At 31.2% G+C, this 62104-nt stretch overlaps 3 protein-coding genes across 10 annotated transcripts in view; 1 reads left to right on the top strand and 2 right to left on the bottom strand.

Moving 5' to 3' along the window:
• Positions 1-9567: 9567 nt before the first annotated feature.
• On the bottom strand, positions 9568-21055 carry LOC119681517. Of its 7 annotated transcripts, none has more exons than XM_038094732.1 (3): positions 14155-14756; positions 13800-14081; positions 9568-10703 (listed from the first exon to the last, which is right to left on the bottom strand). In XM_038094732.1, the coding sequence occupies exon 3, from the start codon at positions 10679-10681 to the stop codon at positions 9671-9673; it is 1011 nt and encodes a 336-aa protein (XP_037950660.1). In that variant the 5' UTR covers positions 10682-10703; positions 13800-14081; positions 14155-14756; the 3' UTR covers positions 9568-9670. The 7 variants fall into 7 exon arrangements, with proteins under 7 accessions (XP_037950660.1, XP_037950662.1, XP_037950661.1 ...); XM_038094734.1 differs by having other exon boundaries at positions 13800-14072; XM_038094733.1 differs by having other exon boundaries at positions 13800-14103; positions 14159-14756.
• Positions 21056-21896: 841 nt separating this feature from the next.
• On the top strand, positions 21897-42486 carry LOC119675212. The gene is made up of 7 exons (XM_038086400.1): positions 21897-22151; positions 23655-24434; positions 30030-30340; positions 30392-30556; positions 30650-30967; positions 38972-39311; positions 42480-42486. Exons 2-7 carry the CDS (start codon positions 23722-23724, stop codon positions 42484-42486), a joined length of 1854 nt encoding a protein of 617 aa, XP_037942328.1. The 5' UTR covers positions 21897-22151; positions 23655-23721.
• An 18985-nt stretch (positions 42487-61471) lies between these two features.
• The window catches only part of LOC119683866 (43 kDa receptor-associated protein of the synapse homolog), a 9742-nt gene continuing 9109 nt past the window's right edge, over positions 61472-62104 (bottom strand). For both annotated transcript variants that reach the window (XM_038097735.1, XM_038097736.1), the window contains exon 9: positions 61472-61937. In XM_038097735.1, coding sequence (XP_037953663.1) covers positions 61523-61937 — 415 coding nt within the window. In that variant the 3' untranslated portion in view covers positions 61472-61522. The remainder of the gene's footprint in view (positions 61938-62104) is intronic.

Below are 62104 nucleotides of genomic sequence, written 5' to 3'. Positions count from 1 at the left end.
AGACTCTTGCAGGCCACCATATGTTCAGAATACGCCGTAAGCTTTTATTGACAAAGTATTGTAACTTCTGAGTCGAGGCTCTCGTTAGCGACCATATTTCGCACCCATATAATAATGTCGATTTGACGCAGGCGTTGAATATTCTGATTTTAGTTTCGACGCTTACATTGTTGGCTTTCCAGATTTTGTTAAGCGATGCGAAAGAGCCATTTGCCTTTTTTACTCTACTGCCGATGTCCTTTGACGTGCCACCCTCGCTGTTGACTATACTCCCCAGGTATTCGAGTTCCTGCACGTCTTCAATGTTTTGATCGTACAGAAGGATGGGCGATTGATTGCTTGCTTTTGTTCTCATTGTTTTTGTCTTTGAGGCGTTAATTTTTAGGCCGACTTTATATGACTGCTCACATACGTTATTAACAAGAGTTTGCATATCAGTGTGTCTGTTTGTTAACAGTACTACATCGTCTGCATATTCAAGATGACCAAGCTTTTGATTCAGCTTCCAACCAATGCCGATTGGGCTTTCTTCTACAGCTTCTAAAACGACGTCTAGGACTGTGATAAACAGTAACGGTGAAAGGGCGCAACCCTGTCGCACTCCACTGTTGCAATTAAAGCTGTCGCTAAGAGTACCTTCATGTAAAACTCTACTCGTGGCCCCTTCGTAGCTCTTCTTGAGAATATTAATGATCTTATTAGGGATACCATTAGCGTTTAACGCCATCCATATGTAACTTCTCTTAAGCGCGTCGAAAGCCTTTTCAAAATCAATAAATGTTAAATACAAGGTTGCATTCCATTCTGAGGCTTGTTCAATAAGTATTCTAATCGTGTTAATTTGGTCGATGCACGAGTGCCCAGGGCGAAAACCTGCTTGAGTTTTATGAATAAGCTCGTTTAATGTTACGGCGATTCTTTCTAATATTATTTTGTTGAAAATTTGGAAAACTGCTGGTATTAAAGAAATTCCCCTCCAGTTGCTGCATTTCTTTCTATCGCCTTTTTTCGGCAGTTTGACGATGATAGACTCCTTCCATTCGAGAGGGAATGACTCTAGTTCCCAGATTTTCTCAAACAAGGGGAGCAAAAGTTTGGACACAGCATTGGGGTCTGCCTTAAAACACTCTATTGGTAAACAATTATTACCTGGTGCTTTACCACTTTTCATGCTAATGATTACACCTCTTATTTCGTTAACGCTAGGTGCCCTTGTATCTATTTGTCTGTTAGGATTTAGATGTCTTGGTATTGTGAGCTCGCCACTTTCGTTGTGTATGATATTTAGGGTTTTCTCAAAATGTCTTTTCCAAACTTCTGCCTGCTCGTTCTTAGCAAACACCAGCTGTCCGTTTTCATTTTCAATTGGAGCGCTGCTTTGGAAAGATATTCCACCTAGTTGTTTAGTTAACTTAAACAGCTCCTTCATGTCGCCCTTTTCTGATGCTGCTTGCGCTTTCATGCTTAGTTCAACGTAATAGTTTCTCTTGTCGCTTTTGACTGCTTTCTTGATCTGTCTACTGAGACTTCTGTACGTTATGTTGTATTCGGCTTTTTTAAACGGATCTGCCTCGCTTAACATTTTCGTTGTAACTCACCTTCTCTGAGCAATGAGCTCCCAAGAGTTTGCCGACAACCATTCCTTTTGCTCGTTTTTACGGTAGCCTAGTGTGTCCTTGCAGATCTCTTCGAGATTTGTTTTAATATGAAGCCACGTTTCCTCAATAGAAGCATCCTCCATCAAACTGACGTTGTTAATACGTTCGATCATTTCATTCTTTACCGCTCCAACATTAAGCTTTGTGGTATTATACGTGCGCCGTGTATGCTGCGGGTGTTCATACCTATGTTTAGGTATATTAAATTTCAGTTCGGCCACCACTAAATAGTGGTCACTGTCGATATCAGCGCTTCTTTTGTTTCTGACATCACATAGAACTTTACTCCATCGTTTTGAAATGCAGATATGATCAATTTGACTTTCGAAGTTGCCAGCGGGGGACTTCCAAGTGACCTTGTGACACGTTTTATGAGGAAATAGGGATCCTCTAATCCTGAGATCATAATTTATACAAAGTTCCAAAAACAGCTCCCCATTCTCGTCACATGTTTCAATGCCATGAGAACCTCTTACAGTTCGATACTCTGAGTTATTTCCGCATTGAAATCGCTCATAAGAATAATTACATCGGTTCTAGGAATTTCAGAGAGCGTTCTTTCTAGCGCACTGTAAAAAACTTCTTTTTGGTCAAGTGGACTATCTTCTGTTGGAGCATAGCATTGTACTAGAGACATATTGAATTTCTTTGCGCGAAAACGTACTACTATTATTCTTTCGGATATAGCTTTCCAGCATAAGATTGAGTGCTTAACATTTTTTCTTACGTAAACTGCAACGCCTCGGATGTGAGGGTCTTGTTCGTCGGGCATGCCGGAGTACATAAGTACACCTCCCTTTTGGTTTGTGAATTCACCTGTACCATTCCATCTGACTTCGCTAATGCCAATTACGTCTATTTTAAACCTATCGCATTCAGCGGCTAACGTAGCCATTTTTCCTGCTTGAAACAGAGTTCGCACGTTCCATTGTCCAAATCTTGTCCTTTTTACATTCCTTAAGTCGGTATCGTTTTGGTCAGGCCGGTTTCTATTTCTTGTGAATACTTGAATCTAATGTTTTCCAGCCGCCACGAGTGATTAACCCATAGCTGCCCAGATCGGTGGTAGGGCTGCTACCTTTCTTTAATTTCGTCAATCACCATTTGGCCTCCGATCCTGCCATGATGTGAATGTGCAGCTAGCATTTCCTCTAGACAGCAGATGGAAGAGTTCAGATATCCCGCCGAACACTCGGTCGCCAGAGCCTCATTAGTGAAAACAGGGAACACCGCGGGAAGGTTGAGGTTGACGTTAACTCAAGAGAGGCTATTTGAGACGCGTCTTGAGCCTTGTTCCCCTATATTGGTAATGGTAATGGTGTTTAAGGGTTTCGGGTTAGGCTAAAGCCTCTGCACTGCGACTAGTTTGACCTATTGTGCGCCCCTTTGTGTTTAGATATTTAGGAGCTCGAAGAATCGAACCAACTCCTTCAGAAGGAGTTTCCGAAGGTCTTCATCCTCTAGTTGGTATGCACCTAAAATTTTGTTTCTTCTGTGGCTTGTGCATCACAGTTGCTGTGACGGAACCTTACAGTTGTTGAGGTTCCGTAGACTCTTCCTCATCACAGCAGAATCTGCAAATATTGATGTTCGGATATAGCTATTTTGTGTAGGTGTTTGTTACATGCGGCGTGGCCTGTTAGTGCACCAGAGAGTAACTTTAGACTTTTCTTGTTTAGGTTGAGAGCGGTGTTTGCTCTTTTAGCATCAAAATTTAAAATTTTTTTGGAATGATATAGGCCGTCTATTCCATTCCAGTATTCATTAATATTTTGTTGGATCCATTTTTTGGTCTGCTGTTTTATGTTCGTTTTATTGAAACCAAAGGAGGGAGTTTTACCAATGAATGGTTCTTCTGTCCCTTTTTTGGCATAAAGGTCCGCCTTTTCGTTGCGTTCATGTCCTTCGTGTCCGGGTACCCAAATCAGAGAGACATGGTTGTGGGTGGCCTGTTGGTTAAGTGCATTGTTATACTCTATAAGAACTTTTGATGTGAATGTTTAGCTTTTTAGAGCTTTGAGAACTGATTGGCTGTTTAAGAGTATATTAACTTTAACTCTCTTAAGCCCTCTTTTGGATAAGATCTCCACAGTCTCTATTATAGCATAGAGTTCCGCATGGAAAATTGTGGAGTCTGTGCTTATTGTAATTGATTTGTGTACTCTGGGTCCCACTATTCCTGCTCCAACATCTTAAAGCGTTTTGGATCCATCTGTATAATTCTGCGAATCGTCATGTAACAATGTTGGGTTGGCATTCCACTCCTCCCTTGATGGGAAGATGATCCTATAACTCTTGCTGAAATTGAGTACCGGATCTGTGTTGTCAATTGCCTTGGTCATATATATAACATTTTCCACCCTGAGAAGGATTTGTAGATGTCCAGTGAAATTTCCTGGTTTGAATTTTTCTTTCGTGTGTATTGAGAGTGCTTGCATTGCAGCTTCCTCTTGTATTACTAGGTGTAGCGGTGGTGAATTTAGCAGTGCTTTCATGTCAGCAGTTGGGGTAGTTCTCACAGCCCCTGTGATATTTAGGCACGCCAGCCTCTGTAATTTGCTCAGTTTATATATAGCTGTAGTTTGTTTAGTTATTCCCCACCATACCAATGCTCCATATAGTATGATAGTATAACCATTTGGATGTAGATCCAAAAGGCCATTCTGGGCTTAGGCCCCAGGTGGTTGTGGCTGTGATTTTTCTTTGGTTTAGCATATTGCTTACCCATTTTACTATTGCTGGATCTGCTCCTCTATTGGAGAGTGCTAGTTCTATTGTTTTAAAGTTTGCGTTATCGAAGGCCCTCTCAATGTCCATAAATGCTGCTTCCTTTAGATCATTTTTATATTATCGATTATAGAATTGTCAGGCAAATAATGGGATCTTGACGATAGCTAAAACATAGGGAAAATTCTATTTAATATATAAATATGTAAATTTGAAACGACTCGTATCTTAGTAAAATATAAGCTTTTTCTTTTAAATAAAATATATTATAAGAACCACAAAAAAGATTACAAGTTTTTTGCTAATCAATAGTAAGAAGAATATATTACCTAAATAACACTGTTGAGAGTTGTGAAAGATGTAAAAAAATTTTCAGTAAAATATAATAATGCTAAAACAGAACTAGCTTTCTAACTGCATAGCACAAGTGGACAGTGGCTTATGCTTCGGAATCCAAAGCTTGGATTTTATCCAATGTTTAAAACAAGTAAAGTTTATTATAACTATGATGAAAGTTCATCACGATAATTTAGAAAATAACATAGGAAACTTGACGTTTTCAATAGGCGAATTTGTAAATAAACAAAAAATAGAATTGCATGTTTCTATGATAGCTTTGTAACAAGTTTAGTTATCAAATCCGCTTTTTTCCACATCAACTTAATATTTACTATTGGAAAACTTTTCTTCACATATTTTACATAAACACTTTGTTATAATCTGTACTCAATAGGCTAAACGATTCAAAAATGTACCAGCACTTTGACTTTTTTTAACACCAATGAAACATGTTTTTCATAACTACTAAGCACTTTAAGTCTCAAACCCGAATTTGTTATTAAGTGACTAAGATCTGGGCAGTTAAAATGGAAAGCTGACTAATAGTTTTGACCATTGAAAAATAATAATATGTAGTAATAATATTTAAGAAGTAGAAAGTCTACAGATGTTTTAAAAGATCCTGACGAATTGTTTCCAAATATTAGATATTCATTACAAATATCTCTGGTACATCTACAACTGTGCCCATTCAGAAGTCATTTAGTACATTAAGAAGTAATTAAACGTGGAGCTGGTCCTCCACGTCTTTGAACTATTAAAAAGCTTATTAATGCTATTAAATATTGAATAAATAAAAATGAAATAGAAATAATTCTTATTTTCCCTTTTTTTGTTTCTCGGACGAATAAATAATTATTTAAAATAGTTAAAATGCAATTATGTTATTAACAAAGGTGCCTAATTATCCTTAAAATTATCTTATATTACCTGAAATATCTTAACTTTCAGGATTTAATAAAAACAATAACTGGATTGTGCGTTATCGGAACAGCAATTCTATTTTGTTATTGAACGGTAAGTTTTTACATTAATTTAATTAGACTTATACTTATGATGAGGTTTTCCCGAGTTAGTGCAACCGAACATTTCACTCTTTCTTAGCTGGGGGGGTTTCTACAGAGTCCATCCCTTCTCTTTGACTAATTTATGTATTCCTCACAAGCTTCGCTGATTATTCGATGACTGATCTAAAATCTGCATACCGTCCCGTAAGGCTAGTGACTGCTCTAAGATTAGATAGTACTATGTAGGACAGCCTGTCAGTTTTTGCCTAAAGCTTCAGGTCTCTGTCCCTTAACTTTAATTACACATAATTTGTAAAATTTGAGTTGTGTTATTATACTACATAACAACATGGATTGCTTGTTGTAGTTGCTTGGGTGTGCAAAATCGCTTGTCCAGGATCGTTGCAATAAATCTTGCAAATACAGCAGGAAAATAGGCGATTGTGATTTTTAAAAAATTTAATAAACAAAAAATAGTTTTATAATAGTTTATAACAGGATAGGTGTAATATCCCTTTCGTTTAATTGTTATAACTAAACGTAATAACAAAATATACTACAGTGGTATAATTAATCTTCGGATGGAACTATATGTGTATAACTATATATTTTGGTGATTAAAACGGCAACTTTGGTTTTAAAGCATTTAAAATATTAGATTCCCTGTTCAAAACACATTAACCAAAGGACAGCTAAGCATAATTTCCTTTTTCAATATTGTACAAATTATTATCTGGCGATGATAACATCAAATTCAGTTTTGTAGAAATGTTCTCAGATATAATAATGTTGAAATTCCATGACCTAGCCATAACGAAGTGAATGTGTGGCAGGTGCAGGTGACCTAGCTGTAGAATTGTAAAAAACTGACGGTAATGTGCTGAATGAATCAACTAATCTGCAGAATATGTTTAGACGAAAGTATGCCCATTGATTGAAATTTTAGTACCCTCTGTCCTGTCTTGAATAAGCTTTTGTGAGATCAGCCTAATACTTGTCGTGTATAAGGTACTTTCAATTGAACTGTATAAACAGTTAAAGTCACATGTCAACTCATTGATTGGGCCTTAAATAGTGCATCTTAGGCCCAATATCTGATCACTCCACCATTAACAATATTAATACTGTAATAAATCCTGAAAAAAAACGCGCGTCTATAACATCGACACCCACCATCTTTTTATCGATCCTTTATGAAACTATCAATAGCCTCATGAGAGATCCCGTTTACCCCGCAATATCAGAACTCGGTATCCCTGCAATATTTATACGACTCTGCATTCAAGAAAAGATTGAGCCTCTACAAACTATTTGATACTGTACGAAGAGATCGCTTGGCGTATGAACTATTTAATTTCATCATAGAAGAGATAATGCGGAGAGCAAGTATTCATTGTAATAGCACAGCATTTTACATGTGTATCCAGCTTTCTGTTTATGGCGACGATATTGACATCACTGTTGCCTACATTGCAATCGAAAATGGATCTGTGAAAATGGGATTAACAGTAAATGATAGCAAAACGAGTGAAATATCGGCTAAAAGCACAAATTATCCATGCTGGTGGGTGGCGTCTATAACTTCTTGACACCGCCATAACAAAGAACAACGATGTCAACCTGGAGATCAGATTAAAAATTACTATGGTCTCGCAGACACAAAGACGCCACCTCAGAATGATGAAGCAGCACTGGGAGTATTCGAGAGAAGTGTTCTTCGTCAACTAACGTCACCCAGCAGCTTAGCTGGTTTGGTCATGTCATGACAATGAACAACTTCCTAACAATACTCCAGCAAAAAAACCTTTAAAACAACAGTTGGAAAAAGGTGTAGAGGTAGACCAAGGCTTCTTTGGACTTATTAAGTTGATGTAGCACTAAACACATTTGATGTACGAGACTCCTGAAAGCATGCATGTAATGCACCGCTAACGAAATAGCTCTGGCTCTAAAAGTTTAGATAAAATTTGTATAATAACGAAATTTTTTTAATGCAATTAATAGCTTTTACTACTAAGTCATAACAGAAAACTACCCAATATAAACTCAATTATCGAAGGAATACAATGCTTTAACGAAGGAGTTACATATCCCCTTCCGCCAACAAGCAAAGCAGTTTACTTTCATAACTTCAATATTTTTTACCATTTATTAAAATAATAATAATATGTATTAATCTATAATCTAAATTGTATTTTTATATTTTGTTTACATTTTATTTGCACCTGTTTTAGAATTTATAGAATAGGTGTGTCCGTTATTGGGATATACAATTCATTCAAAAATTTAAAACCTTTTAATTACATAAACTTTCGTAAGTTGTTAAGTATTTTGTTTATGTGAGAATACAGTCAATATTCAGCAATCTTAATATAATAATTGTAGAAAATTGTATAATTAATTGTAGAAAAATTATAGAAAATAAATTTGGTATTCATTAATTAATTACACTTAGAATTCAACTAAAATTTATTTATATTTTTTTACGTTCTACCATTACCGAATATATAAATAAAGCTTTAAGAATGCGGTTTCCTATAATATTACTGAAAACAATCAACGAGCATTAAGACTATAGACATGTTTTAAAAGATATACATAACATATAATTTATGTTCAGTCAGCAATTAAAAAGCATATTCATCGTTGTATTTAATGGTTTTTGCAAAATTGCATCCCGCTAACCCAGATTATGAAGAATGTTTCTACAGCCCGATGCACTCTAGCTAGAGCATTGGATTGTAGCAGTACTTTTTCCATTCAAACAGTTTGGAATCTAGGTCATCACAGCCATTCACTTTGAACTGATCAGGAATTTGATAACCGGCACTGGCATCAGACTCAAACGATTCCACCGCACTAAATTCGACACATTTTACGTCGGATCTCTCTATGTTACTTAAGAAACAGGTTGCTTTTGAAAGTAAATTCAAATGTGTCAAAACTTATAGAAATACTCTCACTGTCAATATTTTCTTAAGCACGAAACAAATTGCAGAAACGTCTAATAATGTAAAAAATGGAAGAGCCAAAGGACAGCAAACGGCATCGTCATTCTATTCCTTCAACGAAGAATGTTGGTTAGCATCTAAATAATTTTGATTATTTTGTGGCATATCTGACCGATATGAGCAGGATGTTGAAAAGTATTAATCAATACTTAATTATTTTTATGTTGTGTTTAAAGAATTTGTGATTTCGCATTTTTAACGAAACCAATGTTTATCTACTAGTATCTAAACTGGAAAAAGTACCATCATATAAAAACAACAACAAATTTAAATGATTTGTATATAATTTAAAAATATAAATTATATACAACCGATTTGAACCGATTCATCTTTATTACTTTAGGATCTCTTGCGCTGTTGGAGACAATCCATTTCTAGTCACCAGTGATAATTATGTAAGTCAAAATATCGAGGTTTGAGATTTGAACTAATCCCATGAAATGAACTGTCGAATGCGATCAATTGAATCTCTTGTTAATCTCACTAGTTGTTATCCACAGATCCACACAATAATATAGTATAATTGGATAAACAAAACCGTATAAATATAATAATAAATACAACATAAATAAAAGAAAAAAAATGTGTGGAAAATAATGTTTTCACTTAGAAAGAAGTGTACATATCTATTCGTACATTACAATAAAGCTTGTGGGATATGATAACGACACGTTAAATTTTTCGTAAATTAAGTATAGTTTTTATGATAAAAAAATGGGATCTTGAAAAAACTACGTAGCGCCAAATCATTTTTTAATGAAATACAAAAGAACTCGAATTTTTTAAAAGGATTTAATTTTTTATTTCTTTGACTTTTATAAAATATGTTACTATAAATTAAAGTACAAAATCTAAATATGAGAAAAATTGATTATAAATCTTAAATATCTATAAAATATATAAAATACAATAAAGTATTCAAAAATTATTACCAATTATTTAAGAAATCAAACCCTTTTCTCAAATTATTATCTTTATCCAGTAACATAACGTTTTCGCATATCGTTTTTTCATCATCATCTGAAGTTGCTACAGAAGAGGACGAGGAAGTCATAAGAGTATCATTCCTGTAATAATCCATTAAGTTAAAGCTTTCTTCATTATCAATCGATGGCATATGTATAACTTTATTCGTTTCTGAATTGAATGGTGGTTTTATAAAAGACTTAAAACATGACTCGGTTTTTTTAGTTTCGGTACTAATATTCTCTGAAAATACAGTGTATGTACCTTTTTCTTTAATTTTATCAACCTTATTCTCTTCATTTTCAGTTGTTTTCCCATTCTTCACTTTTACAATTTCAGAATTAAATGTTTGAAAACTTTGCTGAACTGCTGGTATTAAAGTTCTATCATTTCTAGTTTCAGAAACCGTTGTACTATCCGTTTTCGCTTTGGTATAATCACTAAAGAATATTGTTAAATTTATTTGTGATTTTGTGCGATAACTGAATGGACTTGAGTGTTCGTCTTCACAATTGCCGTCATGTATTGCTTTTAGCGCAACTTTTTGTAGTCTAAATGTGCGAAGGTTATGTCCATCATATCCTGTTATACTGCTTTCTTTATTTTTGACTAATATCGCGTTATTTGGTTTCGTCACATCTGTGTCATTTGGTGAAGTTTTGTCAAAATCTTTTGAAACTACAGTAGTATGTGACTCGATTGGATTAGGTTGGAAAACGATTTCAGATACATCTCGAGTATTTGTTAAATTCAATGATTTAGATGACGAATCATACAAAAAAGAAATTTCAGGATTAATTAACGTGTCATTGATTATATCGTTTTGCTCATTGTGATTTAAATTAGTCCAAACTTGACCATAGTTTGATTTTATGTCATTTATATCGCTTATAATTTTTTCTGCTAAAGGATTTAGTTGACAAAAATATTTTTGTACAGTTATTAATATACTATTATTCCCGCATTCAAACATTGTAAAACTTGTAAAATCACAGCTGAAATAAATAAAAAGAAATGTGATGTAAAGAAAAATGTATAATGCAATGGAAGAAAAAAACGCATTCAGTTCAATTTAGTTTTGAAAAAACTGATTTGAATTTGACATTAATTATATGCGACCGCTCAAAAGTAAAGACGGCAAAAAGTAAGAAGTCTTTTGCTAAAGTATCTTATCGATATATTGATATGACTGTTGCAATCTGTTAAATATTGTTTTTTTTATGTTGAGCCTTTTCCGAGTTAGTGCGTGTGGGCATTTTTACTCTTTGATAACTGGGGGTTTCTCAGAGTCCCCCCCACCCTTCTCACTGACTAATTTATGTATACCTCAAAAGCTTCGGGATTATTCGATGACTGATCTAAGATCTGCGTACCGCTCCGTGCGGCTAGTGTTTTCATAATCAGTAAAGTTTCGTATGTGCCCCAACCCAAGGCACACTAAATCTTTTATAAATTTGAAATACTTATTGAAAAATTAAAATGAATAGAGAATTCAAAACAATAACAATAATTTAGGAAATTTCAAACATTTCTGTTACATCAAAACTAATAATAGTTAAAAACATTTATGCCTTAATAAGCATAGATTTGTTAGCAATTAGCAATCTTTTTCACAATTTTTAAATTTGTAAAAGTTTTTAATTTTGTTTGAATTTATGTTTACAAATCACTTTTGACAGACGACTGAAGAATATTCGTTAAAATTCCCAATAAAAGTCCACAATAAATCGCTTGTCGCTTTGGCTAAGTAAATATGAAGTATACATCATTTGTCGTAATGGTGGACAGGATAAATTTTTGAAAGTTACATTTCAGTTAATATAATTCACCTGCGTCATTAGAATCATACGTAAAAATTCGTACAATACTCCAAAATTTAATATAAAGAAAAGAGGATCTGCTCTGTATGACATCACATTCATCTGACTATAAAGAAAACGGTATTAAGAAACAGAAATATTACTTTTACCGAAAAATATAACTTATTAATAAAATGGAAGAAATGCTCTTTCTTGAAAAAAAGCGTAGAGTTCTTAGAACAACAAATGGAGCGGGGTATGATATGGCCCATATAAGAGAAAATAACAGCAATAAAATAATTTCCTAACCTTTCCTAAATATCTAACCCATTGACTGATCTTACTAGGAGAGTTAGTAAAATGCAGCAAAGGACCTATTGCAGTTTATAACTTATTTTAAAACTTTTCAGTTCTTATGTTCCAACTCAAATTCACATTGATGCCAGTAAATAGGGCATGAGAACAAAAATTATAGTCTTGTTATATCTCAATTATCTTTTCTTAATTATAAATTAAAATCAATTGTATCCTTTAATATTTTTACAAGTTATTAGACTTCATAACAAACACTGACTTAAAATATCTTAAATAGTGCAATAGCAATCTGGGCAATGTAATTACAACATTTATACTGCAAGGTATATCACATGTCTGGTGGCATTATGCGAGACGACGACGCAGTGAATCGTTAACCTATCGTACTTCAGGTAAAGAATAGTATCATTCTCTACATTGATTAGTAATTAGAAAAAGAAAATTAGAAAAATTAGGTAAATATTGCTAAATGATGTAGAGATGTGTTATGAAATACTTTATAAATATGGAGTATACCTGTTATATGTTTTAAATAAAAAGCTTAAAGGAGAGAAATAAAAGTGTTTATTATATAAAAATTATTTTAGAAATAAAAATTTAAAAAAAACTATTTTATTTTGCTTGCGGAACAATTTTGCATTACTGTTTTTTTAAAGTAGTAGGATCATCTAAATCAATATATAGAATTTCTATTCTATACAATTGTAATACTGTAGCAATAATTTGAAAAATAAATTATCCGATGTGAATTTATGCGAATGTTAAGTAAAATATGAATTACCTTCCGCCGAACAAATTTTCACGCATTTCTGTGTATAATTATAATTAAATTTTAATGAAGTTATCTAAGGTGGTAATTACTGTATAAACCTTAATTTTTAAATAATAATCATATCAATTAACTCTCCTGTTGTATGTATGTGTTATTTTAAATTTTGTTATTATTTAAACTTATGTTAAAACATAAAGAATTATAAATTATGTATATATATTTATGCAATTATTGTTTTAAGTAATAAATCATGCTATGATGGTTTTATCTTATGAGGCTTGATAGTTTTATATATTATATAAGATTTATATAGTACTCATTATCTTCAAAATAGGTAACTTCATAATTATTTTAGATATCTTTTACTGATCTTTTTATCAAAAGAGCAATAAAATCGACAAAATTCATCGGATTATATGTACTATACAAAAAGATAATCGTTTAATAGATACACAAGGAAACGAGTCTTATTTAAATTTGGAACAGAAAAAAAAGCCTTGAAAAAACTATAACCAATTTAAATTTAAATTGACATCGTCAGTATGAAACAAGACCTAAGTTTTTGGCAAGACTACAAAAATTCATCCTAAGCAGTTTCAAAGACCCAATTTTGCTGCAAGTTTTTGAGAGCTATTTTGAGAGCTATATTGAGAACTATATTTGCTTGTGTCCCACACTAAGATCGCTCGAGAAAGGAGAATGGAATTTTATAAAAACACATCCTTAAAAATACGCCATTGGCCAAAAAAATCACTTTTCTTAAGTTTTAGAGCAATAGTTGGGTTTTTAGTAAAAAAAAAAAAGAAAAACTAACTTTAATAGATAAATAAATCAATAATAGAAAAAACTATTTGTTCAAAAAAACAAATCCAAAAAAATTGTAAATTTGTTTTTTATACTACATATATTTTTATACTATATATGAAAATAAAAAACAGAAATAAGTATTTTTAGCAGAGCAAAATAAAACGATACAAAGCATTTGGTTGTTCTTGTTGTTGTAATCTGATAGACGAGACTTCTTTTTCTTTTACTGGAAGCCAAACTGTTCGAGTGGCACGTAATTTTTTTTCTATTGCTCTAAAACTATAGCAATAACTTTTTTGGCCAGTGGCATATTTTTAAGGAGTGCGCTCACTTAAAACATCATTTTTAATTATGTTCTATGTATACCTTAATCCCACAAAGATACTACATTCACTCACCCCACCTAGTCTGTTGCTCCACATTTCCCCATAATTTCTGATACCGTATCTTCACAACTATTTTGTTGACAAGTCTCCCTTTATTGTCTCAAAAGAATGACGACTGCCTTGGTTAGTAGGTACTATTCCAATCAGGTTAAGGCAAGAAATTACCAAGCGGTAAAAGGAATCTCAATAGTAATTTGTCTATTCCTGGCATGTTCAAGTCCCAGCACTACTTATTTTGACGCCGGCTGCCAATATGCAATGGCAAGAACCCAATTAATGATGCTCCTGTGAATACTATATTTGTAAAAACAAAAATCTTATATGAAATTCCAATTAAAAATTGTATAATTTTTAAATAACATCTTACTGACAACGAATTTAGCGTTTAGTTTCCATTATAATGCAATTCCATATGCACAGATTATTTCCTAATCAGAGTATTCTGTTAGTAAAAACTAAGCTTTTCTGGGACTTAGTTCTCGATATAAAAGCGGTTATAATCGAAGGATTTAAACGGAAGTATTCTTTTCTATCCCATGCGTGCTTTTTTCCACATATATAAGGCCATTCGTCCGAATAATTGCTGTTATGCGGTTAAAGTACTTTAGAAGCAATTATCTTGCAAATTGCAAGCAAATATTTCTTAATATGTGCAATATACATAATGTATATCCAAAATCCAAAAATAGAACAGTATATAATGATTGATTTTTGTAAAATGAATTATTTTAATACTATTCTTTAACAATTTCCGAAATGACAGACATTACTGATAAGCGGCTTTTTCGATTTGATGAATGATACCGTAAACTTACAGTTAAATAACGATGTTACTTGAAGTTTAAATTAACTAGGGTACCACCAGTTTGAATCAGAAGCACTGCCATAAAATGCTACTGCGATGATTCAGATAAACAAATTATAAATATATACTTTTTATGTGACCGCGCTTAAAGTTTTTTTAATTACAAATTCTTATCCAATACATAAAAAAATTTCATACCCTGCTTACACTCGCAAGCATGGCTTGGCATATTCAATTCCCATCGAATATGTTACTTTCATGTTTTTGATAAAATAATTTGTAAAGCATTATATGGTCGATGCCGAACTTCGGTCTGCAAACATGTATGCGGTAAAATTAAAACTTTTCAATTATTTCTTGAGTCTGTACACATGTCAGCTTGTGTACATCAAGTCCTTAAACTTTTTATAAATTGTGAATTTTGATGAGCCTCGGATGAGCGAAGATCGTGGAATAAAATTATTAATTCGTGACAAAAAGAAAAACAAAAGAAAAGTAATTTTTTTGTTTATTTTGTTTAAAAAAAGCAGATTTAAAAAAGAAATGCTGCAATTGTTTAAGAAGTTTATATATATAAAAGTGTTTTTCATGCAAAAACAATTTTTAAAGTAGTTCATATATATAAAAAATTATTTTGTGAATAAAAGTATTAAAATACGTAATTTTAAAGAATTAAGTAAAAAACAATTTTAATTTTAAGCATTAAAATAAGAAATTACGTTTAATTTTAAGAAATCTATAATATTTATACAATAAAATAAATAAGAAGGGTATTCAGGCAACAGATTAGTTGCTAATAGCATTGACAGACGGGAGCTAAATTATCATTAAGAGGCTAAATTATAATTTATTTGCTCATTTAACAGTTTTAAATGATCATTTATGGTCTTTAAAAGACCGAATTTAACCCAATTTATTCATCATTTAGGTTTTTAGAAATGGTTATGCTGCATATGCAAGCGAAACGAAATAAAAAATGGAAGAAATTTCACGCTATTTGGTTGTCAAAATGTAAACAAAACATATTTGGAAACATTGGTAAATGTAAATACTCGATATATTTTTATATATTTTATATTTTTTTTATAAATTTTATATTTAATTAAAGCAAGTTTCTTTAATTTTTCTTGCTTATCTATTTTGAATTTAAAATTCTTTCTTTTGCTTTTTCAATAACAAAAAACATATGATACACCAACTTCTTAATGATAATTTATACCGTCTGTCAGGGTATTTTTAAAATGATCATTTAAGGCTGCTTAATGATAATTTAGTGCGTTCGTCTGTCAATGCTATAAGCAGATTAAAAAACTTCATATACGACCCAAAATGCGCAATCTGATTATTTTGTTCTGTGCAAATGCCTTGGAAGCACTCGTATCAACGGCAAAAGCGAAACATATGTTTACAGTGAAATACTCAAATATTTGTAAATTTTAATATAATTTAAATTTATCATATAACTAAAATTGCAAATGTGTCATATACCAAGAAGTAGAATATTCAATTTTATACTTTTTAATTATATTTTTTTCTTTTAAAAATTATAGTTTTACTGAATTTAATTTATTAATTTATGTTATTATTATTTAATTTCCTTTTTGAGACACTCTATGACGATAGCGCCGACACTCGGTACTGACACACTAATAATCAAATTTTCGCTAATCTGAAAATCTCCGAAATAGTAGGGGTATTCAGGCAACTGATTCGTTGCTTAGTTGATTCAAAAACTTCATATAAAAAAAATTTAGCATTTTGATGTTAATCAGTTGCTTGAACGACCCAAAATGCGTAATCTGATTAGTTTGTTGTGTGTAAATGCCTTGGCAGCACTCGCATCAACAGTAAAAGCGAAACAGTGAAAATTGTTTACACAAAATTCAAACAGCTGAGAGAGATAGCTAACAAATTTCTATACAAAAGTTCATTTTAAGTTATTATTACGACACTTGGGACTGGCAGCACTATTAATCAAATTTGTACTAATCTGAGAATCACCGAAATAGTTGATTCCCTGTTTAGTTTCATTTTTGTGTGCAAATTTTTGTTGTAATCAACTACTAAGCAACTAATCAGTTGCCTGAATATCCCTAGTATATTCTCTGCTTAGTTTTTTTTTGTATGCAAATTTTTGTTGTAATAATCTACTAAGCAACTAATCTGTTGACTGAATACCCCTAATAAGTTGCTATCTTATTTCTGAGCTTTTCTATAAGGAGTGCCGGACGTTTTCACCACAATGCATCAGCAAAGATAGCTTCTCAGTCTGAAGAAGTTGTGAACCTTCCTCTGGATGCGTGTCATCAGCATTTGGCATGTATGTGAATAATATTAGAGCTGCAGGATTTTGCTTCCGCTCTACCCTGATGGTGGTGATATCTAATGATCTTAAATGAGAAAAGAGAAAATTATTGAGGTGTGTTTTTATTAAAATGCACTATCTAGCATTACATATGTCTGTTAACATAGAAAAGATTATACCCGTTGATGTTGAGGTCTTTGACATATGAACTATGAGCCCAGGGCTCTTGGATGATGTCAAGCTCGATGTCCTCCTTTCTAAATAAGAAAATCAGATTATCCGTCGAATATTTAAAGTATTTTAGATTTATTTGCTCCATCTTGACCATAAGCGCATCAATAGAATTTGCTATCAATGATGAGGTCATCTACCAACCAGTGCCAGTACCCTCCATCTTATTCAAAATGTTGTCCGTTGGTGCATTTTTCGTTATGTTTTTGCGGATGCTCCATATAGAGAACCGACCAGTCTTCCATCTAGATTTTTCAGCTTCAGTTGCTGCAGAATAAGGTCCGGGGGTCAAGATTTTTAGGCAACCAAAAAGGCGCTCGAGGTCTCAATGAAATTTCTGCAGCAGGGACAGCTTAAGCTTTCAACCACCACAGTTCTCACAAATCTTAATGATCGCCATGTAAGGAAATTCATCGAATACTTATCGTCGCATCTAATCACCCGGTAACCTTGGATCACATATGTGCAGTCGGAGAATGGAACAACCCAGAATTGGTCATGAGCTCGGACATAACCAATTCGGACAATTTGGTTTCAACCAGCACCCATTTCTCCATCAGCATTTTGCCATTGGCCATCAGCATTTGCCATTCGTCGATCAATGCCACACTGAAATGATCTCTCTCCACTTTACCGAAGGGACTTGAGCATAAAAAGCGCACGCTGATAATGATTTTTTTGTGCCCTGCTGGTCGTTTTTTGCACGAGTTCAACTTACCCTTTCTGCTAAGAGTGCTAAGGATGGAACTTAATTCTTCCTGATCTTAGCTAAGCACAAACATGACAACGTTCAGGACGACAATGTTGTGTGTTCCATCCCAGGCGGCACCCTCGTGAAGGATTCAGTAGAAGAATTTTTGCCACTTGCAAACCCACATAGGTCAAATTGATACAGATGCCTGCTTATCGTAGAGTCTTCTTATCTTTTGTTAAAAAGTTCGGTATAGGAAGAACTCAGTACCAGTTTGCATAATGTCGTGTTCCGATTGGTTTCCTAAAGCACTCCGTTTGGCTAGTTTCTGTGCTTTGCAATTGCTGAAAACATCCCTATGACCGGGAACCCAGATTAGAGAAATATTGAACTGAGTCGACATCTCATTTAGTGATGTGTAGCAGCCAAAGACTGTCCTAGATGTAAATTAGACTGAGCTAAAGGATTTAAACCGGCTTAACTGTCTAATAGTATGTACCAGTGACGACTGCTCTAAAGTGCGGAGGTGTGCGGCGCACACCCTAAAATAATTTGCAAATTGTTAAATAATATATATAAATTTATTAATTATCTTTACACCAGGAATTAATATTGTTTATTACATTTTTATACATATACTAGATCTAACGCAATAGATGGAGTGGTGCACAGAACACCATTAATGCAGAATTCAAACGATGACGCTATATAAAAGTATTGGTCTAGTGACAGCCGTATATAATTATTGAGTAACACGAGGATGTTATCCTCACCTTTTACCAAAAGCTTTCTGACATTCTTAGCGCGCTCTCAAATACTTTTCTTCCAACTAAGTTTTCTATCGAAAACAATACCTAAAAATTTTGTTAAATTTTAAATTGTACCGCAGAACCTGGAATATAAAGTGGAGAAAGATTGAGAGAAAATCGAGATGTGTACAAACAGGAATTTTGCTGCAAATTATATTAAAAAGTCAACTATCTGACTCAATGCTTTAGCACTGGGGTATTTACATCAACTTGTAAAAAAATAATTTGGTTACAGATATACAGAGTGTAATGAAAGTATGAAGAAATATTTCTTCAATTATTATCCATTATCACTTTTATCCATTTCACTTTTAAAAAAATGTTCTCGGAAATGACGGTATTGAAATGGCATCATCTAGCAATAACAAAATGTATATGTGGCAGGTCCAGATGAGCTACCTGTAGAATTCTAGAAGACTGAGAAGAGGAAAAGAACATAGGCACGCGCTATTTCTTCACTGAAGATGATCTATTGAAATACGTGGATAACTAGGGCAGCGCTCTTAATGTCAAGGTAGTGGAAAGGGCTGAATCTCCAGAAAACCGGGTAGAACGATGAGTGATGATGATTGATATGGATATAACAAGAAAAAGCACCACTACAGAGCTGCATCTAGCAGTTTAATGCAACATTTTAACAATGATATCGATGCTATAGTCCTGCCACAAGAGCCTGGGTATGCCGTTACCTTGTATGCGGACTCAGGATTAAATATTATGAAATAACGTTTGTAGTAATAAGGGTAAGCCAAGATCTTAAACACTAATTCATAAAAAATATGTTTTTATTCTTCCCCAATACAGCAATTAAGATCAAACTGAAGTAATCTTTGTATATTTGTGCAGCTGACAAATGGCGCTCAAAAACGTAAAATATAGCTTCTAATACTAATCAAGAGAGTGAGTTACTTTTTGACTTTATCTTAAGAAACAACTTTTTTATATGTAGCAATGACAGTAAGCCAACTTTTATTTCTAGAAATAGGCAATGAAATTTTGGATATCACAATTACTGCACTAGGCACTTTTTCTCAGATCAGTTGCTTTCAGAATTTACTCTTGCCATAAATACATCAGATGCCTACAATTTGAAAACTTTCAGGTCTCAATAAAACAAATTGAATAAGACAAAGTTTTTTTGGAATTCTGATAATTTTATAAACTATTTCAATGGTCTCAGTTTGGACTTCTGATTGCGAAAGCGTTTATGAAATTCATCAAATTTGGAATACTATTTTAGTGCTTCGATCAAAAGAAATTAGATGGACATAATTACTTTCAATTGTATGACGTCCTGGTCATAACACAAACAGTTAAATTTTTCGCTCTTAGGAAATAAATGAAAAAATAATGCTTTGCTGGCAGAGCAAATGTTGTTAATAGCACTGCGTTTTTACGCAATTGAATGTATGCTGCGTGTCAATGGTGATTTATTTGGGATTTCAGTAACTATGGCATCGAAAATAGTTACAACTGAATTATATCACATTGCGAAACAACGGTTGAACTTTATTTGTTTGCCTAAAATTAGAGATGAATTGCCTACACACTGGCAGGTAAAGTTTTATCAAATCGCAATGTTTTCTCGAGTAATTGCTGCTATGGACTGCAATCATGTCAAAATAATTACAAGTTGATTTGGAGTAAAAAAAAAGGAGAAATAAATATTTTTTATCATTAAGCTTGGAAACTTTATGCAACAACGAACTAAAAAAACAAGACATCGTAATTCGTTGGCCAGGCTCTACAAATGATTACGTTATATATTATAAATCAAGAGTGGGGTGTCTATTAGAACATAGAATGTTGGCTGGTTGTTGTAGACAGTGATTAGAGAAATAGCAACTATGTTATTATAAAACCTGTTAAATGAGTCCACTATTCAAATACACAATTGTGTAACGTATTCATATGGCATATGAAAGCACCGTTTTCCAGTGTTGTCTCTCTGGTTGAGAACGAGAATGAGAAAAAAAAGTGTAATTATTGCTACAGCAGTCTTGCATAACGTTAGTTGTTTAAATAATGATACTGTTGCGCCATCTTTATCTGACGACAAGGCAACAGCTATATCGAACAACCTTGCTGTACCCAACAATAGAATGGTCGATAATGGAAAATCAACTAATTATACATGAACACATATAGATCTGTATTTCAGTAATTTAATATAACAAATTAAATAAAATATATATCAATATTTTTAACAATATAATGAATCGTTCAAAATTTTAAGAAGCTTATTTCAAGCTCTAATTTGTGCATTTTTAATTTCCGGATTTTTTCCTTTTAGTTCGCTTCGGTTTGCCTTATACGCATTTTCAATACATACCTATATGCTTTTCTTCCATTTGCTCCATTGATTCACAAGTTCTGCCTTCATAAAAACTTGCATTTTTCTTCAGTTTACTTTTATTTGTACCATATCTGGAAGAGAAAACCAAGAAGTAACTTTTGAAGTCCTCTTCTATCCTCTTAAAATGGGGTAAGTTGGTTTTTTTAGTTGATTTGGAATAAAGCTTTCCTAATTGTAATTCACTAAAAATAAATAATATTGAAGTAATATAAATATGAAAGAAAAATTACGTACAACTTTTACCTTTCTGAACATGCACCCATTTTCGTATTTTTTTTTAGTGACAGCATATTTCTCAGAACAGTTGCGTGGGAATTAAATTCATTGCTTATTTTTAACCAAATAGTATGATCACTTCGCCTTTAAATTTGACAAGGACGCAGACTTTTTTGCTTTAAAAATTGTTTTTATTCTCGTTCGTCTCACTGGATTGTCAATAACTTAACAAATGCCAAAAATAACCGCTTCAGTTTATTTGTTAACAACTCCACATACTTTATTATGCATCCACGCTGTTACCTCATGTATAATTTTTTTTTGTAAAATAATTGTTAATTTATTGTGTTTAAAATTCATTATTGTTTTTTTGGTTAAAATAAATTAGGAAACAGATACAATTTAAGTAAAAATGATATAAGTCATAAACGCAGACTTTTTCTATTATGTGTACATAAATGGATTTAAGTTTCTTATTTACTAGTAATTTTGTATATAACGAACAGCATTTTAAAAAGATTTTGTATCAAAAATTTATAATTTGTATATTGTATATTGTATGTGTAGTTTTTCATAAAATGTTTTATATATAATTTCATTTTGTGTCACATCTATAGGTCTGATATCATATATAATGTTATTGCTCCAAAGCACCCTATGCAATTCAAACTAAATTTTCAACTTGTATGGCAACATGCTACAAATTATCGTTTTGTTCATGGAAGTGTTTGTGGTAGATATTGTGCAGTGCGGTATTTAATTAAAAGTCTTGATTTCGTACTCCTAAAAATGCAGCTTGTTATTAACATTACTGCAGAACATAAAGAAATTGTAAATAATGCAAAAAATCTAGGATATGTGATTATTTTATCGAAACTTAAATAAATGTACTTTTCTGTGTAGTAGTTGTGTATACCACCTAAAGATTATAATTCGACGAATATATTGGAAGTAAGAATATTTTAAATTAAATATAATATCAAGAATTGTAGAAATAATTAAAGAAAAATAATGTTTTTAACAAAAACCATGTATTAAACAAATTATCAATATACAGCATTCCAAAATATTGTTTTCCAATAATATTTCCAGTGGCTTGTGTATGTATCACACAAAATTTTCATTCGCCTGTGTAGTTCGTTTCGCCGTGGTAAATAGTGGCGTATAAAAAAAAATGGGATATAAAACTGTAATGCACCAGTGTTTCAGAAATAAATTTTAAATAATTAAAACTTTCTTTCTTTAAATCAAACTAATATGTATTAATCGCAGCTATTTAACAGCATATAAATGCTGTTTTTCACTATATGAAAAAATAAATTATTGGCTTCCAGTCGTCATTTCAAAGTGTTTGTTCAACGCATATAATAAATCCTAAGCTCAATTTTATGAGTACTCAATAGTGCTATACAATTTTAAATAATTCTTATTTCAATATGTACCGTTTTTGTACACATAAACTAACTAAATGCCTCTTATTATTTATTAATAAAACAATGAAAGTGAAATAAACTAACAAACTTTACATTTTTGTATACAAAACAGTACAATATGATTTATGAACCCATTGTCCCGTACGGTATGTGTACTATAAAAATATCATTGCGACTTCAAAACTAAGATTTGTTCTTTAATGGTCTTTGTTTAAAAAATGAACTACAAATAATCGGCTTATATAAAGTTAAAGTAGAATATCTGTTTATATAGAATGCTTAACAGATCGGATATTTTAAGTTCACTTTTGTCATATTAAAAATACATATAAAATTTGCATTTGAAAAATTTAAGTGATAAAAACTATTACCAAGAGTAAGTTTTGGTCTTTTACAATGTGGTTGTGTATAGTTCTATCTTAAATAAAAGTTAAATGCAGTAAAAACCATAAGCTAAAAATATTTTGTAAGAAAAGCCTAAACATTTAGCAGTTCAATTTCGTAGGTCAAGATTATTAATACTTATTCATTCGAGAATAATTAAAACATTGGTTCCATATAATTGGGGAAAAGACACAAAAGCTGAACATTATAAACGTAGAAAAAGTGTTATTGTTATTAAATATACTTTTGCTAAGACTTGAAAATTTTTTGTTATAAACTTTAACATTTGCTTAGCTATGGATTTTTTAAAAAAACTGTTTTTTTTGTATATATTTAAACATTAGTGAATAAGAGTGGGAAGAATTATATAGTCCCAACATGTCTAGTCTTTGATTATTTATATATATTTACGTTTAATAATTTAAGAAATTGTCCAATAAGTCCATTACAATTGTGAAAGATTTTGTTGACGTGTTGTATATCGATACTTATGATCGAATATACTTTGATGGTAATGTTGTATATGTAGTTCCTTATCATCGTAGAAAACTAGACATACGGGGATACTAACCATATATAAATCTGAAATAATATATTTTGTGTATATATTTTAACATAATCTAATAATTATTTGCAGGTTCCAAGAATTTTGGGTATTTCGATGTGTTATTAAATATATTTAAAAGTTGTCTTATATATAAAAAATGGATGATCAGCACAAGTTCGTAAAACCAACAGATATTCCAAACAAAATATCATCAGACTTTTACATAGAACATAAGCCTGTTTTAAAATCCAATACCCACTCGCATCGAAGTCCGGCATCAGAATTTTGTATGACACGTTGTAGTACTATTTATAACAGCAGTTCAGGTGATACGAAAGAATGCAGTTTAGAGTTAAATCGTAGTATTAAAATATCATCAGAATATGCATTGCCTTTATTGACATCTTCGCCATCAATGATATTAAATTGTAGTAAATTGAAGAAAGAGGAATGCAGACGCAAATACCAACTTTCAACAATTAAGAAAAAGAATAATAACAGTATCGAGCAAGTGAAGCATCGAAAATGTCATTATGATTCAAATAACTCTTTATATATGACACCATTTAAGTTAAGTCAACGAAAATATGTCAAAAATATAGTCAACAGTAGGAAGATATTTCATACAGTGGTATCTATATTCTCCCAATTGACATTATTAAAAATAAAAACAACAGATAGAAATATGCACAAAAACAATTCTTCATCTAACAAATTAGCAGCACGGAGGAGATTTCATTTACTTCCGAATTTGGGAACAACGTCTTTTTTCACTCTGTTAACATTAGTATGCTTGGAAACAGTTTTATTGTCGACTGTATCAACGTGTGCAAAAACATTTTATATGCACTGGAATACATCAAATAGCATGTAAGTATAAACATTTTATTTTAAATTTTAAATATTTTTCGAACAGCTCAATGCATGTGCAAATAAGTCCAATAAAAACAAATTTCAATAAAAAATAAAATAAGTATAAATTCTATTTAAAATGGAATAATATTTCACTAAATTTAATTACAATTTTTGAACAATTAACAATATAGTTGCGACTTTTACGCAAAAGTCTTTAACATGCTCTTCTTAAAGTCGTCTATTTTTTATGATTTTTTTATGATTTCATATGCAAAATACATAATACACATACATTGTAATGTGTAAGTTTGTATGTCTATATGCTACGTAGCATAACGCACTTTTATATAGAATAGTATCAAGTTAGCTACAGTTAAATGAAATAGTCTTATGTAGGGTGAAATGGTCTATGGTATATATGCATGCATGCGTGTGCTACAACCATTTTTCTTGGACTGTGAAAAGTTAAATATAAATGCGTAATTGAGGGTGGTTTTTATTATTTTAGAATATTGTTGCGAACATTACAGTTATCGTCATCACGTCATATCATATGTTATTCGTGGTTTACCGGCTGGTGTTGAGTTTGTTGATCTGATTTCTGTTCTTTCGGGGCAAATTGTTGGTCATGTAGTAACAAATACATTTCATACGTTTTCTATAATGCTGTCAACACAATTTTTCCACATCATTCATGTGGTTTGATTATAGGTGCAAATTATTTCACGATAATTTTAGCAGTAATAAGTCTGCAAAGGGTTGAATAATATAATATAAGAACGTTGACATATTCATACCTTCTTGCAGAATTTATTAAACATATTTAAACTAAAACAATACAAAATAAATTGAGCTACAAAACATAAGAAGTTTTTTTTTAAAGAAATACAAATATTTTAAAAAATACAAAACTCTTTTTTCTTTTGTAGTAATCATTCTTTGTAGTTTTAATATAAATTTTTAGCGACCATATATGACAAGTCAGTGATAAAAGGAGTTAAATTTATGTTTACCTTTAAATTAATTTTTCGACACAATCTTCAATTAATTTTGACTATACAATATACCTGCACCAATGGTTTTCTTATTCTTTTTATACAAACTGAAAATTAGGGTTCTATGATGAGATATTTAAAATATATATTGATGCAGAGCGTTATATTGGAAATAAATAAAAATCAGATAGACCCAACTCTTGTAAATACGGTCGATGTATTGGCACCTCTAAGGTACAATAATTCGACCTATTTTGCTGTTGCAATTATTGACGAATAAGGTCGTGCTTCACTTTACAAATATATTATTCAGTCTAGAGATGTGGTTATGGGTTTCTGGTACGTTAGAAACTTTAACCTGAAAAATTTACTGTCGAAAAAGAAAAAAATCCTTTTAATTACTTATATAGACGAACATAATTATTGGCACAACGAGCATATTGAACTTCAACACGGTTTTCACCGCGTTAATTCAGCGATTTTTAAATGACAAATATTTTTTTTAGATAAAATGTTTAATTTGCAATTAAATTCATTTTATTTCATTATATCATTTCTTACAATAATTTCCTACAATTAAAATATAAAAAAAAGTACTAAATAATGTAGAACAAAATTATTGGTATAAAATGTACCAAGTTTTAAAAAATAAAAAACAAATTTTAAAAAATATTTAACGTAACAATTAATATTTAGTGGCGAAGCCCTTTTGTTTAATAAAAGCTTCTAGCCGCCTTGGTATCGAAGAAACCAATTTTTTGTGTGTTTTCTGGCCCAAAATTTTACCTCTATTCAGGCATTGTCACCTTCAGTTCTGCTTTTGTTATAGCGCGGTTTTATAGACCGGTATTCAATTGTTCCCATAAAGTTTTTATGGGTTTGAGATCTGGCGATTGGGTTGTAGGTGACAATGTGTGTTTTATATGATGCGCGAGCCAAATTTGTACATCATAAGCCGTATGTTTTGGGTTATTGCTATGTCGGAAGATAAATGTGGCAGGTAAACTCAAGTTTTTGGCACATTTTTTTGGCTTTTCTCTTGAGAACGTCTGTATAATATTTTTTCTCCCATAATGTTGTCAATGAATTCCAGTTCGTCGACATCTGCAACGGTCACGTGACCCGGTATAACCACCATGTTTCACAGACATAGTAGAAAAAAAATTTTTTTTTTTGCAGTTCTGTAATTAGTTTTCTCAAAACCGTTTGGCCGCCATTGGATCGAAAGAAATAGAAGTTTCTTTCATCCGAAATGATTACATTTTTCCAAAAGTCAATTGGCTTGCTTAAGTATGGGCTAAATACTTCTATTGGTTGTCATTTAAAATTAACAGTTTTTGCCTATCAACACGTCAACTGTAATTAGTTTTATGTAGTGTCCTCCTGACCGTTATGAGATTAATATCCTTTCCAAACTCTCGTTTATCCTCTGCTGCGATAAGAATATTTTTAGGTTGATCTTCACCTTTCTTATTATGTTGCTGGTTTTCTATCAATTATTTCCCCAATATTGGCATAAGATTTGTCATGATTGTGCAAATATAGAATTATTTTCCGCTGAGATTCGGCGGTTTCTTTATGCTTACTGTTCATTTTGTTCAAAATGGATTAAGTTTATATTATTGAAGCACTATGATGTTCACTTTTGCAGTATTAAGTTTTAAGTGATAATTGGATTTTTCGTTGTTTTCTTTTAATAGTCCAAATTATATTCGTATTTCTTATTAAATGGCACTCTAAACTAATTAAATGTTATTGGGTATCCTTATGTACGTGAAGACCCCAACTATTCTGCTTAAAATGAAACCTCAAATTGTAACATAAAGTTTTTAAAATTAAACAGGAAAAGTGATATAGCATTTACAAATAATATAAACACCATAAACCGGGATCGGGAAGATCCGTGACACAATTTACGACTGATGGAAGATATTAACATCGTTTTAATACTTAGCAAGCTGTAAAAATCACATAGTAGCGGATAATTTTTTGTGCAATCTATTTCTTCCAAAATTTCGGTCGCTCTGTTATATAAGAAGCAACAATAGTATATTCTTCTCCAAGTTCCATAGTATAGATCCTGATTGAAATTTGTTTTTTTTTTATATTTTCGTCATGAGGCTTAACATCATTTTTTTTTTCATTTTAACTAAACTATATTTTCATTGCAGTAAAATATTTCTGATAGCTTTGACATACTTATTTGTCGAGTGGTGGCTATAATACATTGACTGTTCCACTCCAAACGATAATGTTTGAACTTGAATTTTAAAAGATTTTAACTTGTAAAGTGAGAAAAAAAAAACATTAACATCTCAGACAAAAACCAATGCAAAGCGGTAAATGTACCGCACTCGTTTAATTGATCCAAAATAACATGAATATATAAGTTCTGAAAACTTTTACTTGACAATCACAAAATGATATAGGTTTTGTTTTTATTATATATCTCGATTTTTTCTACAGAAAATTTTTAAATGTTTTTATTTAAACAAAAAGCAGTATTTTTGCGATTATGAATTTTATTTCAATGTGTAAACTTATTCATTTAGAGTATAAATATTTTACCATATACAAACTATTAGAGGTGTTGGTGAGTTATCAACTTATGTATAAAACCTCGCATTACCTTGATTAAACCATTTACATTTTCTTTAAATTAATTCTAGTTTTTTTTTTCTTAACTGAATAATTTAATTTGTTTCCGTAATGCCAAAATCATCACCAATTTTCTAGAAATCCCATATTATTAATAAAAATTTTTTTGGAATTCTTCGAGCCGGCTTATCTTTTTGAAGCCATGATTTCTTGCGTTCAATATTGGTGTATTGTCCGTAGTGACGATGCGACTTTTTGTGCTAACTACGACAGGATGAACAAAATGTCGCTTAGTTGGCTACAAAAAAAAAATCGCATTATATTTTAATTTCAATACTTTGATCTTTATGATTTGAATATTATAAAAACCGAGAGATCCACTTTCTTAAACAGTTGCATATTTTTATCGCCTTTTCATCATTATAGGAGAGCTTTCATAATTTGAACTTCAATGAAAATACCAGGAACCCATTATACTGATAAGTGATTACCAGAGTGTCGTTTACATTAAATGTCGAAGATTTAAGCGACCTCCTAAACCACTTCAAGACGGTTACAAACGATAGTGCTGCAATGTTTTTTGTTTTCATCAACTTCAACTAGCTTTTAAGATTGCATTTTTATCAAAATCCATTAATGAAATTTTTGAAAGAAGTTGGAATTGCCATTCTGCCAGTACTTCTTCCATTCAAAGTAGTTTTTGCTTTTTGATAGTAATAAAGCTAAATATGCAGAAAATACTGTTTTCTATTTTCGATATTTGATGAAATATCGAACAAAAACTATTGGGCAAGTTCTTACCTTTAAGGCCTTTAACTTACAAATTAAAAAGTAATATCAATTTGTTATATCGGCTGTCAAATGCAATACAATTTAAGTGTAGAATTGGATGTAAAAAAATGAAATTACTTTTTGAACAAGCCAGTAGTAAAATTTTTTCCAGTCACCACATTAATTGGATTAAAATATATATCGCTGTGTAGAATGCAAGCCAATTGGGTCTATTGCTTCTTCATTACAACTAAAATTGATAAAAAAATTAAGCGAATGTTTTTACTTTAAAATTTTTTATTTATTCTTTAAATCTATTTCATCGTCTTCAAAGTACCCGCTTTCAGATGCAATATTCTTGTGCCAACTGATTTTCTAATTGTAGAACCCAAGTCGATATTCAAGACAGCTTTGGAATTTTTTTGTATTCAATCATGTCGAAATGGTGTACCAGGTGCGGCCTTTTGAGCTTAGGGGATAGGCAGATGTTACACACTGTTAAATAATCCGAAGACGATAGTTGAACGATATGTGTTCGATGACTGAAATGACAGAATGATCTTTATGCATTTCATCGTATCTTGAGAGCCAGAAATCAGTATTTGACAAATTTTAACGCGATAGTCTGAGTTTATCCAAATGCAAAGTTAACCGTATCAGTCTCGACGATTTTTGAGCATCAAATCTTTTGTTTCATTAAAGTGTTGTCCATCAGTTATTGCTGATATGCATCTACTGTAATTTTTGATTTCCATGCATTTTCTGCATTTTTATAGTGTTTATATTTAAAAATTTTACATTGTTTTTGGCTACAGTGGTATATAATAAATAAATATTCTTTTTCTACTTGTTTATTATTATTTCCATTTTAAAGCATATTAATTTATTATGTTCTTAACAATAACTCGTCGAGCTTTTTTATTTTGATTAGCTCAGGATCTTCAGCCTTAAAACTCCTTACATGTTATTGGGACTTCTTTTAGATTCTAGAGCAGACTCCAGTCCAATTGGACCTGAATCGAAATTTCTCAGAACTAACGAGTTACTTGCCGTCCATTCTCGGACGATTGAGCTTAATTAGCGATAACAGATGTTATTTATCAAAAACTATTGTATATATTTTATATATACAATATATTTTATTATATATTGTATATGTAGTATATTTTTTATCCTTTCTAGCCAAGTTTCATATATTTTATTTTATACTATAAGATATATTAATTTTACCATTTTTTTATTTTAGTTTTCGTATTGATAATACGGATCATATTATAGACGTTAATAAAGGAAATTTAGCTTTTGAATTCGACCAAGTACACATAATTTGTCCAGTATATGAACCCGGCACATATGAGAATGAAACAGAAAAGTACATTATATATAATGTTTCAAAAGTTGAATATGAAACATGTCGAATAACAAATGCTGATCCAAGGGTTATAGCAATATGTGATAAGCCACAAAAATTAATGTTTTTTACTATAACGTTTCGCCCATTTACTCCACAACCTGGAGGTTTGGAGTTCCTTCCTGGAAATGATTACTATTTTATTTGTAAGTTAAATCTGTGTGTAGTCTGATTTTTACTAAATGATTTATTTTTAGCAACTTCATCAAAAGACGATCTTTATCGAAGAATAGGTGGGAGATGCTCTACAAACAACATGAAAGTCGTTTTTAAAGTTTGCTGTGCATCAGAAGAAAACAATAAAACAAGCACTTCCTTTAATCATAATCCCGGCTTAGGTGGATTTAATCACAGTGATCATGGTAATACTCTTGCTGGAAAAATTGATGTTGATTTAAATAGTCCAACGCATATTAATCAACCTAACGTAAATAATATAAATAATGTGCATGCAGGTGTTGGAAATATTGGGAATATACCATTTAAGACTATAAGTGGTCCGACTGCTACTGCCATAAATACAAATATAGATCATTTTAATCGTATACCTATGCAACCCAACGGTGTTAATGTTATTAGTAATAATAATGGTGTAGGAAGTTTGGGCAACAGCGGTATTTTGCTGTCTCCAAATCATGGAACAATAAATATGATACCTTCAAGTGGTAATGGAGTGATTCCATATCAAGGCCAAATCGGACAGACAGGTATAAGAATTAATAATATACCACCAAACCACCATCCCTCTATTAAAAACAGCAATAATAACAACGGTAAGTTTATTAAAATTAATTCTTACTCAACACAAAAATAAAAATGTGTTAGATTTATGTTATTAATTTAGTCTGAACATTTAACATTATGTTAAACTTAACTAATATATCCTAATGTTGTAGAGTTTAAGTTGCGCAAGAATTTATTATTCAAATAGTGGGTGATTCTCAGAGTAAATCTTTTTGGTTTACTGATTGTCGTCGGATGCATGGTTATGACGTTAAATTTCTTTCAGTGATTTTTCATAATATATTTTTATTTTGTTGTACAGCTGTAGCTTCGTTTGTTGGGTTTATATTTTTAAATTTTTAATTGTAAAAAACTAACAAAACTTCAAAGTCAGAAATAGCCATAGTATACCATAGCTTTATACAATATTTGATTAACAGTATTCGGACAAGTTTAGTACAGTAATAGTTTTTTACCAATTTGAACAAAATTTGATAATAATGTGACGTATTATTTAGGAATATTTTTATTTGTGGCAATAATATATTTGCTGTATTTGGAATTTTAAATAATAATTTTTTCCATGGCTTTCCAAAAAGTTTCAGCTTGACCTCCTAATATATAGTGGCTGCACTATAGGCGGCTTCCCTTCGATCCTAATACGTAAAGATTTTTCAATAAGTTTATTGAACTTAGTAAATTTTAAACATTGGTGCAATGTTGTTTTCTGAAAATTGAAAGCATCTTATTTCTTTTTGAAAATTCGTTGCATGTTTAGTAACGGATATTTCTGCAGATAATAACTCCGATAACGTTTTGCAAACTGACGATTTTATTATAATACACTATGGTTCAAGAAGACAAGATTTATTCTTATTGATTTAAAAACAAAGCGCTCGCTTGTAAACAATAATACTAGCTGACTTATAGTTATCTATCTTAAAAATGATCACTTTGAAGTCGATAGTTACTGAATTGTTTTCAATGCGTAGTATTGCACTTTTTAAGTACTGCACATTATTTTAAATATATGGGTTAAGGTATAGCCACTAGAAATGGTTACTCAAATAAACCAATATATTCGTAATATAATCCAATCGAAGGTATTAAATATGTTACTAATTGCAATCGAGAACTGCCAAGAGTCATAAATTCTATTCTTAAACTGCATTCATAAAAAGAAAGTATAAGTGCTTATAAGTACTTTTCTTGTGCTACTACTCGCTTTCACCACGCAGTTGTTTTTAAATATTTGCATTAATGTGTACCGGTGCAAATGATTATTTGAGTGCAGAGTACAGAAGTACAGAATGAATCAGTGGTCAGTTTTAACATTTTCAACCAAGTTTTGTACCACTTTTCCGTAAGCCCTGTTGTTGATTGATGTTTTTTATTCTCATTGTATTTTGGTATTATCCTTTTAGTGTGCGTTGTTTCGCTAGCATTTTGTTTCTATATTTAAACAAAAATACTATTATAGATTATTGTATGGTCATATATATTTTTTATTGAAGTAATGCATTTCAGTTAATTGAAAGGTTGAATTTTTGCACTCTAAAATTTTAACCACACATACAGAAAGACTGATGCTGTGACACAAATAAATTACACAAAACACGTTTGATAATTGTTTATGTACTTTAATTACTTGGAATAAAAAAATAATAAAATAAATAATATTAATAAATATTGAGTTAAAGTATGATATTCATAAAATAACATTTGAAATCAAACCAGTTTCTGACAGTTCGTTGATGATCTTCGCTACAAAAAGAAAATAAGAGAACATACTCAAAATCAAAATAAGTCAGACCCCCGAAAATAAATAAATAATGGTATTCACCCCCAAATAGATGAAAAACGGCAACGCAAGTCGAAAAATAACAGCTGAGCAAGAACGTGTATGCACGCTATTAAACAAATTTAGGGCTGTTTAATATGAACGCTCGTCAAAGTAGCATAAATCTTAAAAGTGGTTCTTTATGCTCTCTCGAATTTATCAGACATCGGAAGGTCTGAAATAATTATCTACGGGGTTAGGTATTTGAAGTGTTATCAATTACATACAGGTATATCTCTCAAACTGACATTGCCAACTATGTGAAATTCATATAACAAGAAGACGAATAAAACATCAACATCACTTGAAATGGTATGGAAAGTGAAGGCTCGACTTAAACGAATTCCACGATGTAACAATAATCAAATGGTCAAAGAACTGAAAATATCCCAGCGAAGCATCCGACACGTACAAGTTCCAAAAGCTCCAAGATCTTACACCAAAGCAACAAAAAATAAATTAGAAAAAGCAAAGGAGTTGTTACGTTGGCCCGAACGTGGCGTATCTCCAAAAATTGTGTTTTCTGATGAGAAAAATTTCTTCATTAAGCAGTTCATAACTCTCAAAATGATAATGTTTACTTAACTAAATGCGCTGCCGAAAATTTGAAACTACGAATGTCCACCTAAAGTAATTTTCCAACTCAAGTAATCGTATGGGCAGCTGTAATCGCCGATGACCGCTCTCCAATCGTTTTTGTCGAATCTGTTGTCAAAGTCAATGCGACTTATAATCGGGAAAATGTTTTGGAAGTTGCTTTAGAGCCAACAAGACTTGGTCTCAGAAAGTTCGTGTGAACCAAGAATGGTTAAAAAATCATGTTCCACACTCATTTCGCCACACAATTGCTTTCAAACTCGCCAGATCCAAATTCGATGGATCATTCCATTTGGGCCATTTTGGAAAACAAGATGAGGATTAAAAAATAATCCAGTATGAATATGCTAAAGGAAGCCTTTGTTCAGGAATAAACCAAAATACCGGAAGATCACATTCTTGAACTTCAATCGCCTAACCCTGTATAATTTACAAAGATTCTTAAAATCGAAAATTCTAAGCCTAGTACCAACAACCAAGATCAAGAGCAATCAGACACGCTAAGTCAATCATAGCTAAACAATCTTAAAAAAAACGATACTATCCAGCATTAGGAACTGGGTAGTCTGTGGCATCCATATTAACCAGATTCCCCTCACCATACCAAAATTGTTGACAAATTAGGTAACGAAATACTATCACGTTAGCGGAAGCGCATGGCTGTGGTTCAAGAATTTCGTCAACGCTGTGCAGATCTTAATAGGGTACATTGATTAGAGCTACACAACATCTAGTATGAATATTTCGCATATCGAACACATCAAAAGAAGAGATCTTTATAGTCTAAGAAAACTTTTAACAGTGATTGAAGATTTTAAACTGTTTTGATTAATATAAGACAACCAAGAAACGTTAAACGGAAGAGAGGAACCACAAGTTATAACTAAATGAAACAAGAATTCATGATGCTAATAAAACATGTCATAGACATAGTTAACAACGACACCTGGCAAGAGCCTCCACAAACTGCTAAATTTTTTATTGTTTGTTAGAAATGTGTCAATATTCGTATTGTGGACTGTTGACAATATAATTCAGGACACATATACAAAAAAGTTTACAGCCATAGAGGATATTCGTGACAGAGATTCGACTCAATGGACAAATACTAGAAGTTATACAGGAGCATCAAGAAATTTTATCAGTGAAACTCTACCCAATTCTTTTGGCGCATAAATGCAGTAAGATTTTACTGCAACGAATACGTATGGCAGATGGAAGTGCTAGAAGTATCAAGAGAATCTTAATCAAAATCCAGTTAGACAAACAATTAATATAAGATGATCTATTCATACTACCGGAAAGCATCGAGTCTATACCACAAAGCCTAGATTTCTTTAGAGACACAAGCAAAACTATTTGTATGGGTGGCATTAATGATATTTCATTTATTTAGAAGCAAATGTACGCTCATATATGTTTCCAGAGAAGACAAGTATGGCTTGCAACGAATATCATACAACCGGCATCACACCAAGTTAATCTGTTCTGGTGGATTCAACAAATAAAATTTTAGATCATACCACAGTGGATAATAGTTAACAAATTCTCCTAATAAATAAAACATATACTTTAATTTATTTTTATTAAAATTGACTTATAAGCAAAAGCCAATTTCAAGGTTGCAACTTCATATTTTGTTTTTTTTTTCCACATGGCTATATGCGCACCAAATAATAAATCGCTTGCACCATATATGCGACTAATTTAAGTTTTAATAAGTTATGCAAAATTCATACGTTTGCTATTGCATCATTAAGCATTTGGTAATAAAATGCATTCTATTTGATAAGTCGCTATATATTAAAGCTTTTAAATGAACTTTTTTAAATGTTTTTGTTTTTCGAAAAGGATTATGTAAAATTGTAAATTAGTTTTTATTTTTATGTAGTCCTAACACGTCGTTCAATAATGTGTGTGACTGATACATAGATGGCGGCACTAATACTAAATAAATATTTTTTTTCGAAAGTGGCAACCTTTTTAGGCTTACTGTCAAAATCATATGTTAATCCGACCATTTGTTTACAAGTTACAGTGCTTTAAGTGACGCTACTTTTGAGTTTTCAAAAAAAAAAATGAATTCAAAGCAATTCCGTGTGCTGATTTATCATTGTTTTTTAATGAAAAAAAATACTGTTCAATGCCAGGAATGGCTTGAAAAACATTATTCGGACTCTGCTCCATCAAAAAGAAGCATTTGTTATTGGTATGCCGAATTCAAACGTGGTCGTACAGACACCGATGACATTCCATCTACTGGACTACTCGGCCAAATGACGCTGTTATTCCGGAAAACGTTGAAAAAACACTGAAAATCATTATGTCCGACCGTAAAGTGAAAGTGAGGGAGATTGCTGACATTCTACAGATATCAGCAGGCAGTGTACACACCATAATACACGAACATTTGGGTATGAAAAAGGTGTTTTCCAAATGGGTGCCGCGTTTGCTCACACCGGAGCAAAAACAACAACGAATCGATGATTCAAAGAGCTGTTTGGACATGTTTACGCGCAATAAGTCGGAGTTTTTGCGTCGGTACATCACGATGGATGAAACATGGATCCACCATTTCACTCCAGAGTCAAATCGGCAGTCTGCTGAGTGGCATGCAGCCGGTGAAAGCCGCCCAAAGCGACCAAAGACGCAGCAGTTGGCTGGCAAGGTTATGGCGTCTGTATTTTGGGATGCGCATGGAATAATATTCATCGACTATCTCCAGAAGGGGAAGACCATCAACAGCGACTATTATATAGCGTTATTGGAGCGTTTGAAAGACGAAATCGCAAAGAAACGGCCTCATATGGCGAAGAAAACAGTTTTGTTCCACCAAGACAATGCACCGTGTCACAAGTCGATGAAAACGATGGCAAAATTGAACGAATTGAGCTACGAATTGCTGCCGCACCCACCGTATTCTCCAGATCTGGCCCCCAGCGACTACTGGCTCTTCGCAGACCTCAAAAAGATGCTCCTTGGTAAGAGATTTGGCTCAAATGATGAAGTAATCGCTGAAACTAACGTCTATTTTGAAGGCAAAGAAAAATCGTTTTACAAAGGCGGTATCGAAAGATTGCAAAAGCGTTGGAATGATTGTATCTCCCTAAAAGGGGACTATGTTGATGAATAAAAACGAATTTTGGCAAAAAAATGTGTTTTAATTAGTTAGTCACACATTATTGAACGACATGTTACATATAAATATCGCCATGTTTCGAAGTTTGTTTGACTTCATCCTCAGGGCGGAGTATTATTACAACTGCTTTTGAAAACATGCCCTACATGTTTGGAATATTTATATTGGAATTTGTTTACAGATTCAGTTTTATATAATAAATAATAAATTAAATACTATATAATATATAAACAATATTCAATAAAAAATACAAAAAGATTGTAGTAATAGCAGGGGTAACTGTTGCTGGCATTGTCACCATTCATAGTTCTGTCTATGTTTTTTTAGTATACTGAAAAACGAGTCTATTCATGACAAAACCATGAATACGAAAGACGATAGTGATAACATCGACAACAGCTACCTACTACAACTAAAACCTTGATTGTATTTTTTTTTGTATATTGTTTATATATTGTATAGTATTTAATTTTCACATACGCTTTTTCAAAAAACAAAAACATTATAGTTAGTAATTTTTTAATTTTAATTTACTTCGAACGTTGGCCTCCCCTGCTCAATCAATACATATGTAATTAGAAACACTTTAATTTGAGCTCAATTCAGATGTCAACCAAGATTCTTGATACCAATAAGATTCAATTACCCTTTATCTTTCTTCTAAATAATTTATTTTTCTAAACAAAATTCTGTCCCGAAGATTAGTTTAATGAGATCTTTTATATATATATATATGTTTTTTTCCTTTAATCATGTTAAAAACTGCATATTTAGAAAAAAAAGAAATGTGTTATGGTAGTGAAGTCAATAATCATTTACAATTTATTCAATTAAATAGTCAAATCATTAAAAATTCAATTAAATATGATAAACATTTTTTTTATAAATTCGTCGGTAGTTTTGTTATTTATAAATAATTAAATCCAAGAAATAATTTAAACGATCTTACTGATATGTATTTTGGCAGTATTCGAAAGAGCTGCAGTGATCATCCAATTCGTTCTTGCTCTATACTATGATTACATTACGAACTTTAGTGAACGAACTTTGCTAAAGTTGATTCAGCGTTTACATTATCGTTTCGGGTTTTCATTTTGACAGTTGCTATTTTTGTTATCGCTTGTTTACATTTGTTTTGATACTTGATACACTTTGATACTTGTGAATATTGTGTTTGTTTACTATATATTTTGATAAAATTTATGTATCAAAATATAATTACATTGCTCTGCAGTGAATCTGCACAACAAAATAAAGTTCTCAATAATGATTAAATTACATACGAATAAAGCGCCGCAAAATATTGCAATCAATAGCGGCAAATAAATATAGAACATTTTACAATTTCTTAGTCTAAGAAAAATTGCATATAATGAACAGAATGAAACAAACCTAGCAAATAACAACAATTTTATTAAAAACTTGTAAAAAAGTTTAAAATATCAAAAATGAATTTGTAAACTATTAATGACTTTCATTAAAAATCAATTTCATTCAGAACTATTCATCAAATTTTTTTATTTTGGTAATCCAAATTCGAGATTAAACACTGTAGTAATAAAAGAAAATTATTTTAATAACAAAAGTTTCTATAAATATAATTGTTGTTATATTTCCTTTTTTATATGCAACTTTCTTTATATAGGTATAGAAAGTTTCTTTCTACTGATCACCGCTTGCATTCAACTTATTGTAAACAACTTAAATGTAAACAAACAAGAGTGTAAACAAAACGAAATGTCATTTCGCCCTTTTTATACTAAAAATGTATCGATAACGCATTAAATTCAGCACTGTATTCAGGAAAAGGTATTAAATGAAGCTAACTTTCGGTCAAAGTTCGAGTTTTGTTGTGCCTATTTTTATATGGCAAAATCGACTTTGATTGCTGGTTTTGCGCTTAAAGTCGATTCCAGCCAGCAAAGTTCGTAATGTAAACATAGTATAAATCATAAGTTTTGAATAATTTTTTTATTTAAATTTGTTTTGTAATGTTTGAGTTTAAATAAATTGTAAATAGTATGACTTTTTTTTTGTCTCAATCTATTCGATACAAAACATTAAAAATTTATCTTATACGTACAACAGACATAAAAACTAGAAGATGATGTAGGCGTTTTATTTAGCAAGTATCAAAAGTGGAAATTTACAGCAAATCTATTTGCTTTGTAACTTATTTTAGTGTTTATAGTAGTTTTTTTCAGGGTTGAAAAATAATTCATAAATTGATAAAGAAGTAGATAGTATTGTACTTACATCTGACACGACTTTCATTTAAATTTTTCACGGATTTAAAAAAACTATTGTCAAGAGAAAACGAAAGATACTTAAAATGTTTGTTTTTTTTTAAATTATTTATATATATTTACTATAACCAAATATTACTATATATTAGAATAGTTATAATAATTGTAAGTAATTGTTTTATATCGATGTATTATTTAAAGCAATATTATTTCATGTATTTTATTTATTTAGATGAACACTACGATAAACATCCCAACGAAGTTGTAAAGAACGAGGAACTCACATACAGCAGCAGTGGTTCAACTATACATCGTCAAATATTAATCTTAACATATTTTAATGATTTTATTAAAATGAAAAATGTTTTTATAAAAAAACTTGCTGCATTAAATATTGAAAGAAAACATTTGATTTATAAACATTTTTCTAACAATGTATTTATACCATACCAGCAGTGTTTTTTTAACGCATTACTTTCACACATTGATAATATTATTTCACATTTTCACCTTATGCTATTAAGTATTCTGTTTGCTTTTATATCACAATATCTTTATAAGTTTAATATTAGGTCAATAATATTAAATAATAACAAAAAAAAACCTTTATCAAAATCAACAATGAATATAAATACAAGTGCTAGAAAATCAAAAATTTCGTCCTATTTTAAATTAAAAATTTTTAGTAAATTTTGCAATACTGTTAGAGGCAATGAAATCACAACATTTCGGTGAAGACTATAATATTTAAAAGGCGTTAATTATTATAATTAGGTACTTTATGTATTAAGTACTGTACATAAAAAATAATATAATTTGATAACATACTGAAATGTCATATAATTAGATGTAACACCATAACTATGACTTAATATTTTAATGTAAAAGTTTTTTTCTGTATTTGGGTCAATATGATAACAATTGTGTTATATTTAAATGTATTTTTTAAGAATTTTATATGCAGAAAATTATTTAATTGTATGTAACAATATAGATTATTGAAAAACTATTATTTTACATAAAAACTTAAGCTCCCAACTTAAAAAACAGTGAAGTAAAAGTGTATGTTCCAAATATTGATAAATATGGAAACAAGTAATATTTTGTAAATGAATCTAATTAATCTATGTGAATATGTGAGTTTATTACTCAAAACAAAAATACGCAATAACACTAATTATATAGTTATTGAAATTTGGACGCCATGTTCATTATATGAAACCGTTTAAAGAAAAGAAAAAAAACAAATATTTTTGATTGCATAATAGCGTATAAATGTACTTCAGACATTTTTAAATGAATATGTGCAGTTTCAATAGATTTATTATTGGTACCGGTACTGGTACTGGTACTGGTAATTGATATAAATGATTGCAAGACGAATTTGTGTTAACAGTAAAATTCATTTCCATAATTTTACAAAAGTTCAAAAATCTACTAATGCAGAAAATATTTGTTTTACTTTATATTTAGGAAAAATCACTTAAGTAACATTTGTAGTGTAATAAACTATGAAATTAACTAATTTATTTAAGATTTTAAGTTTTCGAAATATATTAAGTAAGTGATAGCTCTTAATGTATTCCTTATGCCTTTTTAGTGATAATTATTCAATTGTAAAAAGCTTATTTTTTTTTTTTTTGTTAAAAGCCTATTTGAAATTAATTGAATTATTAAGATTTCGTTCGAAAAGAAATTTATTAGAAATCAACGAAAAAATGCCAAGAATTGAATTGTAAAATTTGAAATAATAAGGGTATGTCCATTATTCGAACGGAATAAACGTTAAAGGTGATTTTGTGGTCCAAGAAACGAAAAGATATGACTTCGAGGTGTCTATTTTCAATATTAACTGAAACACATAGAAAAAGTCTGTACGAAAATTACCTCAGTATGTCAGAAATCATTTATCCGAATAAATTACGTTACAGTTTTTTCATGATTTTAAAAGTTATGATTGTTCAATGTTAATTTTTTATTCATCCTTATCTCAAAATTATTATAGTATTGTTTTTGTTCGATTTTTGTATAAATTCGTTTTTAATGTTAACTACATATTATTTATTTTCGATAAATCTAACTACTTAGATAAGTGTTCTACTTGATACTAAATATTGGTAAATATTGGAAATGGACTCTTCTTAGTAAGGTTTTTTTTTGTTTATTTCTTAGTCAAACAATTATCTCTAACATTTATGCAGTTTTAATACGGAATAAACTGAGTTAAAGTAAACAATTTTTTTGTAATAATTTAAATGTTATTTATTAAGAAATTAAGTTTTAGCTTTCTATAATTACAAAAAAAAAATTAAGCTTGTTTTATGTTTTGACTCAGCAAAAGTTTTGCTAAACTAAAGCTTTTAACTTGCAAAAAAGTTTGGCAACTCATGAAATTCCGAAGTTTTTGCAGTTGAACAGTACACAATAAAAAGGTTGCCACTGCAAAATATAAATTTATAACTATTATGAGATATCAAATACAAAAATTGTTACTGACTTAGAAAAAGAAGTTAAACCAATAAGTAATATTTTTCTCTCCATAAAGAATATATAAAATTGAACAAATGCCGCTTGCTTAATCTGTGCACATGTACCGAATCTGAAATACAAATGAAATAGGTGCTATTTATATACGTCTATAGCATCCGAAATCTGTTGCAAATTTCGTATCTACTTGGTCATTTGTGCACCATAATCAATTTTTTAAGTTAAAATCAAGTTATCAATATGTTGTAGATTTAGATATCATAGAATTCATTTTCAATCAGTAAATATCTAATGTTTTATATACTTAAGAATAAAAATACAATACTTTATTAATCTAAATCTTCTAGCAAATGCCTTGCTTTAACGCAGGTGCGGGTAAAACATTTAATACTGAATACATATATCAATGAGATTATTTTAATATCAGGCACATATTTCATGGCAATACAATAATTGTCAAAGTATTTTTGTGGCATTATTAATTTATATTAATATTAATATTTTGAGAGCACTGCATGAGGTTTTCGCGAAATCTTCAACATAATTTGTTTGTGCACCGTTAAGATATATTCAAATCTATATCTGGATTAGGGATGTTTATCATCATCCCTAATCCTAATCCAGCAAAAAAATCTAATATTTCATATTGTAGATGCAAAGTGACAGTAATGAATGTCATATTTCAAGGTATGAAACATCTTTTTATGCATGCATCATTACGCATTTGAAGAGTGGCAAAACATTATGACTAATTACATTTTTTTTTACATATAATGAATCTCGAATATAATTTCCATTATCAAATATAGTAAGGCTTTCAGGAATATTTGTTGTAGAAGTAATTTCTAAATAATTTATTAATAATAATTATAAATTAATTAATAAAAAGATTTTAAATATTTTTAAACTGCCATAATAATGACACTTAATTTAATAATTTTTTTTGAAAGTGTTGCACAAAATTTAATTACAAGCGTTTGTCATTTTATGACTACCGAATACCGAAGTTTTTGCTTTGATGTAAAATATTTTGTTGTTCGAAACGGAAGTTCGAATCTTTTCAGAGTGTTTATTGTGTTCCGATTTCAATATAGGCTTTAAAACATAATGCAGCCAATCTTGGGAAATTATAGGTTTCAATTTAGTGATATGCTAAGCAAGATCACAAAATGAAAAATTTTATTTTATTTGACTAATCATTTGTATTCATGGATTAAAAACAATTATTTAATTAATTTTTTGTATAATTTTAGAACTTAAAAAATAAGTATTGGTCCTTGTTTCTGTATTTAAGATAACCAGTTTTAAAAATGTGTGTTAATATTTTACAATATATAAAACAACTCGTAATAATTTTTTATGGCTCACGTGCGATTATGCCTTGTCAGTTAAAATTTGCAATGATTTTGTTAACTAAAGTCAGAAATGAAGAAAAGTATTCTGACAATGGTAAAGTCTGACATCTCGAATATATTTTACAAATAGCTTATAAATTGTTTTTATTCTCTTGTGTCATATGACATAATTTCATCTGACTTGTAATATCTTTTATTAAACCTGATAAATGCATTCTAACTATTTCTTCTACAAATTTTAAACTAGTGAAACAAGTAAACAGAACAAATATTTTTAACAATTATAAACTATAGAAATACTTAATATATTATATATAATAAATTTGAATTCATGACTTCATTTTTTGATGAAAACAATAAATTATGTTATTTTTAATAACTAATTTTTTTTTAAATAAATAAGTTATATTATTTAAATATTTAATACATTATGTAAGCAATACATTTAGTTATTAATTGTTCAATTTGGAATAAATCTCATATAATGCTAACATTAAAGGCAGTTTTGCAGGGTATTATAGAAACTGTAGAAAGTTCAAGTCGAATGATTTTTTTAATTGTTATCACAGTATCTGACCATAGCATCTAAAACAGATTTTTACATGTCAGATAATTTAATAACAACTTACCTGAATGTATCAATTATTTTAAAAATGAGAAGTTGTTACATTATATAATAATTAACTAATTAAGTTAGCCATTGAAAATGACTCAAATATTTTGTTTTTAATCGTATTATTAAAGGCTTCGTATGAAACAAAATAAAAAACGGTCGGTTATTTATTTTATATAATTTTTTCTATATAAATATCGACGATGTTTCGAAGTTTTATTGTTTTTTTTCGCAAATCGAAGCATAAATTCAAATGATAATGAAAACATATAGGTATAGGCCTTTTTATACAGAAACAGTAGAACAGTTTTAAATAATAAATAATAAAATTATTTAAAATGTCATTTGTAAAAACATTACTGTACCGATGTAAATAGCCCGCTGTATATTTTCATAATCAGATGTTAATGTGTTCCGGCTTAAGGCAGAAGTCAGTTAAACTTCGAAACATCGACGACATATATATTTATAAAAACGAGAAAATAGAAAAAAAACAATTAACTCTTTTTTAATTAAGTTCATTACAAGCTTTTAACAATATAAATAATGCTGTTAAATAAGTATTAGGACAAAATTGTTTTTTTATTTATACAAATATAACAAATTGATGACATTAATGATAAATAGTGAACATATATACCCACATATAAGTGTTAAGAAGCAAAGTTTAAATGAGGGCATCAGTATAAAGTAGTCTAAATAAATTGCCTTATGTCGTTATCGATTGACAAATCTAGTGTAATGCCGTTTTTGATTGGTAAATCTGGGGTAACTTTTTGAATCCAAATTCACTTTCAGTGCAATTTTTATTTTTGATTTGTAAACCTCGAATTAAATTTATAACACTGGACATTTTGCCAGAGTAGCAGAATTCCTCGAAGAGTAGAAGCTTCCTCTGGAATTAACTGCTGCTTCATATGACTTGACAAATAAAGTTGTGATTTAATTCGTTATATGTATTTTTGAAAAATATCGACTAATTTTACTACCAAAATGTTTGATTACTCCAAAAATTTTAGATTGATTGTGGCAACAAAATTTGAAACATCAATAGGAAATCTAAATTAAATCCAGATTTGCCAGATTTGACAAAAACCCCTTAACTTTTCACCCTAGATTTACTTTTAGTACAGTTTTGCTACAAAAATTGAGCAAGAAATGTCAGACCGAGAGCAAATCTAGATTTGCTAATCGAAAACGGCATAAGTGTCAAGATCTTTAAGTGTGGTTTTTTATTTGTTATTAAAATATAATGCTGTCATTTATTGTACTTAAAGCACAGGCAATACGCGAAGAAAAATAAAATCTCTGCGACATAGAGAAAAAAAAAATAAAATAAATACCAGTGATGATATCCCCCATAAAACATTTTCAATATTAATAAGCACATTCAAAAGATCAAATTTGAATTTTTACTTTCAATCCTTCTTACTTTATGACAAGAAGTTGATTTTTGATTCGTGAAACACGATTTAAAATTTTAATGTAAATAATAATTATATTAAAGAATTAAAAAAAATTTGGTGAGATATCTATTTCTATAAATTTTACTCATTTATTGCTCCAACTCTGTGCTCTGATCCTTATGTTTATCTCATTAAGAAATGCTTTTTGAGTTCGAAAGCGATGATTATATTGTAATTTTATTTCCTAATTTTATACATTGATCATGTACAGTGGCGTAACTACATTTTTTAGGCCTGTAAGCAAATTTTAACTAAGGGGCCCCTACCAACATACTAAGGGGCCCCTCTTTTTATACTCTTTACACGAAAAAATGTAAAAACGGTATATAAGGTTTGTCAAGATTTTCGTAACGCATTAAAGGAAACTTCGGAAATACCATTAAGTATATATCAGTATACTTTTACAGTTCAAACTACTCTCTCAGCTTTTGAACTCTTCGAATGAAACTTTATACACATACTTTTCGGGAGCGCACCCTGTTCACCATTTGATTTGATTGAAATTGGACGTCTATTTCTTGTAGCTGTGATATAAACTTAACAATCGGATATGAGGTTTCTCCTTTTTTAATAAGGGTATTCAAATGGAATATGTTGTATACAGTACTGATATTTGCAAAAGACAACGTACAAAATTATTTTCAAATGGGTTTAAATTTAGATATAGCTTCCATATAAACTCTCGATCAAGACACATATTTTTCTTAGAAAAACTTTTTTATTTCATAAATAGGTTTAATATTTTATTTGAAGTACATACATATTATGTACTTTAAATTTAAAATTTACGTATCTTTTATAAAATGCAATATGAAATTATTCCAACAAAAAACGTTTCGTCCCACTTTTGAGAATTTATTAAAAAGAAATACAATGAATACAAAAATTTATAGTGGGGCCCCCTAAATTCGGGGGCCCGAAAGCGTTGCTTCCAGTTGCTTCCCTGTAGTTACGCCACTGATCATGTATAATTATATTCATTAACTTTAAATTAAATAAATATTTTAACAACTTTGAAATGATTTTCTCAAAATAATTTTATATAATAAAATAGTGTAAAAATACGAACAGTTTTGTTGTGTACTCACAACTTTTTGGCCGTCAAAAACTCAACAAATTAAATTTCCGATCTCTGTTTTAAATTATCAGAGAACAACTTCTGCCTGCTGGCAAAATAGTAATTTTTGTATTTACTATATTTGCTACTGGTTCAAAATGTTATATAGTGAATTATAATTATGACTAGAAATTCGACTCATTTATGAATATAATAAATGGCAAATAGCTTAAAGTGGTTAGTTGTCAGGGGCAACTTTCAAATGTTACATTATCATCACTTCTCGTTAATTATATACAGAGTGTAGTTAGAGTAGTCTTAAGTAATATTTAACTTGGTTTATAATAAACGAATTCCTTATTACTTCATGGGTTTCATTTCTCCTAATAAAAAGAATATGTATCTCTATTATAAAAAAAAGGAATATGTGCCGTCGTACATTTATGGCGTCATTATGTTCGCACTGCAGTTTTTTCGAACCTCTGTATGTAGATTTTTGCTTCACTTCGTACATGCTATTTATATATACAAATACATATTGTACTTGAAGAGAGCATTGTTGCAATTTTTTTTTAAAATAAAAATTTAAAACTTTCTTATTAACTTTACCATTACTAAAAACTGAACTAGAGCGCTCTGCTCATTGTGGGCTTCATTCGTTAATTCTCGTCATATTCATACGGAAGAGTACCTTCCATATTCAATAATATGTATGTGCTTTTTACATTCTCTAGAAGAGAAATCTAATTTTTTAAGAACTTTAGAACTAGTACAAAATTTGATGTCACTTCTAGAGAAAGGACATACATATTGTCGAATATGAAGGAGTTCGTATGAATACAATGGTGGTTGGCGAACGTAGCTCCAGTTACATACGTTCTGAAGGTATGTAACTGGAGCTATTGTAACTGGTAACTGCAACTGGTATATATATGTATAATATATTATTTATAATTTAATTGTAGTACACATATTATACATATATACAGAATATATATGTATTCTTTTATTAAGGTGTACAAAACCGAAAAAACCAAAAGTTATTAAGATTTGATATAATATAGGAAATATAGATTATAATAATTACAATGCCGGAATGAACTAAGCGGTTTAGAAGCGAAGGTGGATATTTTCTTATAAGCATTTGGCCCAAAGATCATATCACAACTTTGCTACATATTTAGTAATTGTCAAAACTACATTCAAAAACAATGAATCTACTACTCAGTGAATCTCGAAAATATGTTCGTTATGGTTCGTTATAAGATATTGCGACTTAATATGCTTGAACCGGCGGCAGGAACACATAAAACAAAAAATAAAAATTAAACAAATTTCTGTCGTTATTTTGTGAAAAGAAGGAGCATTAAGAAAAACATGAATTTAAATATTATATGTATTACTTTTGACACAATTAAAATTACAGTTGATTTTGTATTTATATACATATATATATTTAGTTTATACTAAAACAAGAATGTTTTAAAGAACAAAACTCTTTAAAAATATATGTGAAAATATTTACAATGCATACATTTCATAGCAAAATTATAAAATTACTTTAAATGATTAATGACATATTATCCATAAGAAATATAACACTAATGTTAAAGAATGTATTACAACGCATGGGTAAATTGAATTCAATTTTTTATTGGTGGCAATTAGTAGTAAGGGTATATACATAATATTTGAAAAGTCATTTTGAATTACCATATACTTAGTACAGAGATGATTTATTTAAAAGTAAAACAAAACAAACATTGCTGGTATTCAACAATTTTATTTTCATTTTTAACAATTGCTATATTTTTATTATATGACGAGTGTTAATGAGCATTTCATTTTATAAGGATTAAAAGTATCATATATAATATATTTGTGTTTCTGAATTAAACTAAAATATTAGTTTATAGTGCAAGATAATTTATAATAAGATAAAATATCTATTATATATGTATAAGAAAATTGTATTAATTGTTTAATTGATGTTATAAATAGTTATAACATTTTTAAAATTAATTTTATTAAGGTATTATTTTAAGAAATTTATATGTAAGCATAAACAGAAAAGAGACAAATATAATTAACTACAAAATATTAATAATAGTAACTTTATCGAAACAATAGATGTGTTTTTGTTATGGCTGCAATGTTTTAATAATGCGGGCTTTTTTACACACGTAGCGCATCCGATTTAGGAAAAAAAAAGAAACATAATTGATGGATTCGAAAAGCAAAGAAAAGACAAGCACAAAAATTTATTTTATTTTATTTTATTTTTTATATTTTATTTTTTATATTTTATTTTTTATATTTTATTTTTAAAATTTTATTTTTTATATTTTATTTTTCATATATTATTTTTTTTTTTTTAATTCGATTATTTCCTAAGACCACTGATGAAAAGTACTTGGCAATACTCGAAACAGTGTTGCATAGTCAGCCAAATTTCAATAAATTAAAACAAATTTTTGTCCTTATCTTTCCTTTGTTTTTCGAATCCGTCTACCTTTTAAATAGTATCTTTTCGTCATAAAGACGTGTCACTCTCGGCAAGAAAAAATTACCATTAGCAACATAATAATTTTTACGGATTTTAATATGGCGACCTAATTGATCACAACATATAGTTAAACTGTTATTGACGTAATAGATACAAGGCATAAATAATTTAATATCTGACATAAATTAAGTGAAGCAGTAGACCACTGTTTATACCATTTGTGAAAATCAATTTTAAGAAATACTTCAAAAAATAAAATATACGTATTTAATACATTATCCCTAAAGCCAACATATAAACTTCCATTTCACTGTTGTCACATTTGCTAAGGTGGCGCTTAGCGACCACAACAAACAGCTATAGTTTGTGAGCGCATATGGTAAAAGCAATATTTCAATTAAAATAATATACAAGTCCCAAGGAACTACAGCGATTATTAGACAAAAAAATATGTCTTCACAACTTTATCAGTAATTTCTTAGCTTTTATAGATGCAGTGACTTCTCTCGTACATAAAACTGCGACCATCCACACGCAGAAACTATTGATAACATAAAAATAGCTCTGACGATTTCACCGGTTTTGGCGTACTATAAATGCATACAAAGCTAATCAATGACTTTTTGGGGTTTGCAAGATGGAAAACTTATCAGATGTAAAGGAAAAGCAGTCACAAATAATGGTACATTGTCAACTCGTCTCGTTAATGTACTTATGATCTTAACGGATTGTAAACCGATAGAAAAAATGTTCAACAATCCGATTTAAACTGGTCCAATACGTCTTAACGATATGATTATAATATTGGTGCGAATTAAATATTGATCGTTCAAGCACGATATTACATTTTAGAGTGGTTGCTATTAAAGAGTAATAAAAATATGCGGAAAAATGAGCAATAAGTTAGAAATATGTTATGAGGCATTCCAGAACATGCCCTTCAACCTATATCAACTGACATATTAAGGTTCAAAAACAATATTTGTTACTGATAGGCATACTAACCGCCTCTTTTTAAGGGTGAAACGAATAGACGGTAAAAGACGTACTAAAAATATGTTAGCGCAATGTGAGTAACTCATAGTGGGTAATGTTTTTGCTTCGGAATATTTCAAAAAATATTATACTAAAATCACGAAACCGTTTACCTAGCAATCATATGACAACAATAGCACGAAGCGATAAATCTGATTTATGATCGAATGTTGGCATTCAATAACTTAAAAAATTGCATGAAAATTAAAAACTATACGCAGATAGGGTAGCAGGGTCACGTCCACCACTTACATAACTTCAAAAAACAAGAATGCAAATCCCTGTTTAGTAACATTTTAGAATTTGTATACAGCTTTATTTAATCACCTAGTTATGACAGATTTATTCTAAGTACGAAGTTTGTAGATATCTCTGAGATCTTCATAACCTATGATTAATTGAGGATCGATAGATTTTGAATTATTTAAATAATATGCTTTAGATGAGATACTAGTATATAATTTGCCCATGTGACACAATTCAAAAGATAATTTCCGCTTGAAATGTACTCGAAGCAATGTAAAATAATAGGTTAGGTTTGGTTGAAAGGTTTGTATAGTTTCACAAGTATCAATACATTCAATTATTTTATGTTTGATATATACTAAAGATACCAAATATCAGGTAGATACTACCATGTAAGGAATATGGACAACATCCATAGTTTTTCTGCCCCGAATATCTTTAAAACTCAAGAATCAAACAACGTATAAATTCCTTTTTAGTGTGCCACTATATGTTCTTGAATCGATCGCCTCTGCCATGAAGGACAAACATCACAGCTTCAGAATAATGAACTTCAAATGCCTAGCAATTTATGGTTTTACTAGCCTTTTCGAAGTAAAGTGCTCTGTTTTGTATGTCCTCCCTCTACATTCGTGTTAAAACAAGTGATGTCTAAGCATCTTGACTGACGTAGCTACAATATTCGATACCAGAAGTGGTGGATGAGTAAAAAGAGTATCAATTTTTCTTTTTTTTTTTTTTAAACATGCATTTATTTATTGCATCTTCTCTTAAAATGAGACTAAGAATAAGTTGTAAAATCTTATAACTAATTACATAATGTTACAAATTTTTATTTTAACTATACGTTGTATAAAATAAAATAAAATAAGTAAACCTTATATCACGAACCTCATTTAGATTAATGGGTTAAATTTCATTGGAGTGAATGTTAGGTGGTTTCTTAAGAAATTGGTTCAACTTTAACAGATTACTAAAAAGAAAGATGCGGTTTTTACTTCAAGCTGTTGAATATTAATTAACGCCTGGACGGTCAGCTCTTTTTAGGCGGGAAGTAATGGATAGAAGTGCGAGATTTCTTGCTAAGGGATTAACATGCTCTGTCAGTATTTTTTTCTTATATTGTCAAATTCAGCTTTAACTAGGGGAATTTGTAGATCTCGGTGTATACTTTCATTCCTAATATACCATGTGGCACCAGTAATAATTCTTAGTATTTTTGACTAAGCTGTTTGTATAATTTCAATGTTTGAAGCACTAGCATTGCCAAATAGCTGGATACCATAAGTCCATATTGGTTTTATGATGCTGTTATACAAGAGTACTTTATACTCTAGGCACAGGGAAGATCTGCTATTAATGAGCCACTGCAACCTAGAGGCTTAGAGCTTTATCTGAATTTTTTTGGCTTCAATATGTTTGCGCCAAGTTAGTCGATTGTCTAGGTGGATACCTAAGTACGTTATATTATCTGCTTGTGGTATGGGAATGTTGTTTAGTAAAATTGTTGGAGATGTACTCCGATTTAAGGAAAAAATGACGTGTCTACATTTTACTTCGTTAATTTTAATTCGCCATTTTGACAACCATTTCTCCACCCGATATAAGTGAGATTGAAGTTGGTTTGAAGCTAGCACAGGGTTTCTGTTTCGGCATAAAATTGCCGTATCATCGGCAAACGTTGTGGTGATAACTGAACTACTTATCGGGATATCAGATGTGTAAAGTACATACAATATAGGGCCAAGAACACTTCCTTGTGGAACGCCAGCTTCTATTGGGAAATGATTAGAAATATATGATTTGCATTTCACTTTAAAGCTTCTATTATGCAGATACGATTCTAAAACTGAGTGGACATTTGCAGGTAATGATCAATTTAATCTTCTAAAACTTGAAAAGACAATTAATAGGGATAGGTTCCAGGATTACATGGCCCAAACTTCAAGGATAATAAAAATTGGTCAAAATAACAACAGCAGACGTTGACAACCGCTAAAAGGATGTAAAGTGATGTAGTAAGCGGTCAGCTATTGACATTATTAGCTATTGAAAGAAAGAGCCAGAGAAATGGAGTGAGATTGATTCCAGATGGATAGAAACGGCAGTAAAGTATATTTTAACAAAATTCAACTAGCTTCGACTTCACAGAAGTGGTACAGCTGCAGAATTCTCAAAACCGATGATCAGATGTTAAATATATTTTTAAGGTAAGATATGCATAGGAAGGTTTAGGAATTAAGCTCATATCAGTCAAGATATATTCCAAGAAGCCCGAAGACTTGCATCAGTAAGTCAAAGAGTATAATTCTTGAATTGGTTTTAACGAGGAATCTGTAAAGCCTTTGGAGAATATAAAGCGTAGATTAGTGTTTCTGAAGAGAGTAATGAGTTCGGAGTTGAAAATAAATTGCTCAATGATATGATGCCTCTAATTCATCGAAATCTTATTCGATAAAGTTTGACTTTTCTAAAGATAAAGATAAAGTTCAACTTGTCTAAAAGTCAAACAATCTTGCAGTTCTTCATAAAGTGAATGCCAACGTTAGCATTGTTCAAAATCTACGAAAATTACTCTCCAAAACCGCAATAATTAATTAAATCTTATAATCTTTAATCTTATGTTAGAAACAATGGTCATTAAGAGCAGGTGATTATTATGTAGTGGCGCTCAGCTATCAGATGCACAGAGGGATATACACGTACTTTGTGTATGAGCCGTAACTTTTGTATACTGTCGGTAGTGTGATTACACTCTTTACGCGGGGCGGCTAAAAAAAGGTCCATAGTATGGTCACGTTTCAACTATGGATGCTGGCTAATTGTAATCGGGAGGACGCATGCAAAAGCGTCTTAAATTAAAGCTCAAATCCAAGGTGGACCAGCATGTGCCGAAGGATGAATGGTCATCGATAGTTGACTTCCCAGCTATCCAAATATTCCCAACTAGACTTTCCACGATAAACGGGCTGTGTCGTAGCTGACCTTTCAATCCTGAATAATTTTTTTTAAATGAAAAAAAATTAAAATAATAACTCAAATGAGCTGCTTGATATCACTCTGACGATATCACCTTCAAATGATTCCTTTACGGAATCCGTACCTGAGTACGTGCCGGCCACTGGACTAGAAACCATCGCCTATCCTGACAGCGCTGCTGTGTGCGTCAAGATGGACCCGGATAGGCCACCGTCTTGCGGAAACGGTAAATGTTCCAGGAATATCTTCATCGCGATCTCAAGTAAGGCGGCACGAAATAATTAAAGTTTTGTCTTAAAATTCCGAAAGCTGCTGATTCTTGTGATTCCGACAACGACAGTCTAGTCTGTCAGAAGTCCGGTCTAACTGTCGTCGGCTCTAAAGTTAGTAACCTCACTTTAGAGTCTCCTAAATTCGCTCTTCTTAAAAGAAGTGAGAGAAGAAGGTTCAAGGCGACTGTAGCATCAGGTCTCAGCAGAGCAGAAGGTCTAAAAATCGCCACGCAGTCCTCGACTGCGATTAAGCGGGGAAGATCGGAGGAGCAATCTCCCGGAGTTCAAAGGGTATTTACCTAGATAGGCGTGGCAGCTTGTCATATGCAGCAATGCAAAAAGGGTTAGTGCGCGATTTTCAGATCACAAAGGGGCTAAATGCGGACTCGCCATAAATGTAGTTGAGGAAAAGGATTTCCCACGAACTCGTGTAGATTCTCGACGAGACAAACGTGAAAGTCTCGACCATAAGTCTCTTAACAAGACCTAATGAGCACTTTCAGAGTGCTCCAGGCAAATCTGCAACATGCTAAAGGAGCAACAGCCGCCCTGTGCAGAATTGCCCAAAAAAACAACAATGCTCTAGGACTTATTCAAGAACCGTGGGTGTTCGGTGGTCACATTCGGGGTCTAAACTCAAAATCAAGTAAGCTGGTTTATGACAGATCGATAGCATTGTCGCGTGCAGCTATCTTAATCGGTGGAGACGTAAAACGTATTCCGTTAACTAACTTTATTTTTAAAGCCCTTGCAGCGCACACTGGGGTATTTGACCAATTTAGGCGGCCAAAATTATTTTTGTGTGATTTTTAACTCAAAATGTTACGTAAAGCTACTTCATGACTTTTAAAGTTGCTAAAACAAAAAAATAAACAAAATAATTAATAATGTCTAAAAAAAATACACTGTGCTTGATAAAATGTTGCATATGTATGGCAAGCGGCTTCTCTCAATTCAGAATTCGAGTAAGATATTAAAACAAATAAATATTATTTATTATATTATTATAAATATAATTATAAATATTATTATAATAATAAAAAGTATTTCAGTTCTTTAATGCGACGTTTTGGTTAAACATATTCGTATACCTAACAACAGTAAAATTATGATTGAAACATGCATTTTTCTGCTCTTACCTAAGAACAATAAGTGTAATTTAAAAAAATTTTAAATATTTAAAAATTTAATATTTCGCTATCTGAGCTAAGTTCATTCTTCTCACTTAAGCACATTATGGTGTCTTCCAGTTCATTAGTAGGAAGAAGCATTTCTAACGCATCCTTTGTGAAAGCCTGTGATGGTTTTTTTGGCTTTGCTCTCAATTCAGTCAGGAGAGAATCTGAAGTTAATAACAGTCTATTTAATATATCTGTATTGCAGGATTCCCGAGAAAATTTTCGTGAGTAGTTCTCACGATACAGTCTGAAATGCTTATTACGTGGTTCTGCCGCTTCTTCTGACAGTTGTCCTATTGGCAGCAGTGCATTTAATGACAATTTCTCCATGAATAAGAATCTTATGCATAGAAGGCGTCATAGGATACCATGGATACAACATTACGTACAGCTTCGCTGTATCGAAAGCATTATGATTAAATTTTTCAGTATCTATGTGATGTCCACTTGATATGACTTCCAAAATCACTTTTAAACGAAAAATTAGGTTTGGATCTATACTCGTGATTTCTGCTGATAACTCAGGCTCTGAAAACAATCGTGACCTTGTGTTTCCATCATTACTTCTTCCGAATCCAAGTTTAGGCACATCTACAACCAGACCCATTTTGTTTTTGAATGCCTTTTGAATTTCAATTTTTCTTTGCAAAGTTGAAATATTGTCAGTATCTTAACGTGATAGCCATATCTGAATAGGCAATTTATAGGACAACTGTAACAGCCTCTCAAATATTCTTATTCTCGCATGCAGAATTGATAAACTAAACGTTAGAGAGTTTTCGTTTATTAGTACACTGTAGTCAAATCATAAAAATCCTTTGAAGTTTTGTTACATATGTTATATAGCATTTCATAGTAGAACTAGTGTGTGTGATAGCATTGCATACCTACTTTAGCATCTACCATGGTAAGCAGCAATTTATGTTTTGTACGTATATTTTTTCCCATTTAGGTTATATTTGTTTCTACTAAGAAGCTTATTGCATTTTGAATGTAATTCACTTCTTCGTTCGTTACGTCGACTGTTTGTTTTACAAATCGAAACCGGATAGGACGGCAATAGCGTGGTAAAGAAGGAGTTGAGTTCTCCCATATCACTTTCTGAGTGTTTAATAATATTAGTTGCAGTGGTACCAACGAACTTAGAAGAATATTCGTATCCAAACCGAACTCATTGTCAAATTAGAAACACATAGTATACAGAGATCACAAACGCTGCTCATGAGTACACTAAATGCTGCTGGTGCGCTTGATTAGGATTTCAAATACTCACAAAAATTAGTAAATATTAACTTTATCTTCAATATTTCAATGTGTCAGATCTTTACATTTCAGGCATAACAATATTTTTTCTCCTACATTATCTAAATATTATGTTTACTCGTTTTGTATACGAAGCAATGCAAAATATTGCTTCAAATATGCATGACTCTACTTCACTTTTTTGCTGCTTACAAAGCCATCCGCAAAAATCCGCAGCCAAACTTTTTTTTTCTTAAATGAAGAAACTTCCACCTTTATAATGCAGTTAATATCATAGTGGAATATTGCGGAATTCTATAACTTTTTAACTATAATGCATTCGCTTAAATCAAAAAAATTCATTCAAATTGCAACTTTTAGATTAAAGCCTCAACAGCACTAAAACACAGAATATCTACTTTAAATTTTATGAGTAGATCTCTAATTACCTGCTTTAAACGATGTCATAATTTAAATCTTTAAAGAATGTTGTCGCTATTAATAATATCACTTTTTATTAGGTACTAGCGTAAGTTGCAACTCAAACAAAAATTTTACTTTCAAAATGCTCCACTTCAAATCAGCTGTTCATGCGAATGGCAGCACAGAGAAAAATAAAAAAAACATAATTTTGTAGCAAATTCTATTTTGTAAAGTCCCCAATTAAAAATTTTTATGAAAAATTAATTTCAAAAATTCGATTTTTGGCCGCCTAAATTGAGCAAATACCCCTATGTGCGTGGTCGTACAGACACCGATGACATTCCATCTACTGGACGGCCAAATGACGCTGTTATTCCGGAAAACGTTGAAAAAACACTGAAAATCATTATGTCCGACCGTAAAGTGAATGTGAGGGAGGTTGCTGACATTCTACAGATATCAGCAGGCAGTGTACACACCATAATACACGAACATTTGGGTATGAAAAAGGTGTTTTCCAAATGGGTGCTGCGTTTGCTCACACCGGAGCAAAAACAACAACGAATCGATGATTCAAAGAACTGTTTGGACATGTTTACGCGCAATAATTCGGAGTTTTTGCGTCGGTACATCACGATGGATGAAACATGGATTCACCATTTCACTCCAGAGTCAAATCGGCAGTCTACTGAGTGGCATGCAGCCGGTGAAAGCCGCCCAAAGCGACCAAAGACGCAGCAGTTGGCTGGCAAGGTTATGGCGTCTGTATTTTGGGATGCGCATGGAATAATATTCATCGACTATCTCCAGAAGGGGAAGACCATCAACAGCGACTATTATATAGCGTTATTGGAGCGTTTGAAAGACGAAATCGCAAAGAAACGGCCTCACATGGCGAAGAAAACAGTTTTGTTTCACCAAGACAATGCACCGTGTCACAAGTCGATGAAAACGATGGCAAAATTGAACGAATTGAGCTACAAATTGCTGCCACACCCACCGTATTCTCCAGATCTGGCCCTCAGCGACTACTGGCTCTTCGCAGACCTCAAAAAGATGCTCCGTGGTGAGAGATTTGGCTCAAATGATGAAGTAATCGCCGAAACTAACGCCTATTTTGAAGGCAAAGAAAAATCGTTTTACAAAGGCGATATCGAAAGATTGCAAAAGCGTTGGAATGATTGTATCTCCCTAAAAGGGGACTATGTTGATGAATAAAAACGAATTTTGGCAAAAAAATGTGTTTTAATTAGTTAGTCACACACATTATTGAACAAAGTGTTACTTAAACTTCTGCAGTAATGTTCTTCTCTCCATTTTTGTCTACCTCTGGCTGTCTTTTTACAATCAAATCTTTTGCCTTTTTCTGTGCATCCTCCATACCATCCATTATTTGTGTAGGAACATCATCGAGATTCATCTATTTAGTAATTTACCACCCAACTCTAGCTACCCCGCAGCATTCCACAAATATTTCACGCCTTCTTCTGGTGTACTAAATGAAGACTTTTTAACCAGGATAACCCCAACTTGCTCCAGCTCCCCTGATGTTAGTTTCGCAATTCCCAGGCTTCTCACTGTCTAAAGTTGGAGTGTTGATATAACTTTAAGCTCAGATCACACTTCCATCATGATATTGATACCATGTATCAAGGTCGTAAACGAGGCTGACAAGAAAACCCACGGAAATTTCAAATCAGCGAACTGGGTGCTTTTTAAGGATGTCTCAATATTTCTCAGTTCTCTGATTTGAACAAGGCAGAGAAAGAACTTTGCAGTATTATTATCAAAGCTGTTGCCACAGCTATTCCTGCAGGTATAATAAAGGTAATACGGCCACATTTTCATACTGACGCTATACCCCTTGGTAAAGAACGCGATATCCTTCGTAAACTTGACCCAGTCAATCCACGCATAACAACTTTGAACAATAACATCCGTAAAATGATGGTTTAATCTCGCCTTAATAAATGGACGGAATGGATTTGTGGACTACTATTAATATTATAGTATTATCTGATCCTTCTTGTCCTAACAACAAGGTAAAAACATTTAATGGGATCTCCGTTCTTGTGATCATATAGACGGATATTTCTGTCATCTCCAGTAGTCAAAGTTCTCGAGTCCCAAGCTCTTAAACAGGTATCGTCACATATTCATCTTGCTTCTCACCAACATGGACTTCGCAAACATCACACTACCATCTCCACTATTAGCGAGATCACATCTCAAATATCTCATGGGTTAAACCAAAGTCGCCATGAACGCACTGGTTGGGATTCATACTAGGTGCTTGTTGGCCTTGATATCGTAAAGTCATTTGACACAGTATCTATAGGACCTTGTTAAATGATTGTCTGAAACATCTATCCCTGACTCAACAAAAAGATGGATCTGTAACTATCTCATAGAGATAATAGAAAATAGAGTATATTTTTTCCCCGTCAACTACAATTCAATTGGCAACAGATTTGTTCCAGTGCAGTTGGAGTGGTACTGAAACAGCGATAAAGCGATGATTGGCGTCCAGTTGCATTTTTCTTATCGAAGCTTAATTCGGTACAAAAAATCATAGCACCATAGTATTTTGCTATCAAATTTTAAATATTACTAGAAGGGAGACATTTTACGATTCCAATGGATCACAGCCGCTTACTTGTACATTCGTGCCGTCAATTGCGACAGCTGAGTTTTATAGCAGAGTTTGCAACCACATACACATAAATGGCATTGACAACATAGTAGCAAATAGTTTATCTTAAGCTGATGCAATAAACACGCCCACAGTTGTAGATTTTAAGGCAATTAACAAGTACTAAAAAACTGACAAAGAGTTGAAGCAGCTATTGGGTTCAAATTCAGCGCTTCAGCTGCAGAAGCTTTCTTCACAGCCTGAATGCTAGTATTACATTCCATCATCACTGCGCAGGAAAGTATATGATACGGTATACTTAACAAATGCAGGTGTGAAGTCGACAGCTAAATAATTATCCAGTAAGTTCGTGTGGTTGTCAATACGAAAAGATATTGCGAAGAGTGATGCGATTATGCTAAAATTATTAACAAATAATAATAAATAGACATAACAGACCCATTTTACAAGCTTTTACGCCGTTTGATTGACGATTCGTTCATGTACATTTGGATTTAATAATAGATATGCACTATCTAAAACCACGATGGCCAGAGGTCGGCCCTTTGGAAGATATCACCGCTGACACGGTCATGGAGAATTTTTATGCAAATTGGATATCGTGATTTGGGTGTCCCAAACTCTCACCAACTAATCAGGGAGCTAAATTTGAATCGTTAGTAAAATGTTTAGGCTCACAGAAAATACGCACATCTTCGTATCACCCGGAATCGAATGGGTTAATTGAGCAAGTTCAGAGCACAATAGTACGCTGCGGTTACTTTGTTAAAATACAGACACCTCCAGATAAACAAAAATTTCTTAAAAAATATCGTGTGAGCATATACGACAAGTTAAACCAATTCCGACTTTCAATCATTTAAAAATAACTGTTTTTGCTCACAAAGCGTTAGGTAGTACGTTCCATATGTTTGTAAGGCAGACTATCCAAAAAAACAATTAAAGCCTGTATGGACGGAATTTTGTCACTATTTATATATATATATTCTTTATTTAATATTAATATTAATTTTTATTAATTACATCTTTCATTCATAAATTGAATGAACCAGTTTTTCAATGTAGTAGCGAACACCCACACGCACAGCTAGCACAAGAGAAGCCAGACTTCAAGAAGAGGTTGTTGCTCGCGGCAGAGCCATTACTTCTCATGGCAATGTAGGAATTTAGGCAAGAAATGCATCAAATTTTAAACATGCAAAGAATTACACTTGTGCGGACATGCGTGCAACGATGAAATAAGCGTGCTTTTACATATAAATAGACGCCGAATTCATATGAAAGATCACAGCGCCAGTACACCGAATGAAGTAGACACATACATCATCGCTAAGTCTCCAGGCAAATTTCACGCCAGTAGCATTCTGATACTATAAGCTAGGATCATTGTATTATTATAGTTTATAACGTCGCAAGACTTTTTGATGCCTAATCTATGGCATCATTGTATTATCATAGTTTGTAACGCCATTGGCATTTTGATGCCATAGACTAGGATCTTTGTATTATCATATAATATATCGTCGTCAGCATTTTGATGGTATTGGCTACAACCTATTGTAACCGCTTAGAATTATAACAACATATTAGACTAGAATACTTTTTTACCTAGTATTTTAAATTTTATAATAAAGATGTCCTTTTGAGCTAAAATAAACAACGTCTTTACTTTCTATTTGGTCTTTAGCTAGCTCTCGAACTAGTTAATAAAACAAATGTATTGCAACGACCCGGACTGCGGCTGAGTAGTACCTCAGCAAAATCAAACGAAGTATCAGTGTCGTTACAAGTCAACATACGCAAGACCACACAAAATAATTAAAACGTACGCGGAAAATCGGTTAACTCAGCAGTAGACATTAAAATCGGCCTGATTCGAGCCCGTGATGATGGAGTCAAATTTCGTCGTAGTTGACGTAAGAGGCAGATCGTTTAACAAGTAACAACTGGTCCGAACAGAAGAGAAACTGACTTTTGAGTCGAAAGATTAATTAGAGTAGCGGTGCACAATTACTAGTCAGCAAGCCTGGCGAATACGCCACACATACTCCAGCCCCATCTCGTATGAAGAACAATTTCTTTTTGTATATAACATAACAAACATCTGGTACGCGTACAGCAAATAAAAGTCGTTTTCAAATACTTCTTTTATTTATATTTATACAGAAATATCTATTTTGTTTAAATTTACAACAGGTATCATTTTAAGGAAATATGTTAAATGTTAAAATTATTTTCACAAGTATTTTTATTTAACTTTTTAAGCTATATTTTATTTTATAGAATTTGTTAAAGTTAATTTGTTTAAACTTCCTTTTGGAAGATTTTGTATTTACTTCGAGTTAATGTTTTATTCATACATAAAGACAAGTTTTGTATATCTACACATTATACAATAAATTAAGTGATAATATATTAGTATTTAGTATTTTAAAACAACCGCTAAATAACTTGCATTTGTTGTCAAAAACTCTTAATTATAGCATTTAATGCTGTTATGATGTACTGTCATTATGACTGACAGTACTGCCATTGTACTGCCATAGTTTTTTTTAGAATATTTTAAATGGAAGGTAATGAAATGGGCTTATGAATCAAATCATTTGCAATCTAACTATTAAAATAATTTAATTATTCGAATTTATATTAAATAAACCGTATGCAGAGACAAGTAAAATTGTGATATTAATTTTAATTAATTTTTTTATGCGTGCTGTGTATAAAAACTAAATTTGCAAGCAATTGACTTCTAAGGATGAATGAATACATAATAAAGCTCATAAAAACAAATAAAATTCGAATAAGTAGAACTCACCATTAAATGTTGGGTTTTTCACATTTGAATTAATTGATATAAATTCGAATACATGAGTGATTGGAATAATTCGTATATGAACATTACAATATTAATACAAATAGACATTAGCGAATCTTTAATATAATTTTTCTTATAATCAACTTTATTTGCCTCAAAGAATTTAAATAAATGTTATAAAATTACTATTTTTTCTGACCGACGCATGAATAGTCCAAATATTTTCGAAACTTTTGTAGTACCCCTTCAATTCATTAAGATTACTAATCGTCTCGTAAAAGAAAAAAAATTATTTTAAATGAGTACGAAGTGGAAAATAAAACTATTTTTCATTTCCAGTTTTAAATTATATCGAAATTAATTACAGTTTAAATTAAAATAATATTAATGAATGCATCATTTTAAAACATTTTTTAAACGTTTTTAAAACGTTTTTTTTAATATCTAAACTGATTTCTATACGGAAGATGTGGCGTTTTTACCACTATTGACATTTAAACTAGATGCGTGCATACTTAAAGATTCTAAAGATAGGTTACTTCGATGCGTAGGTTCTTCTATATCGCGCTTAGCTGATATAAGTATGTTACTACAGCTGTTGTTTGATGTATTCGTGCTCAACCCATTGCAAAAAATATTATCAGTATACACAATGGAATTGTTATCATTATCATCTTCTGATTCATTGATATATAGTGGAGGAATTAACTCCGCTGTATTGATTTGTAAGTTACTGTTTAATATATTGTTCTGCATGGATCTATTGTTTTCTGGAGAGCATAAATGCAGATGAGAATTTATTAATTTATTGCAAGCTGGACAAGCACGATTGGATCCCTTTTCACGTTTCCGAATTAATTCGTGTGCACACCTGCGTAAATTAGAAAAAAAATTATTTAACACCAATTTTACAAATAAGTTCATATTAAACAAAAATTAATAAATACTATAATATTTTATATAGCAATTAATAGAGAGTTTTCGAACAGTAGTGAATTGAAACAACAAAATTTTTTTTAATAATTCAAATGTTTGGCT

This window comes from Teleopsis dalmanni, chromosome 2 (genome assembly GCF_002237135.1).
Source record: "Teleopsis dalmanni isolate 2A chromosome 2, ASM223713v2, whole genome shotgun sequence".
Lineage (NCBI taxonomy): Eukaryota > Metazoa > Arthropoda > Insecta > Diptera > Diopsidae > Teleopsis > Teleopsis dalmanni.
The sequence above is the reverse complement of the archived record's forward strand: the minus strand, read 5'-3'. Positions and strand labels throughout refer to the sequence as shown.

Bases quoted from the DNA above. Each gene is read 5' to 3' on its own strand.
- LOC119681517 (XM_038094737.1), bottom strand. From the start codon at position 10,681: ATGTTTGAATGCGGGAATAATAGTATATTAATAACTGTACAAAAATAT.
- LOC119675212 (XM_038086400.1), top strand. From the start codon at position 23,722: ATGGATGATCAGCACAAGTTCGTAAAACCAACAGATATTCCAAACAAA. The intron at 24,435-30,029 runs GTAAGTATAAAC...TTTTTATTTTAG, and splicing joins TGGAATACATCAAATAGCAT to TTTTCGTATTGATAATACGG. The intron at 30,557-30,649 runs GTAATACTCTTG...ATGTGCATGCAG, and splicing joins ATTTAATCACAGTGATCATG to GTGTTGGAAATATTGGGAAT.